We start from the raw sequence: 72089 nt of genomic DNA on the forward strand, positions 1-72089 counted from the left end.
CTATTGTAACTCTCAGTCCCACCCACACTGGGGAAAGTACATGCTTTTGGAGTTGGGTCCAGATGAACATTTTTAGACCCTATCCACATACATTAAAGAGCATATATTTATGACGGGGATCATTTTACTATTCTAACACCGGCCCCATCTCTTTAGGGGAAAGAGCATAGCATATAACTGGGGTTTGGGGTTTACTAGTCTAACTCTACTTCGGCCAACAATGGGGAAAAAGACATTTACTCATGAGGATCAGATTCGCTATTCTAACTCCAGTCCCACAAACATTCTGGAAAATGTATATATTTAGGGTGAGAGTATACATTTACTGTTGTAACACCAATCCCACAAATACTGTGGAAGATGATTTGGGGGAGTCTTACAAATTAACAAATATAGATAATAATACTGAATCCCATTTAAAAATTTGTTAATGTTTTCCTTAACAGTATACATATATATTAACACATAATTTTAATTATAAAATATTAATGTACGTTAACTTATGCATAAATAATAATGCAACTACACAGTTCTCCCAAATTAAACAACACATTTTATATATTTCTTAAACATAAATAACAAATTACTGAACTCCAATATTATTTTTTCAATTCTATAAATTCTTAATCAGTTTATTAAAATTCCAACATATAGCTAGCCATGTAATATTAAGATATAATTTATATAAAATACTACTTACCCAAAGCCTCTCCAAAAAACCCACAAACTGCCTCCAAGAATCATACGGATCAAATCATTTAATGAATACAATTGGTAAACAATTTAAATATAAATATACATAATTTACTAACAATTGTTATCATTATTAATATTGCATTTATGCAAAAGAAAGACATACAGTAAGACCCAATAAACCTCAAAAGATTAAAAAAGAAAAATACATTTTAATTAAACAAGTATAAGTCATTTTGAACTACACAAATATAACTAATAATATCATCAAATAATGCTATTTAATGTAACTTTTCAAAAACTGTACCAACTAATTTCTCTAATAACCCCACGGCATGAGAAAAAAAGAAATTATAGGACAACTAAAAAATAAACATGTAATAGTCAATCAAAATAAACAAATGAACATTACAAAAATTATCAAAATTAAATAATATATTTAAAATAAAATGCTACCCACCCAAGCCTTCAATGAACCTCACAATCAGAAACAAAAAATATATAAAATTATAATATTAGAAAATATTAATCAAATGTATAATTCTAAATAAAATATTTACCAAATAACAAAACACAACACCTCAAATATTGATTATATTGAGTAATTAAAAAATTCAATTACCATCAAAGTGATCTTCCTCTATATTTTTGAACTCACAATATTGTGACCATGATATTATGGTCACAAGGTATTTTAAAGTCAATATTCAGGATCCATACAATTGTAATGTATTATATTGTATCATTATAAAATGCTTCAAACCTCAACACGCTGATTTGCATTGGGTTCCTGTACCCCATTTCGATTGCACTGGTGTGCAGGGTGTAGGTTACGGTTAGACCTACTTGTGATATGCTGGGTTAGATTTGTAATATTTAGAAAAAGTGTTCTAAACCTGGTGCAGTGGTGTTTCTGTGCATAAGTATGAAGTGTTGAAAATATGAGAGTAGATGCATGCAAAGGCATTTTGATAATTTGTGGGCAACAATAAGTGTGGAAAGAGGCAAGTGTTTATTGCTCTTTGTAATTTGAGATTTTTGTGAATTTTTCTTATTCAGCAGGGAGTGAAACAGAATAGGAGATTTCACCAGTGCAAGATATATTGAAGACAGTGGTGGTCGGGAAAGGAGGCATATTAGGCCAAAGAGCTCTAGTTCGGTGGAAGGTCTGAAGTTTGAGCTCAGCTAACAATGGTGCAATAAGCAATGTACATTGCTTTGAAAGTGATACAGCTAGCCACAGGGACCAGGTATAGAGATTGAAGGACTGAAGAAATACATGTCCAGATATTAAGATCTAGTAGATCTGCATTCTAAATTTATTTTCTTTGGTTTTCGAATCAGATGGAACCGATGCCCTGAGGTATACATGATTGGCTAGATTAGATGTAAGAGTACTAGTTTTATGCTACTTGTAACCCTAGATAGAAAGCTGCATAATGGAAAACTCAATGTATGCATCGCATCTTGTAAAATGAGCCCCTTCCAACTTTATTCTCATGAGGGATCAAGGTTAGGTTTGTATCCATAGTTACTCCTAGATTCCTTGCTTAGTTTGTTGTGTTAGGATAAGACCAAGCTATTTTGCTCAGTTTGTGAAGGAGTAGAACATGGTCCATTTATTACAAGTTACTATCTCTGTTTCTCATGTGTTAGCTTGAGGTGATTCATTATTATCCAATGTACTACATTAATTTCCAATGTTCACAGCTACTCGACATTGAATGATGGCACAGGTAAGCTCAGATGGATGTTAGAGTTAGTATAATTGCATATCATCATCCAGCAGCTGAGGTTAAAGGAGAATTTGAAGACTGGTAGTGGGCTGAGGTAGATAATGATGAGCAGAGGCGATGAAGGATCATTGAGAAACTCCAGCTGCTGACGAAAAAGGAGCTGAGCCAAAATGAGGCATTGAAAGAATAAGATCTTTTAGTGAGGAAGGATCCACTCTAGTTAAGGACAGAGGTTTGTATCTTTGTAGAGTCACGTCTAAAAGTGAAATAGTAGACTCTATCGCAGGCCACAAAAGTGCCTATTGATGAAATGCTGCTACTCCATTTCCAGTCCTGATGTTGTTCCATGCGACTATCAGTGCAGAGCCTGTGCTCCAACAAGGGTCTAATCCTGTTTGCATGCCAGTGAGAAGATTGTTTTCTTATATGATGACAGATAATTATACCTCGGCAGCTCTTTCTATCAGATTGCCATGGAGAGGACCATACAAAGTTAGGCATTGGGCTTTTGCACTTTTAACAATTAAAGGCGGGTCCACCATTTGTCACTGGGAGTTCTTCTCCTATATTGCACCCCTGCAGTGCAGGATTACTTTTAAAATAAAAATTCCTTTCTACCTCAAGACTGGTTCAGTTCATGATTTAAGAGTAAATTCAGGTTGATTTGCAGTCACATTCCTGCTTGATGAAGTGCAAGCTTGGATGAAGGAGGCTGATGCAGGAGAGAGATGTAGGTCCTGGCAGTTTTTGCCTTTCCTTTACATCAGATAACAATAATAAGTTCTTGGCTTATGAACATAGGTGCTGGGCTCTGCTGAGGGTATAGATATAGGAGATGGAAGAGTGCTTTGGGTTCTCATCAAGGGTTAAAGCAGTCGCAGCTCTATCCACTCAGCATGCTTCTTTGTTCATGGCCCAGTTGAAAGCTGCTGCTTGAACAGGCTTCTTAGCGCTTCCTTTATCTCTGCCTTCCTGCATCTTAGATTTCTTTTCTCCTGGGCCTGCAGGTGTCCTGCAAGTCTGTCTGATGACCCTCTCATTCAGATTCCTGGGTGCCTGCTATCCTCATGTGAATTACCATTCAGATGATAGTAGGATGGTGGGGAAAGATTTTAGGGCCTGCACGAATTGTTGATTGTGTGCAGCTGTGGGACCGACAGATAACGATACAAGGACAACCACTGGGTTGTCACTGGATGTAGAATGCAGCAACAGTAAGATTTTGTGGATCAAAGATACCGACCTTGGGCGAGGGACTGCATTGGGCAGTGATCTAATAGGAAACAGGAAAGACATGTTCCGTCAGAAGGGGGACAGCATGGGAAGAAGTAAGCCTATAAGGAAACTTGATGGAAACCCCATAGGGGAGCAGTAAGGGGCTGCCTTGAGCTACTCATGCAAGGATGCAGGGTGCTGGATGTTGTAGATTACTTGTTAGCTTTTCTCTACTGCACTGCTCTGTTGGAGTTGGAATGTTGCATGACATCATGGAATGCCTGGGTGTCTCTCTAGAGGAGTTTGGCAGTTGGTGTACTCAGGCTGAGCTGAATGGAGCTTGCTCCTGGTGGGGCTATCCTTGTACTTCCTAACTTCCTCCTGTTATCCTGACCACCTGTGATGGAACCAAGCTACCATTAAAGAAGTATCTTACATGAACTGATGGACTCTGTATCATTCCTTTACAACATTTTGGCGATGATCTTAAGGACAGACGCGTGCACTAAGGAGTAAGGACTTCTAGGAACTAAGGAACCAAAAGAAAAGGAACTAAGGACTTTAAGGACTTTCAAGACGTCAATTGAAACGCAAAAGTAACGCCCTGGTCAGCCCCACCAGTGTCCTGTACCATCTGGACAGCCTGCAGCCTGGGCGTTTGTATCCACATCACTGTGGAACCTGTTGTCACCTGTAGGAGTGGAGGAGTCCCTCTGGTAACAAGCCTACGGTGCCTCCTTGTTTATCACAGCCCCAGCCTGCCTGCAAGTGTCGTGTCTTGTCTGCACATTCAGGGAATTACCATCAAAGTCTCATGGTGAGCAGCGTCGTTTTAAAAAAAAAAGGGAGAGAGACTTCTGATGTCATTTTGGAACAAGCTTTATTTATCTGGTGAGGAAATCGGCTGTTATTCTGTTGGCTGGTGTGACGGAGAGCTACTTGCAGCTCAAGCCATTGGATCAGTTTCAAGACCTGCAGTGTCTGGGTGTCTCCGTGGAGAGATCGGCAAACTGGGATTGTTTGGAGCAGCGGAACTCAAAGCCATCTGATCGGCTTCTGGCTCCTGGTCTGCGTCTTGCTCGCTGTGGGTTCGTGTGGTGTAAAGCGGAGCGTTTTCGTTTGACTGATATTCGTGGGGCTGCGTGTGTTCTCTAATCGGCTTTGTGGTAGTGGTGCCATTTTTGGGGTAAGATCGTTTGCTTTGTAGCCGTTTGCCATGCTGTGCGCAATCTTTGAATGTGTGGATATTCGCCGCTAGCGCCAGCATGCGCACACTTACCTCCGTCACAGACCCCTGGAGTTCTTACGACATTCCCGCATCTCCTCAACTGCTCTTGGACGCTCTCCAGTGCATGCGTGCCGTGAGCCACCCGGCGCGGCGTCAAAATGCGTGCCGCCATTTTGGACTTGGGAACTCTTCCTCCATGCTAATCTTTACTGCGGTCTGCGTTGTCAATAAAGTTCTGCGGACAACAAGTCGTTGCGCAGTTCTTTCTGGTGTATTAAGCAGCGTGGCAGGAAAAGGATGGTGCGGCTTGGTAAGCAGAGGATGTGGCGGTTTTGCAACTTCTGTCGCACATTCAGGTACATTGGTGTGCAAGCGACGTTGTAATAACCTACAGTCAACTTGAGCAATGAGAGCGCTAAGTACTCTGGACATTCCCATTCAGTGAATACTCACTGAAGAAGCTGCGGGACTTCTTTGATGGGGAATCTCGGGTGATAGACCGATCACCGGTGCCTAGTGTTTCTTCTTGCCTTCTCTCATATAGCACTGTTTGTATTGGCTTGTGAGAGGCATAGTGTACTCAATGCTTCAATTCATGTCTTAACACTGTTGTGGGTGGAGGTTAAAGTTTTGGCTGATCGTTATCCTTTGCTCTACCCTGTCATGGGGAGGTCTTTGGTTGTTGCTTAACCTTATTCTATGTATCTTTTGCGGTACCCTACTAAGGGGAAGTTGTGTGTCTTTCTTGTTGTGTACACTTGTGGTGTACAGGGGTGTACCCTTGTTTGGGGAGGTTCTGTCATTTGTGGGTAGTCTTTGCCCTGTATCTGTTCACATGCAGTGTATCTGTCCCTTTGGGGTGGTTTTGGTGGTAGTTATTGTCAGTAATTTCTTGGTCTATATATATAGTGTACCCATTTATTTGGGGAGGTTGTGGGCGTAATTTTTTGCCTCTAATCTGGTTTTCGGTGTTTCAGGGTTAGTACCTTGTGTACCCTTCTAGGTGAAAATTAGTTAGGGGATGTGGTTCAGGTTGCGTTTGTAGGTAGTCAATGCCTCATGTCTGTTCCCAGGGTGACTGCCCTGTGGCGTACCCTACCTAGGGGATATCGGGTGTCCTGAAGTGTTTGTTTTTTAGTGTTTAACTCTAGTGTACCCATTCTTTGGGGAGGCTGTGGGGGTAGGCAATGCCTCTATTTTAGTTTGTAGTTTTCTTCGGTGCGTGTATCCTATGGTGTACTCTATCTAGGGGAGGTCGTTTTTTCATGGGTTAGTACCTTGTTATGTTCTTTGGTGAAGTTTTGGGGAGGGTCTTGTTATTTTGGGTCTTCCTTTCATGTGGACACCGTGCTCTGGTCGAAGTCTACCTGCGTGGAATTCGTGGCCAAGGGTTTCACGCTTGTACAACTTTGAGGGGGTAGTTTTTGGTTTAGTGTCAGCATGCCTTCTACCAAGGGACCTTGTGTTGTTTTCAGAGTGTCTTCTCTCTGGAGTCTATTTGTTGTAGTGGTGGCGCTCTTTTGTTATCTAGAGTGTTATCTAGATATTATTGTATTTCCTTGTTGGGGATGTTGTCTTCTCCCAAGGGATTGTGCTTACACCCACTGTTGTTTGACAGGGTGTCTACCCTGTGGTGTACCCGAGTATGGGGAGGTTGTGTGGGTGACCGCCCTTCTTTGTCGCAGCGTTTTTTTTCTAAGCTGCTGTGTCTTCCCTAAGGGAGGGGGATGGGGCGTGTAATATTGTGGTTTGCCATTCTAATGTTCACATCTTGTGGTTTGCCATTTTAATGTTTAACATCTTACATTTTTGTTCATGCTTTGATATTCATGATACCTCATGCAATACTACTGTAGATATGTGTATCTCATTGTTGCACTTTCCTGCTAAAATGTATTGGGGTATCTTGTGTGTCTTACTTTTACTTCTGTTGTTCCCTAAGGGAAGAGGATGTGTTGTAGATTACTTGTTAGCTTTTCTCTACTGCACTGCTCTGTTGGAGTTGGAATGTTGCATGACATCATGGAATGCCTGGGTGTCTCTCTAGAGGAGTTTGGCAGTTGGTGTACTCAGGCTGAGCTGAATGGAGCTTGCTCCTGGTGGGGCTATCCTTGTACTTCCTAACTTCCTCCTGTTATCCTGACCACCTGTGATGGAACCAAGCTACCATTAAAGAAGTATCTTACATGAACTGATGGACTCTGTATCATTCCTTTACAACACTGGACTCCCAGGAAATGCTATAGCCAATGCGTAGGGAGGAAGAAGGACTACAAGCATCCTTAAGATGGCTCTACAACATCTGGGTTTGTGCAATCCCACGGCATACCTGTATTTCAGACGAGACCCACCCACAGCTCTGCTAAAATACTTCAGTACTGTCCTGCAGCACACCCTCATAATCATGTACTGAGTGAACACTAGTACAAACCTAGAGCACCTCCTTGTGCTCTATCAGATCATTCAAGAGCCTGAATCAAAATCAGACAGATATGTCAGACATATCACTAATCTGGTGTTAACTGGTCTGGCAGGAACTATGCTAATCCTCATTCACCCTTCCAGATGTTCTTGTGCATGATCCTTTAGTACAATCCAGGTAAATCACATCCAAAGTGGTAAAGGAAATGGAATGAGAGACAATGTGCAGCAAAGTAGGCAGCAGACATTCACTGGCAATTCTCCTTGGATTTTGTTAAATTATTTTGTGGGAGAGAAAGAATATACAACATTTTTAATATGGAAGCACTTTGAGTCTAATGCATTTTCTGTTCACCATTAGGTTTTGTTATCAATTGCTATCTAGCCATACTATCAGTTTATTCCACTATTTTCTTCTTTTTACCTCAGAAGCAGTACCAGCTCCATCAACACAGAATAACTCAATATATTCTCTGTATTCTTTTATTAAACAAGTATACCTATGAGCAGTATTGAAGTAGTTTCACTGTACTACAGACCCAGGAATCACTATCTTAACAAACTAGATCTCTGCATCTGTACACTATTGTTTCTTCACAATGGTGTGCTGAATTCATTGAAATATCTTTGGTGAGCTTTATGACTCTTTTGAGTGTGACTTGTTGGGTCTTTATCAGAAGATTAGACCTCCCTTCTGACGACACATAATGCTCGGTATGCCTCACGCTTCTAAAACCTAACCTTGCTTCAATAAGACTGCCCAGATAGGCCAACATCTGTCTTCAGAGGACAGGCTGGAGAGAACAAACGAACATGATGTACCTGGTAAGTATTGCATTACCTAGCAGTGTGGGCTATCAGAAAGGGCTGTACGGTAGTCACGATTTCCAAATCTCATGTGATCTTCTTTTGAAAGGCTTGTTAATACTCCAAGATAGCAAAAGAAGCTTACAGCCAGGCAAAACTATCAAAGAGTAGGCTATGGATAATGCTGAAGAAGATCACTCCCTGAGAAGGCCAGTGGCACTGGAACAATCTGAGGTGTGGGGATACTGGTAAGTGAAATCAGCTCCCTACAACAGAAGTGAGAGAACAAGCTAGTATAGCAAATGAGGTGAAAAACCCGGATGAATGTAGCGGAGAGCAGAGAGCATGGCCGAAAACACAGGTACATGAGGTGCACACGAACACACGAGGAGATGTGGCTGAAGCCTTCGGCCTCATGCGTCTGCAGGACAGCTGACAGCCAGCAACCTCCAACCAGCAACGGCCTAGACTTCGCCTGTGAACCATGTCTTGCATCCCGCAACCTCCCTGGGTTCCCCCTAAGGAGGACACGGCTACTGGAACCACTGGAAATGGGGCAACGAGCAAGTAAGTGCATAAGCACTGTGGGGTCCACCTGAGGTGCCCAGAGGCAGCCAACCCTATGCTTGTTTTTGCTTGTTTGCTTGCTTGACGGTTCACTCCCTGCCAAGCCAGCTATTCGGAGACTTGGGCTATTGGAAGCCTTCAGCCAACAGATGACACCGGGTTTATGCCTCCTACTGCCAACCAGAAATAGCTCCGGTCTGCAGCCCTAAAACCTCAACTCAGCTAACTTCCATTCCTTGCTGTAGCTGCAAAGGCCTTGTTAGGCCCACCAGGCCCATTAGCAGCTACTCTTACACTAGGAGAAGTGTGCCCCTGTTTTCATATTCTGAATAAGCTGCCTGAGATTCTACACAGCCTAGCCTCAATCATAGAGGAGTGCAGGACTTAGCTCTCAAGGAAGGCGAGGGAGGTGCTCACAAGCGAACTAGTGGACCAGTCTCTCCCAAAGAACGGCGCCATTAATTACGGATGCAAACAGAACTATGAAACGACCAAGTTGAGACCGGTTAAAAGGACTAGCCCTAGGGCACACACATTCAAAGACAGGAAGACCAGGAGATTCCTGGTCCCAATAAAACTAAGCCAACAATTCAACAGACTAAACAAAACTGGGAAAAATGTATGAAACAAGGCATGTGGGGAGGCCACCAGGGCCCCTGGACCCCCCGAATCTCCCTTACCTGTACGTCATCCCCCGAACCCATGAACAATCTTCAAGTGCACAGAACTCCACATTGATCTCGTGTTCTGAGGCTATGGAATGGAAAGATGTAAACATACTCGAAACTCCATTAAACAGCTCTCAGATTCTGCAGCCTAATAATCCATTACTTTGGCACTTGCCCCCACCTAGGTGCAAGATACACACACACATCAATAGATTCTTCACGGGCCAGAGACCTAATCAAGCAACTAACCCGAAGTCCACAAGTTTTGACCTCACTAAAAGCAAGCCTGGATTCAATCCTCAGTTTTGTTGCTGCCAGCTGACCAAAGCAACCCCACCAGGGCTCCTGGCTGCAGCCCTAGGAGGAACACTGCCAGAACGCTCCGGGGGAAGAGCCATATCGGCTTCTAACAATGATGGCAACAGGAATTGCCAGAAGTGGGCCCCTGAATAGAGTTGCGGCAAAGGATGACGTGCAATCAACTAACCATCACTGAATGACTGACAGCGAGGGAGTCATTTTGGCGCAGGAAAATGATTCTCTGGCGTCTGTGGCCATACCAAATCTCAATTTCAGCTTAGCGCACCCCAAAGCAGTACATATACGATACCAAAATCTATCAAAGATACAAAAGGTGGCAGTGGAATAAAATCTAGACTGCCTCCTTCACACTGTCCCTACCAGCTTCATGAACTCAGATAACCACTTGAGACCACTGCTTGAAGCCCCCAACAATAACAACACCATTTCAAGTTGTGCATAAGGATTCTATGCCAGCAGATGCTGTGCCCCACGTTGCGAGTCTGAGTCTGGCCCGCCTACCATTTGGGCCCCAAATATATCAACATAGAGAATCCAGCCGCCCTACCCAGATGAATGAATGTCCTAGAGGCTGTGTGGCTTTAGGCGTCACCCCAGTGTACCACTTAAGGGGGAATCCTTTTCCGCTAAACAGGGGCAATATTCTAAAACTGGCCAGCGCTGGCCAGGTTCAGCTCAAATAGCTTCTAATGATCTGCTAAGCATAAGATTTATCCCATGAGGGGACTTTCTGGGGAGGGAGCTGACGCTAATGTTCTGGTAATAATGCCACGGCAGACCATATAATCAAGCACGAGAAAGATTTGGCAACCTTGGGTGTAATAGTTGAGGAGCCGCCTGTTAAAACATACCTTCCCATGTTTGAGGCGAGCCCTGAAAGGGATCCTATCCCCGATTTTAAAGAGAAAGTATATTACCATCCAAATCTCAACAGAGCCTGTGGCCCCTCCTATCCTCTCCCATCGAAAACAGATCTTAAGAAACTGCGGTTCCATGTAGGAACAAACCAAGCCATAACGTGGAATTCACAATTCGAACCAAGTGGACTTCCTGAAGCCACCCCGAATCCCACCTACTTGCAGCATTATCTTGGTTGGGATCCCACTGGCACTGTTGGGTGACCAAGCAGTTATTTATAGGGAAAACAGCGATTCTTCCAGCCAGCTGTCAATCAGATGCAGAAAACAAGCTGAAACATTGCAAGACTAAGCAAGAAGCAGGAAGATAATGATTGGGGAGCACACATGAAGCTGCGGCAAATCTGCTGCCTTCAAAAAACCTGACATTGGAGAATATAGACTGGGAGGAGTTACTTTCTTTCAACACACCTGTCTCAAGTCAGCCAAGAGGAAGAGCAAAGTGTGGCTTTCATATCTGGGTTAAAGCCTCCTGTACTCTTAACGCTAAAGTATCATTTGTCCTCATAAGCAATAACACCCAACACTTGAAGCTTGAAAAAGGCAATGGAGTGACGGATTGAATTAATATCTATTTAACACCTTGTGGGAAGGATGAAACCACAATGCTCCTAAAATCATTGGATACATTGCTTTCGACCATAAGGCTAGAAAGTGCCACTACCCACCCATTTCTTAATAATCAGGCGAGAATTATAATACTTGGTAGGGACTTGAACACAAGTCTTCACCCAGTCCTGATGGACTAAGAAGAAATGGAGGGGGATTATGCCTGGGGGCTACCACATCCCCCTGCCAAAGGTTATAGCATCTCAAAAAAAGGCGGGACAAATAAGTACGACCATCCTAAATATGGATTTGAGACCTCTGAATGGCGGGACCACTGCTGACAATCCACCAAGACCAACTTTTTGTGTGAGGAAACGTGCCAGCACTATTGATTACGTCATGATTCATCTGGAGGGAATAGAGCAGTGGTCGCTGGTCACATTTGAAAGTGGTGCTGCGTAAATGGTTGGTACGACGTTTATGTAGTGAGAGACGCGTGCAAGCTTAATGAACAAACGTGGGGTCCAGACTGGGGCCTCCTTTAGAAAAAAAAAATTAAAAAGTTTGGCAAATAATACATTTTAAAGCTAATTAATTTAGTGATAAAGCAAGGCTTATAAAGCAGTGAGAACGTATAGTCTTGAAATATTAAACACATTAAAAACTGCCATATATCTTCCTGCATTAGCATGTTCAACAGTTAATGTAATGAGCAAATTGCACAACACAACTTCAGCCTTTTAAAGTGTGGGCTTGCCCAGTGTCTTGCACTGTATGCATCATCAACTTTGGAAGAAAATGCTCTAACCAGGCTTTGGGAAGGACTCACAGCTGCTGACTGCAATCACTTATAGAGAAATATAATACAGGTCTTTAAGTGAGATGAGAAATGTGGGGGATTTCTAAAAGGGAACATGTCAAATACATTGCTGTGTTTCTCATGGTGAGCTACCCTAATGGTAATTTGGTTTCTCTCTAAGATATAATTGCATCCAGATGTATATAACACAACAACTGACCTACACCTAAAACCTGTCAGTAAAACTGGCTTTGCCAATGGTTGTTATCTGTGCAAGATAAATGAATAACAACAAGGATTTGTAATAAATATTTAACCTTGAAAATGTTTCAGTTCTGAAATTTCAATAGTATTGAGGCCTGTGGAAGGAGTTTTTGCCTTCAGGCATGTGCGCTTTATGTTAGACATGGATGCCCTTTTTCTCTGTACAGTTCGTCCATCTGCACATTTTCAACGACCTCTCTTCCCTCTTCATCACCCTCTTTTCAATCCTCCATGAATGCCCTTCCTCGCATATCCCTCATTTCACTACTTCTAAACATACACTGCACTCACCTACATTTAAGCAATTTACTTCCTTTTACTTTTGCCCTGTAAATATTTTGCCATCTGTGCACCCCCGTCACACACATTTCCACAGAATTGCAGTGGCAACTGGAACACATGAGCATTGTTCTGCGTGCTCGGCAGGGAGGCGGACCCACTGACAGGCACTTTGCTTTGGCTTCCGCATCAACATCAGAGCTCTCAAAGCCCCTCATAAACACCTGGCACAGCTCAAAGTATGCACAGAAAATAAATACAGACACACAACATGATTAAATAGCTAACTCTTGAGCAAGGAAGGAATAAGTAAAACGCGAAATAAGAGGAACAACGTTTTTAAAACTAATTGTTCGTAAATCAATCCATTTTTTTGGCATTAATGTTGTTAAGGGCATGAAGATATGTCCAGTTTTAATGGCATACAGCAGATAACTGTCTACTATAAGCACATATCTCTTGCTTTGCGTTTGACTTGGATATTTGTACCAACTTCACAAGGAAACAAGAACCCTGGCCTGCTTGTCTTGTGGATCAATTTTGCCAGGGAACAAATTCAGCAGCTTCACTTGTAATGGGGCCAGCGACATGCAGCCACAGCCTGGCGTCACAGTGTGGGAGGTTAGAGTGGGGAGGGGTCTCAGTAAAAATGCATAACAGATGACTAGCATTCTAACACTTACCATTACCGAGAACACGGCACCAAAGCACATGTCCTTGCATCCACTCCAACCTGTGACGAATAGGAAAGGGTGAGATCTATAGAACAGTAAGCCCTGCTTTGTGCGTCACAGTTCAGAAAGTTGATTTACTGCCTGGCTTCTGTCTCCTGCTTCAGAGCGAGGCGGGGCAAGCAGCCTGCGACAGACAGCCCAGACTTAAATACATCGATTTATTTATAGAGATACAATAAATAATAATTCAATCTATTTAATATTTGTACAGGAATGTGTAGGACTTTCGGGAGGTGCAGCATCACAGCCTTAATGGAGAAACCACCCGTGGAATAGAGAGTGATCATCCACTTCATCTTGTGCTCGATCTTGCAGAATCTCAGTTTAAGAATTGGCACCAGACAGAATGTGAATATGCCTGTAGACACACCCTGAATGGGACCAAGAAAAAAACTTCCCAGAGCCCCCATTAAATGGGAAACAGTAGACTTCTCAACAAACCTGCAGTGGAATGCAATGTATACTGTGCTGTGTGTGGAGGACAAGGACTCTGGCCTCATGATGATCGAATCATTCAAGTCACTGATTATAGTCACCACTCAAGTATTAGGAGATCACAAAGAAACAAGGTATATGACAGTGCAAGACTCCTTCCTTGATTGGTATGATAAGGAATGCACTGAAAAGAAGAAAAAGCTTAGTTAAGCTTTCAGAAAAAGAAGGACAGCCCCAGGGGGAGAGGCACAGCTTCTGGAAGACCGAAAGGGCTACAAACATCTTATATGATACAAAAGGAAAAACCAGAGTACCAAGGCATGGAAGATGCAATAGATCTAAAAGATACAAAAATGATGGGACAACACAGGCCCAGGCAAGAATTTGGAGGAAAACATAAGCCCTGTAAGATGGGTACAGCACTTTGCCTCACTATCTCAAGCAGCTAAGGAGGTTGATTTGTGAAGTACAAACATGTATCTGCATGGAACCCTAGAGAACCAAACCTACAACCATAGCTCCCTGTGCAGTCATCACCACGAAGAAGAGGCATTTGGCAAAGCGGAAGTTGCCCAGGCTATACAACATTAAAAAACTGGGAAAATCCCCAGGCGCAGACAAGTTGCCAATAGATGTGTTCATAAAGAATCTGGACTTGTGTCAGGGTCCCTTAACAGCAGCCTTTAATGCCAATTTAGCAGAAGGTGTAGTTCCAGAATTTATCTATCTTCCTGGTCTTTATAGAACTAAAGATAGCTTTTGATAGTATAGACTGGGAAATACTTTGGCACACCCTGGAGGAACAGGCTGTCCCCAAATATCTATTGAACTTGCTAATCAATGTCCATACCAGCAACACAGCAATTGTAAAATACGGTCCCTAAGGCGAATGCATGGCCCTGTTAGGTCTATCTACTGAGTTCAGGCAGGGATGCGTGCTAGCACCAGCTTTATAGTTTGCCCTGGATGCACCTAAACTGGGGAAGGACCAAATCTTAATCCTTATGTTCGCAGATGATGTGGTCATCCTAGCACTGATAGAACTGTCTATGCACCGGCTACAGGAAGGGTTCACACTCTTCTGTAAATTAAGGAAACTAACAATCAACACACAGAAAACAAAGTTCATGATAATGAAGTCAAAGTACAAGCTAAGATTGACGTTTAGGATCTATGGAAATCCAATAGAGCGTGTTAAAACCTTTGATTACTTGAGTATTCAGATTGCGGATAAGATAAGCTTCACTGGGGAGCTCAAGTAACCAAGTCAAGATTGGTTCTGTCCTAACAGGCCGGACCAGTCCGGAGAATTGCAAGCAATTGCAAAGATCGCCTAATAAAGCCTGCACTGACAGTGTACAAAATTAAATTGGAGCCAACAAATCCCTATGGCACCAAAATCTGGGGTCATGTGCATGTACAGGATTTACAAAAAGTGGAAAACTCTTTCCTGAGATGATTGTTGTATTTAGGCTAAGGGACTCCAATGGTAATCCTCAGAGCAGAACTGGGAATGACTTCTGCAGCCAAATTCATCGTGTTTCACTCAGTAAGCCACTGGATACGAGTTTGGACCACACCCGTACTTGCAGACTATTAGAGATGAGTGTGAGGGACATCTTGAAATGTTCAAACTGTAGAAGTCTGCATTTGTTTAGACGAATAGAGCATACACTAAAATCAGTAGATTGTCCAGATTTATGGCACCACCCAGAAAATATGACCAAAGCCACTTTACCAACCGTGAAAAGGAAATATTGGGTTTTTATGGGGCAAAAGCACAAGACCACAAAAAGTGCTCTATTATCCAAATATCTGGACATGAAAACTGACACTTGCTGGGAGACTTTCTTTGGCCTGATTTTGCCACCTGAGAAAAGGGCTTTATACCTCAGATTCAGGTTAGGAACACTATAGGTTCAGTTCTACCCCAAATTCTGGGGTACGGGTTATCGATAGAGCACTGGCTTGCGTGACTGTCCCCTTGGCGGCCAAGAAACTCTGAGGCATTTCATGCTACTCTGGGTGAAGACACTAGCCCTCCGAAGGTGTTACCTTCGACCTCTGTTTTTAAAATATTGCACAAGAAGCTGTTAGGATGCCCTCTCACTCTGTTCGTACCAACAGGAAGTAAATCATTCTGTAGCATCATAAATATTTGCTGCTTGGAAGGGAGGATGACCGGTTAGAACTTAGGGCTATAGAAGTAGCAACCCGAGCAAGAAAGGGAATCATGGGAGCTCATCCATACAATATTTAAGCTTGGGGTATCAGGCTGACAGTGGCCCAACGGTCTTTGTAATCTTCTTCAGATGGAGATCAAGAGTGATTATGCGGTTTTATATAACCCTCACCATTTATGTGAGGCGTCGTTAAGCTTCTACTGTGAACTTGCAAGGTTTTGTAAGGATGTTTAGGACCATGTTGGAGACTGTTTTATCATGTCCTAGGCTGCCTTATATAGGTATTTTATTTAGTTATTGCTGCACAGGTAAGGCAACTGGGACAAAGACATACCACTTGGCACTGCTACCATCACCTTTATCTTAGGTTCTGCCCCTTTATTGACCCTTTTAGCTGCTATTGTACAGGTAAAACCCTCTTTTATGTTGTCTGGAACAAATGGTTGTTATTGGATTCAAAATGCACTAGCACCTTCACCTGATTAGAGGAGTTGGATGATGAATTGAGTCTATGTAGTTGCTATTTCATATGTGAGCGGCAGTACAGCACTTAGAGCGGTTTCACAAGGCGGTTTAAGCCTGTTTAGGTCTACCTCTGGTATTGATACATTTTACTCAAAGGCTGTGCCCTGCATGAATGCACTTAATCTGATTTGCACAGACGAAGCCTTTGAGGTGGGCTAATATTTTTAAAGTAACTAGCCGCCCTAGATGACAACTACACATAGCACTCTTACCTTCTTGCTGCACAGATACATTTTCTTTCATATCTAAGTCTGCGCCACATATGGATGCGCTTTAGCTGTTTTTGCACAGATGAAGCTCTTGAGACAGCTTAATACTCTCAAGTCCTGAACCGATACCAATGGCCCAGAGTGAGAGAGAGACCAATTTATATGAAGATGGGAGTTTTCCACCATGGTTTGAGGAGGCTGCATGATTTAAAAAGATGTGGGGGCATATTAACAAGAGATCTATCGCCGCTTTTTCGGCACATAGCGCCAAAAAAGTGGCAATTTTATTATCGCTTTATTGACAAGGACTCGCTAACAAGCGTTAGCCCGAGTTTCCTTGTGATTACAGCCGGTTTGATTTCACTTTGCTTGTCAGCGAAATATATTGCTAATCACATGCAAAGTGGGCGTTCCTCACCAAACCTACATGCAAACATTCAGAAACCCAATTTCACACTATTTACAATGCGGCTACGGACCCGCGAAACGATAAGAAAAGCCGCGCTAACCGTGGTTATCGCAGGAATCTAACACCTGATTGAAACCTGACTTAGCTATCTACACAATAGGAGGTGGATTGTCAGGTTAAATCCACACTCCCCTATCAGCAAGCTTTTCTGTAGCTCAGGTACATTATCTTCGGATTTCCCTCACTAATGCAGATTATTTCCGTCTATCGCTGTATTTTACATCGCCTCAGTGCAAGGCCTTGATGATATGCTGCTAACACGGCGAACTAAACAGCGATAGACGGCGATAATGTAAAACGCGCTAAGCGCATTTAGCGAGAATTATCGCTTGTGCTTGTTAATATGCCCCAGATAGTGCAGAATGACAAGTTACACCAGAACCTGGTAGGGAGAGACCACTTGATGTTTCCAAACTAAAAGTGGAATTAGAGGACATTTTTAGGGGATCCTTCGAACTTGAACATTTAAGCCAGTATCAAGAAAAATAGTTAATTTACTTGAGTAAAGAAATGACAAGACATGCAGCAATGACACATACTAAAATAGCTGATTTGGCTCGAAAATATGTTTTTGATCTTTCAAAAGGTTTTCACTTACAGAGAAGTACAATGCGTTCTTCAGGAATGCGCTTACACATAACTGAATTAGTGAAATGCATCCGTAAATGGAGTGACTTTGAAAAATTGCTAAATAATTGGTCAAAGAAACATGAAAAGAAAAAGAAACAATTAGAGGTAGATTTAGAAACTTTAAAGCCATCAATAGGTTCTCAGGATGAGGTGGAATATTCATCATACCCATTGAGAGGAGTGCATGTTCATGTACCATGGAGCAGAGATCTTGCAGCATTTACAAGTAGTTTTCCAAAATTGAGAGACAAGCCCGTACAGTGGTACACACAGGTTGACCGATCTGTCCACATTTCAAAAGTGCTGTGGATTGATTTAAATATATTCCTTGACATTGTAGTGCCAAATGATTAGGGGTGGGCGGAATTTGCATAGTCACGCTGCGCAAAGCTCTGCGAAATGGTAAAAATTCTCCACGAGCGCGCAGAAATTCCGAGAACACGTGGATTTGCTGGACCGCCCTTTCGCGATGCTTTATTCTTGTTTGTGAACGCTGTTTGCGTGCTCGGGGAGAAATATCTTGCGAACACGCATTTTGAAAGAGCGAACAAGCAAAAAATTTCGCGAAGCCGTGGATCGCGGAATTTTGGGCAATTCCGCGTTCTCTGCAGAAGGCAAAATCACCCAAATTCCGCAAGCGGAACGGAATTTACCGCCCTGGCCTACAAATGATTTGTGGCCTGAATGCAAAGTTGTTGTACAATGGTCGCATGAAGAGTCAACGAGAGATGCCTGCACTAATGTCATGGACAAATATGAAGCCACGATTACTTTCCTAGGAGGCAAGGTGCCTCCAAAACACATTGATTGAATAAAGATTAAAAGAACTTCACAAAAGCCAAAAGAATCAGTGCATGATTGCTATGGGTAGTTGTTACAGGTGTTTTAACAGCAAAGTTTGATAGAGTATCCCCAACCTAGTGACATTGGTTTCTTCTTGTCCCAGTTTGTTATTGGGTTAAGACCATAAATCAGTACGCATATATAGCAGAGTGTTATTTGTTGGCAAACATAGTCATTGTTTGAAACCTTGACATGTGAAAAATACTGTAGTTAAGAAAAGAAATGAAGCAGAGAAAGCTTAAGGAAAAATTCTTGTTAGCCCAGACGAAGTTTGTTCAGAAAGGTTTTCAGAATCAGTAATTGGTAGGAAATTGAGGTGGTATGCAAGGCATTGGTTTACAAGCTGGAGAACAAGGTACTCAAGGGAAATTTGATAGAGGTACAGGTCTGAATACTGGTATGGATTTAGCGACGCTGAAGAAATTTGTTCCTTGTCATCTTTGTAACAAGGTCGGGCATTGGAAGAGGGAGTGTAGACTTAAATTCCAGAAAGAGTAAACGGAAATGCACAGATGAATCAAAGAGGACAAAGTGGAGACCAGAGTCTGTGACAACAGGACTTGCAAAAACCAAAATAGGGATACTCTTGCACCTGTGGCACAACGGAGACTCATCCTAGGCTAAAGTTTGGTTCCCACAGACAGAGGGACTGCTGTGAGAGCCAGAAGAAACTTCAGACTCCCCTGGACTAGCGGCACTGGTCCCCTGTAAACTGCAGGTAAACCAGTGCTCTGGATTCAAAGAATCGCTGGCCATCGAGCCCTCCGAGGGATCACCCAAATCCAGATGGTCTAGTGCATTGTGGGTACTGAAGTCCTGCCCTCCACAAAGTTTCAGGCAGCTACCATGTCCCCCAGGACCTCTGGATGTGGGCGTACCCATCGGCTGTACTCACCGCTGGTAAGGCTTGTAAGTCGCCAGACCCCGTCACTCGACGCTGCATTTAGAGGGAACTCCATACAAGTTTTGTCTGTTGTCAGCAGCGGCCCTGTTGTTGATATTTTGCACCTTGTTCACCCGCACCACAAGGTAAGTGGAAAAAGGAGTTTTCCCGTGGCTCCCGTTCGGCACCATAGACAGCCAAGACAACTCTGCACCCAGGGTCCACATGTCAGGTAAAACTGAACTGACTGTGTTGGCTTAGTCCAGGGACCCAAATCATCTTTACACTCCTTGGGTTCCATGCAACTCGATCTACAAGTTGCAGATTGTCACTACCACTTTTTCCCATTGACTGCAATGCAAACGTTCTGCAGTATTGATGTCCTGTGGGCTTGAAGCCCAAAGATAATGATGGCAGCAATTTTAATAGGGAAAAGTAAGAATCTATTGACAAGTGGTTTGCAGCCTTTGAGAGGGCCTGCAAACTGAGGATGATAGGTCACCGGTCACCAGCACTGCGCTCTCTACTGTGGGAGTTATTCTCAGTGAAGGGCAGAGATACTCCTGACTATTAATGAGGATGTGGCTGAGTCCTATCAGTATATGAAGGAGAACTTGATAGAAGGATTTGGACTCACCACATAGATGAAAGTTTAGGGACATCCATAAAGTTCAAAAACAGACATGGGTGGACTCTGTGGACCCTTCAGTGAAAGCACTAGAAGACTAGATAAAAGACAAAGAAGGGGAAACTTAGTATGGACTTTACAATTTAATTATGAAGGAGCACATTTGACTAAATGTACCACAGAGAAATGGTATCAGCATTTGGTGGATTCCAAGTTGTCTTCTCCCGGGGAGTTGGCGAGGATAGCCGACAAATGGGTCAGAACCAGGATGTCGAGAAAGACCTATGGTGGGAGTGACTACAAGAAGGGGGCTCAGACTTACCAGTAGGGGAAGGAGGTGAGCAACAACAAAGATAAAAGGAAGCTCTCAAAAGGCCCCCAAAATTCTTCTCAGGAGGGTGAACCCGAGACTTCTCCCAGACCAATGGCAATGGGTATCAGGGTAAGAAATGGGATCCAGCAAAGGTTTCTGGGCTGTGTCATGATACCATAAGGCATGAAACAAGAAAGGAGATGCAGCATGCTCTAGAAAAGTCCCCCAGTGGTGGAAAATCAAAAGGTTTGGCTAACATAGGAGCGGGGCGAGTGTAGTCTCGGAGAGGTCAGAGGGTACACTTTAGTTTCCCTATTAAAGTCCTGGCTGTCTTACCTCCAAGCCTGGAAAAGTATAAGCAAAGGCATAAAATCAATGATACTGAGATAGAGGCTCTGAAGAATGAAGAATGAAGGTGCCAGTGTCACTATGGTGACACTGGCACCCTCCTTTTCTGGGTTGTTTTGGTTCTCCTGACCCTCTTTCTGGCCCTGGTCTAACTAGTTCCGATCACACTGGTTTCCTTTATCTGGGGGTCTTGGTTGTAGTCCTTCTTGGCCCTGGTCTTCCTGGCCTTGCTCCAGTCTCATACTTGCATTAGCCCTTCCAGGTCCTCCTGATCTTGGTACTGATGATCCTCATCCTGATCTTGCCAGTCTGCTTGGTCCTTATCTACCAAGCCTTGCTGTCCTGATTCTCCTAGGGCTCGCACTCCCAGGCTTCCTGATTCTCCTTGCCCTGGTCTTTGCATTCCACCTGGGACTGCTTCAAGTGGTCCTGCTCCTCCTTATTAGGTCCTCTTGGGCTGGGCCTGCTCATTTTGGTCCTGGTCTGGTCTCATTGGTCCTTGTGGCTATGGTGGTCCTGGTTCCTCTGGTCCTCACCAGCCTAGTCCTAATACCTCAGTTCCTAGTTGTACTGCTCCACTTGGAACTTTAGATCCTGGTCCCTTGGTTCTGACCTACTCTATTCCTCCTATCCCTCTTTCTGCTTATTCTGATCTTTCTAGTCCACCTAATCCTCCCCATCTAGTCCCTGGTCTTGTCCTATTTTGCTTGTTATCATAAACTTTGCCTTTCGGCTATCATGGCCCTTCCTAGTTCCCATAGTCGTGGCCCATCTTGCCCTGTTCCTTTGTGGTTCTCTTGATCGTAGTCACCTGGTCCTGGTTCTCCTCATTGTCAACCTCCTAGCCCTGGTACCGCAGATCCTGGTCCATCTTGCTTCTTGTGTCTAGGCACTCTTAGTCTTTGTCCTCCTTGTTTGGGATGTCCTTGTTCTCCTGGATCTGTTCTTTGTCCATTTAGTCCTATTGGTACTGCAGCAATTGACTCAGGTCCTCTTGATCCAGGTTCTCCTTGTTTGGGTACTCCTGAGCCTGATAATTTTGGTCCTGGTCCTCCCGCCTACTACTGTTCACCCTGGTCCTTCTATTTGTAATGATTGCCCTGCACCATTTGGTTATCTGTGCCCTGATCCTCTAGGTCCTGATCTTCATGACACTTTTAGCCCTGTTTGCGGTCCTACTGGTCCTTTTAGTTTACCATGTCTTCTTGCTCTGGTCTTCCTGGTGCCCTTGGTACTGCCCCCATCGGCCTGCCTAGTCCCTGGCCTGCTTAGCCTTGTATCATGGAATATACTGCCCATTGCCCTTCCGGTCTTGATCTTCGTAGACCCCTTCAGTCTGGTGCTGATCATCTTGGCCCTTGTTTTCTGCTCCTTGTCCAAACAGCTCTGCAATAACTTGTCTTGTCTCAGATCATAATAATCTTCCCTAGATCTGATGTTCCTTGCTGGTCTAAGAACTTCCTGGATCTGCACCTCTGGTCTTCATTTCCCTGTACCCCTGCCCCCAGTCGTTTGGGTTGTGGGTCTCCTGTTTCACAGGCTCCTAGTCCTGAGCCTTTTTATCCTCCTTGCTGAAATTCTCATCCAGTCCATCTGGTCCTGCTCTTCTGGTTTATCTAGTCTTCTTTTTTGCGTGTACTTAATCCTTTTGATTCGGGTCACCTTGGTCTATGTAGTCCTGGTCTTAGTCCTGGTACTCCTTTGTCTGGCTCTCATGTATAAGGTCTTCTTGTGCTAGATCCACTGGCCTTGGTTTCCCTAGCCCTTCTAGTCCCCAGTTCTCCTACTCCATCTTATTCCCACCAGTCCCCCTGGTTTGCCTAATCTACCTTGTTCTTATCTAACTGACCATGGGCCCCTCAATCATGGGCCTCCTAGTAATAGTCCTATTGGGTCTGGTCTTCCTCATCCCTATGGCACTGGCCCTCCTGGTTCCTATGTTATGGGTCACCCTGGTTCGTGTAGTTCTTGTCAACCTGGTTTAGGATCTCCCTGAATCTGATACTCCTATACCTTCTGATCCTGGACCCCCTGGTCATTCTCATTTAGGGCCTTCAAGTCGTGTTGTGGTCTTCCTGGTCCTTTTGCTTCTGCCACCTTGGCCCTCCTTGATCTGATATCTATGGTCTTAGCCCTCCTGCCTCTGATCCTTCTCTCCACTGGTTTCCTGGTACTGGTCCTCTTTGGTCTGTCTACTTGGGTCTGCTACTCCTGGCCCTGGGTGTCCCCGTCCCTCTGGTCCTGTTTGGTGTGCAAAGACCCTCATAGCCGTCCTTGTCAATGCGGTCCAGGGTATTCTGTTCCTTCTACCTCTGGTCTTTCTGTTCCTTTGAGCCTTTGTCCCCTGGGTCCAGATCCCCCTGTTCTACATTCTGCTGGCCCTTGTGACCAACAACTGTCAGATTCAACTTCCACTGAGAAATGAAGGCTATTGCCACTTGGATGAAGAACAGCTGCCTCAAATTGAATTTGGACAAGACCGAAGTCCTCATTCCAGGACCCTCAGCCTCTCCATGGAATGACTACTGGTGGCCCTCCACTTTGGGAGTCCCACCTACCCCCACAGACCACGCACAACACCTCAGCATCATATTGCACTCCTCGCTCACATTGAACCATCGGATCAACAACGTCACCTCATCATGCTTCTACACACTCTGCCTGCTTCAAAGGACATTCAGATGGATCCACGCCAAATCCAGAAAAAGTTACCCACACACTCAGCAGCAGACTCGACTATGGCAAAGCACTCTATGCTGGAATTGCCCAGAAACTCCTCAGAAACCTTCAGAACGTTCAAAACTCCACAGCCAGACTAGCCCTCAACACCACAGCCACATCTCTGAACACCTCAGAGAACTCCACTGGATTCCAGTTGACAAAACGATAACCTTCAAGCTCCTCACGCACACTTACAAAGCCCTCCATGACGCAGGACCAGCATACCTGTACCACCGCCTCTCATTCCATGTCCCCACCAGACACCTCTGCTCTGCCCAGATGGCCCTGGCCACTGTCGCCCGGATCCACAAGACTAGAACCAGAGGAAGATCCTACTCCTACCTCGCCACCACAACCTCGAACATCCTGCCAACCCATCTCCGACAATCCCAGTCGCTGACCTAATACAGAAAGGACCTCAAGACCTGGCTCTTCGACTGAACACCTAAGTGCAGACGGGTCAGCAGACCCCACCCTTCAGCGCCTTGAGACACTCATGGGTGAGTAGTCACGCTTTACAAACCCTGATTGATTTATTGTAATCTTTTTAACCCTGGCCCTAGTACCCCAAGTGCTGTTATTCATTGTCCGGTTCCTCATCGTCTATTTGTTCCTGGCCCCCTCAGGTATTGGTGACCCTGGACCTCATAGATTAGGCCTTCCTGGGTCTGGTTCTACTTGCCCTGGTCACCGTGGCTTTTGTCATTCTAGCCCTCCTAGTGGTTCAGCTCTTGGTCCTTTTCATCCGCCTCCCTCTGCTGCTTCCTTCTCCATCCCTCCTCCACCATTACCTTAGTGACATACAGCCTTCAAGCCTGTCACACTGATTTTATTTTGGTTTCTAGCTTTCTTGTGCTGAGACAGCACTGTCAAGTACATAAATGAGGGCCTAGTAGAGACAGGACTGTACACTGCTTAACAAATGAAAAATCAAATCTACCATTCCCAAGATTCACTGTGCAGGTGGCTGAAATGTCAGTGTGGCTGAAGGGGCCACTCATGGCATGAGACTAATAAACATGAATGCTCTAAACCTACTCTGCTGGATGATTAGTATTAAAAAGTGTGTTTATTCACAGGCAGCAGAGTGAACTCCTCCTGTGAATTGCCCAAATGCATTTCTTACCTGTCTCCTGCTTTCACTTTCCCTTTTCAAAGAAGCCCCATTACACTGTCTCACTCAGTTTACCTCCTGCAAGTGCCTCAAAGCGCTGTGCCCATAAACACCAACTACCTGCTGTATATGTCCCTCCATCTGAGGTCCAGATACCACCTATCTGTCTTCATTCCCTGTTTGCTGCTGCTTCTCGATTGCTTTTGTGTTGCCAGATTTGAAATACTAAGCAAGCACAATCCCCCTTAAACAGAAACGCAAAGCTAGCACTGACCTTCCATAAGAGTCCAAACAGAGCCCAACCATAAAAAATCATCTAAATGTGCATCATGAACATTAAAAAAGCAATGGATTCTCATGAGTGAATATGGGTGAATAAAGCATTTATGTAACATGCTTTAAAAACCATACAGTGTATTCTTTGCTGACAGCCAAATTATCCCTAACAGAAGCTCAAAATATCCCTGTGCAGTATCCTGAAGCTTCTGTTTCATTTCTACGACTTATTTAGATATTAAAATAACATAAATGCTTTTATTCAAACGTAATCTAACTTTTTTCATCTGTAAACAGTTTAGCATAATTCATGCACTTATTTTTTACAAACTATTATACATGCGTATATGCACTTACTTTCAAATGCTTCACACCTGTTGATTTCCATTACAAGATGGCCCTGACACTACCATTGCACGGAGACCCTTTTTTCTTTATGGCTGGCTAAATAAAGACCTGCTGCACACTATTTATCCAACCGCAGACCAAACTGTACATCATCTCTACTGTTAAGTCTATGGGAAGCTACACATCCGAGATTGTGTACTATTTTGCCAGCCTCTGGGTAAACAGCAGAAATGTTGTACTATTTGGCAGGTGGCAGGGTAAATAGACACTTCCCAATTAATATGAATAAAAACAACATCTGGTGTAGCAGAAGAGTGGTTCGGAGCCACAGATGACATGATGCTACGAGCCACCCACCTACAGACAGCTCCAGAAGGGGAAGGTTGCAGGAAGTGATATGTGGACGGCAGCCACAGTACAGAGCACGCTGGTCAAGCTGGGGACAAACAGGTACCTGGAAATGGAAACTGTGGAGCTCAGGGGTAAAGCTGAGATTAGGGTTAGAACATGTGAGTGTCGTTCAAATCCATCTGCACAAACATACAGCAATTTGTTATAGAAGTGCTGCTATTGTAGTTCATGTAATGTTGACTGATATTTTTGTTCTTCGTGATTCTTCATAGTGGTTCATGCAATGGTATTTCCTCATAAAAATATTCCTCATTCCAACAAAGGCTAGTTTTTCAACAAAGCTGCACGTTTTGATGACAGGGAGAAATTGCTTCAAAACACATTCCAAGCCAGTCACCTATGGGCACACACTCCCCTGCTTCTAAAAATAAATATATCTTAGCAACAAAATAAGCCACTGAGAAATAATGAGCTGGATATTTAAACTTTGCTATCAAGCAATATGACAAGCTGAGGTGGTCTTGAAAATCTAAGGGATGACTAGTATAAGAAGAAACATAAACCTAGATGAAAAAACTTACAAGGGATATATATAGGAAGGAGAGATAAGCTCTGTAAGTCCCTGTCATAGTTCACGATAAAGGGAACATGAAAAACAGTATAGTTTGCGTATTGCTATGAATTAACATTACATTAATTTCCTGGAGGAGAGGGATAGCAAGGCGGCCATATCAAGAAAGTGTATTATGTTAACCACCAATATAGAGAAACATTTCAGACTCAAATAATAGGTTTGGGTTTAACGTGTTAATGCATGCAGTACAAGCACATTAGAGCAAGAGGGGAAACAACCTTTACAACGCAGTCATTACATCGCAACATCCTTTACATCGCATGTCATTACAATGCAGCCATTACATCGCATGTCCCTACAAGGCATGTCATTACAATGCATGCCACTACAACACAGGCATTACATCGCAAGTCATTACAACGCATACCATTACAACGCATAGTACCCTTACACTATCCAACACTTACCCTACTGTTGCACTCACTGGAGCTAGAATAGTAATTTTGACCTCTACACTATCCAACACTTACCCTAATATTGCACTCACTGGAGTTAGAATAGTAATTATTACCCCTATACTATCCAACACTTACATCAAATGCAATGGTATGCATTGTAATGGTATGCGTTGTAAAGGTATAATGCGATGTAATGGAATGCGTTGTAAGGGTAGTTTCTGAAAATGCGATGTAATGGCATGCGATGTAAAAGAATGCGTTGTAAAGGATGTTGCGATGTAAAAACTGCGTTGTAAAGGGATGCGTTGTAAATGTATGCGTTGTAATGTCATACATTCAAGCAAGAGGCATGGGAGGAAGCCAGAAATAATGGTAGCAAGGGCTATAGATGTAAAGTGGTTCCTCATGTAAATATGTATGTATATGGTATTTCTATAGTAAAATCCTAGCCTAAAGGCAGTGGAGCTCTTTACTTGGTCAAACACATGTATAAAGTCAACAAGTCATAGGAGGGCAAGTTGGGTTGTGGATTGTTAATGCAATGTAGTGTTCCTTAAATAGGTGATTTTTCAATTATTTCCCAAACTGGAGTAGTGTTAGGGTGGTCATGATGAAAACAGGGATGTATTTCAAGATTCTGGGTGTATATGTATATGTATCTTGTTTTCTCTTTTTCCACTTTTTAGTTTCCAGTCTGATGGTGTCCTGGCTGTGGTTGTACCAAGAACTACTGGAGATGGTGAGCTTTGCTGCAAGATAAGGAAGGGGAGTCATGTGTTTCTTGCATAGCCCATTGTAGTTTCCCCTACGTTAGCCTAACTGTACATATGGTAGACCTAACTTTCCTTTGCACACGTTACTATATAAACAAACTTGCTTTTTTGCCACATTGCACTTTCACACAGAACCTGCATATGTTTTCACGTTCTGCCCTTTTCCTAGGTTGTAGCCTGAACACCGCCAATAAGGTCAAACAACAATGTCCCTTGTTATTCTTTCTGACCAGGCACTAGCACCTAGACATAACACAAGAATGCATCTGTTGTTTGTGTACAAAGACAAAACACAAGAATGCATCTGTTGTTTGTGTACAAAGAAAAAACACAAGAATGCATCTGTTGTTTGTTCACAGTGTCCTTTTCTAATGATGAGTGCATGGGCCACGGACACAGATGGAAGGAGAGTTCTGATACAAGAGCACTGCATCCACTGAGATGTAGAGCATCCTTCTGTGCATGCTGAGGTGTGGAGTCTGACATTAATCCCAGAGATCTTTCATATAATCATTTAGCTTTAGTAGCAAAGGAGGGGGTTAGGTCACTCTGTCTTATACAATTACAGTACGTTTCATGGTGTATAGATTATTAACCATGCTAACAGCATTTTTATTTTGCATTTGGTTTCTAATTGTGGGACATATACTGCATTTAAGAGCACAATAGTTTGAATAAATATTCTAAACGTTCGTCGTGCCTCTTGGTCATCCCTTTGTGGAAAAGAATGAGCGAGAGAGCGAAAGGGTGTGTTTTGTTACCGTGATCCCTGAGAGGGTCGAGAGAGTTGTGTTCTGGGGGTACCAATTCACTTGTTTCTGTGGTAAGGTTAGGAGGGCAAGTGAGGCACTATAGCCAGTCAGACACAGACTCATGGACACTGAGGTGGTAAGGAGGCTCAGTCCCTACGTACTGATGTTCTATGGTTCCAAGCATAGTTCTGTTCCAGAGCAGAATCCCTGCAACAGGGGGAGCGGTGCAGGTCGTGACAGCTTTGTAAATGATGCAGCTGATTTTTAAGTTAGTGTGGACCGGCAAGGGTATCGAATGGAGTTCCATCAAGATGAGGAAGATGTTATCATATTTCCTCAGGCCCAATGTAGCATGCCCCTAAGAGGAATGAGGCCTAGGAGGCGATGAAGTAGGGCATTGATGTCATGTTGATTCAAGAGTACAAGTGCTTGAACAGCTGTTCTGAAGTCACTTTCTGGAAGAAAATGTTTGACTTTATTTAGAAGAGTGAGCTAGTATCAGGCCGTCTTTGTGGTTTTTGGCAATTTGTTCCTTGAGGGTGGGGTTGGTGTCCGAGGTAAACCCAAGTGACTTGAAATTCAGTGAAAGTTGTGGTTTGAAGCCTTCAAGGTTCATGTCATTGATCCAGGTTTGTATTGTATTGTCTGTATTTTTGGGGGCAAATTATAAGAACTGTGTTTTGTTTTGGGTTGAGCTCCGGGTTGGCATTGGACATCCAGTCTGGATGATGTGAATGGAGTGTTTGAGGAACTGGATATCTGAAGCAGAGTAGACTTTCAAGTAGAGTTGTGTATCATAGGCAATAGGCATATTGGGAAATCTTAATGTTGTTATCGGTGATTAGAGCACCACGCAGCTTCATTTCAAGGTTGAAGATGACAGGGGACTGTATGGAACCATGGGAGACTCCACAGTAATAGGCCTATTTTGTACTCATGTAAACAAACTGGTTTTGGTTGGAAAGGTAGGAGGAGAACCAGTGTATGACATTGTTGGTGAATCCCATGCAAGACTCTGTGATGCATATGAGAGCAAGATTATCCACTGTATCGAAGACAGCTGAGAGGTCCAGCAATATCAGGAGGCAGGGGTCATCTTCGGTGGGCAGGAAGCCTTTGTCTATTATGTGTAAAGTAGCGGTCTCTCCGAAGCAGCATGATCAGAATACAGACCAGTACACATGCAGGGGATAGTTAGCATCGATGTGTTCTTGGAGTTAAACATAGACTGCTTTTTATTGATTTTGCTGTTGAATAAACTCATTCAGTTCAACACTCACTTGAAAGTAGATGAAACTATACACCCAAACAGCCTATAGCATCAGGTGAGAGATGAATGCGCCTCTGGGCTGAGCCAGGACGTGATTGATAAAGTGTTAAGACAATGGCTGAAAATGGCTGGTTGAAGAAACCAATGGTTGAAAGAAGCGGACCCAAAGTCCACTCTATGTATATTTCAGCACTAAGTCTGCTTGACACAGCAGTGTTCAAAACCCAGACCTAAAAACGAAGTGCATTACACACAAGAAATAAAGATAATCTTTATAAATCCAGCTAAAATAAGAAACAGACTTATGATAAAAGGCAATGTATAGTGTCCTTCAGGATCAGGCAATGTTTACACATTGGGAATAGCTCTTGAAAGGGTGCAGTGACAAACAAATGCAGGAGCAAATTCTCTGAACCTATAAGAAGCTAAAAACCTTTATCTGTGAAGGACAAGATAAAATGAATATTACTCTGGACATGACGTTTTTGAATGATTATTTAGTACTATTATTTGACAAAATCTAACAAACTATGTATACAAAAGGCTATTGAAAAAAGTTGTTTCTTTGCCTAGAGGGTGGAGAGGATTCCGGGTCAGAGTAACTCCTCCCAATATAAACAGTTACACAATTATTTTACTCCAACTGACCATCCGATAGTCGGTACCAGTACACGTAGATGGAATGATGTGAAGGAAAAAGGTGAGGGGACATTTTAACTTCACCAATAGGTGAGCAAGGAAACAATTCCTTTTGGTTTAGGTACCCTCACACACCCTAGTGGTGTCATGCTTCATCATCGGGTCACCCCGACGCCTAAAAGTCGGGGTGGGCTCGACCACAATGTTGGGAGCTCTTTGAAGATATTACAGACCAGGGAGGCTAGAAGATAAAAAACCTCAGGCAGATCCCCAGTTTCCCTTTATTATTGGGTCTGTCTGGGTTAATTAAAAATTACTAAAATTGGGGTCTTTATAGGAGTATTATGGTCCTAGGACCCTAGTGCCAACATGTTTCAGTCCATATATGGCCATAAAAGTCCAGGACTTTCTTCAGGGCAAGAGAGGCCACCCTGGATGGCAGAAGAGGGAAGTTCCTATTCTGTTTTGTGGAGCAAGGGCAGAGTAGCTGCTCCTTGTATGAGCAACTGATTAATTAATCTGTCATGTGTCGTATTCCATCTGTAAAAGAGAACACAGAAATCAAAACATACAACTTATACTTGTTGGTTTTCTTAGTGGTGGTTCCAACGTCATGTATCTCATAATCGTGCTTAGGATGAAGAGCCACATCTACATGTGCCAAGTGATCATGAGGCGTAGTGGTGTGCAGCTATATCCACATATGTGCCACTCATAACTGTATGTGTACACAATTAATTGACGTGACAGATATATTGTGCGGTGGCGAATTTGCTCGCATTCTAACTGAATCCACATGCCAGTTAGTATATACTATCAATGTAAAAAAACTCTCCTAGAGTACGCTCACATACATCATTCTCACCGTATCTGTGACTGAACACAGTAATCCAAACCATGCGTGATGATTAAAAAACATATGTGCAACTGTGAAGTCCACTCACACACATGCATTCTTTCTTACCCGGATTATGGATGATTTCCGTTTCTCAGGGGATCGTAGGGCTAATGGGGGTAGCTCTATAGTCACACCCTATCATGGAAGCCCCAGAACATAAACAAGTAAGGAAGGAAATATTGAAAAAAAAACGTTTTAGGGCATAGGAGAAAAAATATGTATTAGATTCCTTCTCCATAAGAATGAAGAGCCCTTCACTCTAGCCCCCCAAACTTACTTCGTCAAGAGTCCTGCCCCGCCTGTCCACCTACTTGGTCCCGATCCCCGGCGTTTTGCGCCATGTTTCGTAGAACGGTAGGTTTATACTTCCGCAATTGTGTATTGATCACGAGATTGGTCACTACAGTCATGTGATAAATGACGTGGGCATGTAATCCCGAGACTGTTTGGAAATGCAGTTATATCCCGCCCAGTACTGTAATTTCAATGAGCCCAATACATTACTATTAAAGAAACCAAATGTGCAACCGCTGACTTAGGTATTCAGTTACAGCGGGGATCTTTTTCCGTATCGTTATACGGAGCGCAAAGACTTCCGTGTTTGTATTGTTACCCAAGGATTGGTTCCATAGACCCCGTGATAAAACCGTTAATACGTAGTCCAATCAGACACGTGGAAAAATGTAGTCCCAACTTCCCTTGAATCATGGGAAGTGTTGTTTTTTGTTGCTGGGGGCCGTAACGTCAATAAGAACTATTTATTAGTTACATGAATGTCATTATTGTTCGTTTCTGATTTTAAAAAATTCTTAAATATTCTTTTTTAGCATTTATCGGAAAATCTGCGGTAATTAAAGACAATTGAACCTCGTCGATGTCCAGTTGACAGCAAAGAAAATGTGGGTTAATCACAGCGTAGGGAGTTTGAGTGTGAATTATAAATCACTCAAGAATTATAGCTGTGCATATATTGAGGACCCGATAGCAGTTGTATTGACAGGGTCACCGGAAGGGAGATACCCTAATATCCGTGACGTTCAATGTTATGTGATGGGGTCTCCTCATATGTCTTAAGTGTAATGACCCTATAGTATGGTCTAACATCCTATATTGGGGTGATTTTTTAACACATTTTATACCCACGATATGAAAAATGCCTCCTCACTACTATTGGGGGGGCTATTGATGTTGGTTTGAGAAATACCGCCTCTATTAATGGTTAGGGATTTATTGTGATAAATCTATTGGCCTTTGGTAAAAACAGAGGGATATTAATCAGGGTAAGGAAGGAAATCATTAATAATCTACCTATTAAGTTGATTCCAGGGTATACAATCGTTAAGACCCTTCTCATGGGTCTTCAAGCGATATACCCAACGTTGTTCTCGCTCTAGGAGTTTTTGCTGTTGATTGCCCGTGTTTTTAACCTTTTCCAGTACCGTCCATTTAATCTCTGTGTCTTTATGTTTTTTTTCATGATAGTGTGCTGTTAGTCTGGTCGCTGTAACTGCTCTCTGTGAGGTGCTCCTATGTTCACTGATGCGAACTTTGACCTTACGACTAGTCATCCCAATGTACATCTTTTCACATGGACATTTAATCATGTAAATTACGGATTCAGAGTTACAATTGGTGTGTGACCTTTGTTCCCATGGTGACTGTAAGCCAAGTTCCAATGTTTTAGTGTGTTCTGTAAAAGGGCAGGCAACACATGATCCGCAAGGGTAATGTCCCATGAAAGGCGGTGTTCCCCAAAATGTCATCTGATTTGTGGACCTCGGTGTAAATGTGTTGGTATGTACTAGGGCGTCTCTCAATTTCGAATTTTTTCTAAATGAGAACATAGGTTTCTCAAATGATAGTCTGTTGGATGTTAATATTGACCATTTCTTGTTTATTATCTTCTTGAGGTCATTAGATGAAGAATTATACGTGGTCACACATATAAGTTGGTCCGGTTGTTCTTTTATGTGTGTTTCTAAAAGAGCTTCTCGTGGGGTGTTCCGTGCTCTTTTGTTTGCTCTTTCTATGATCTTGATGTGGTACATTTTTTGTTTGAGTTTGTTTGCAAGGATAACTGCCTCTTTCTTGTATGTCTGGAGACTGGAACAGTTTCTGCGTATCCTCAAGAATTGACTCTCTGGGAGATTCTCTCTTAAGGAACGCGGATGGGCACTATCAAATCTTAATAGGCTGTTCCTATCTGTGGGTTTTGTATACAGGGAACTTTCAAGAGTCCCTTCTTTGGCTGTGAATGTAACGTCCAGAAAAGAAATACTCTCCTTGTGCACATTCATAGTGAAATGAAGGTGAGGATTCAAAGAATTGATCCAGGTCTTAAAGTTGTCAAGACTCGTTATATCGCCCTTCCAGATCATCAGGACATCATCAATATATCTGTACCATTTACAGATATTTCCACTGAACGGATTGCGTGTCCATATGTGTTGATCTTCAAAAAAACTGACATACAGGCAGGCTAGACTAGGGGCGAATGTGCTGCCCATTGAAGTACCGTGTACTTGTAGGTATAGTTGGTCTTCAAAAGTGAAAAAGTTTTCCGTACGGGCCAGATGTATAAGAGTAATAACCCACTCAATCGGTGCTGTCCAAAGCCAGTCTTCTTGTTTCAGGATTTCATGGACCACTCTGATAATTTCTGTCTGAGGTATGTTTGTGTAAAGTGCTTCCACGTTCAAACACACCAGAAAGTTGTCTGATGGATTATATTCCACTTGTGTTAGAAGATTAAAAAGGTGCTTGGTGTCTTGGACATACGATTTTATCTTCTTAACCAAGGGGCGTAGGAACCAATCTGTATACTTTGATAATGGTTCAAGAATAGAACCAATACCCGAGACAATGGGTCTGCCTGGAGGAGGAGTTTTCCCTTTGTGTATTTTTGGGATTGTGTAGAACAGTGGAGTTCTAGGATCTTCCTGATTCAAAAAAGCGCATTCCTTTTTAGTGATCCACTCTTTCGTTAGGGCATCTGCTGTTAGTGCCATGATAGTTGTTTTTATCCGTTGTGTTGGATACTAGCGGGTCCATCCCTCTTCTCCGATACTAATATTAACCAGACTCTTACCCAAGCCCAAAACTGGGATGAACTTAAGGAACTTAAACGATGCCAAATGAAAATACTATTACACGGGGCGATTATGACAGAATACCTCCGCGGCAATGTTGCACCCACTGGTTTATTAGTGACAAATGCACCGAGGATATTTCTTGATGATCCACAATTCAAGAAAGAATGGTCCTTAATCGCTTGGAGGTGCTCACGCGATTAGCCTAGCCAAGCGCCTGTCAGATGCTCTACTGATAAAAAATAAAAATCAGTGAGGACTCATTACTGACAGAGATCAAATTAACCCTATACAAAAAGAAACTGGAAGAGGTTAATAAAGAAGTGAACGAGCATAAAGATTACCTTATGCAAAATAAAATCAACAAATTACAAAAGGATCTGAAGAAATTCAGTCATGAAAATGTTTACCCTTATATCAGAGATGATTACAAAAGCCAGGTACCTTCTGACTCAGAATCCACACGGAGTGAACAGACAGCATCATCTGACTCTGAATATGATGACTGGTCAAGCGATGGATCAAATAAGAGCTGGCGAGGAAGGGCAAGAAGACCACGAAGAGGAAATTACAACCAAAGATATGGACATCAACAAATGTATCCTTGGCCTGCCCCGTTCGGTCCAGTTCAGTATCATGGTCCCCCTCAATTCCCAGCAGGACCATATTACCAGCCTGACTTTAACCAACATTTTTTAGGTCAGGGCGGAAGAAGAGGGAGACGAGGAAGAAGGGGCAAAAGAATTCAGTGGGAAGAAGATCGGAGCTCAATGAACATGAGGAGCAGCACCAGGGGTCAACAGCCGAGCACAAGCAACACGAGGGACTAGTGGTAAACCTTACAGACATTACTCTTACCACAGATGAACAAACGGTTCTGGATAAGGGTTTGGGTTTCGTCCCAACGACCTATTTGGATAAATTCCATCTCCGTTGTGAATTGGGCGAGTTCTTCAGAAAGATACGATTGAAGACTTTCTTTCTAGATAAAGAAAGACCCATGGAAGATGACACCTACACCGATCTCAGACTAAAATCTACTTTCTTTCCCCCGACTAATATGATGCCCCCTGAAGTACTTTTATTTGAAGAGGCAGTCAGCAGGGAAGTTGAATTACTCCAACCCAAGAGAAACGGATTTAATAACTTGCGTAAAAAAGAACTCTTGGCCATGACAACCCTTCAATCCAGGACGGACATAGTCATCAAACCAGCAGACAAGGGTGGAGCTACCGTGATTCAAAGTACCAATGCATACAGAACGGCCTGTCTGAATCTATTGGCAGATACCAGATATTATAAGAAGATCAATAGGGATCCAACACAATGGATAAAAACAACTATCATGGCACTAACAGCAGATGCCCTAACGAAAGAGTGGATCACTAAAAAGGAATGCGTTTTTTTGAATCAGGAAGATCCTAGAACTCCACTGTTCTACACAATCCCAAAAATACACAAAGGGAAAACTCCTCCTCCAGGCAGACCCATTGTCTCTGGTATTGGTTCTATTCTTGAACCATTATCAAAGTATACAGATTGGTTCCTACGCCCCTTGGTTAAGAAGATAAAATCGTATGTCCAAGACACCAAGCACCTTTTTAATCTTCTAACACAAATGGAATATAATCCAGCAGACAACTTTCTGGTGTGTTTGGACGTGGAAGCACTTTACACAAACATACCTCAGACAGAAAGTATCAGAGTGGTCCATGAAATCCTGAAACAAGAAGACTGGCTTTGGGCAGCACCGATTGAGTGGGTTATTACTCTTATACATCTGGCCCTTACGGAAAACTTTTTCACTTTTGAAGACCAACTATACCTACAAGTACACGGTACTTCAATGGGCAGCACATTCACCCCTAGTCTAGCCTGCCTGTATGTTAGTTTTTATGAAGATCAACACATATGGACACGCAATCCGTTCAGTGGAAATATCTGTAAATGGTACAGATATATTGATGACGTCCTGATGATCTGGAAGGGCGATTTAACGAGTCTTGACAACTTTAAGACCTGGATCAATTCTTTGAATCCTCACCTTCATTTCACTATGAATGTGCACAAGGAGAGTATTTCTTTTCTGGACGTTACATTCACAGCCAAAGAAGGGACTCTTGAAAGTTCCCTGTATACAAAACCCACAGATAGGAACAGCCTATTAAGATTTGATAGTGCCCATCCGCGTTCCCTAAGAGAGAATCTCCCAGAGAGTCAATTCTTGAGGATACGCAGAAACTGTTCCAGTCTCCAGACATACAAGAAAGAGGCAGTTATCCTTGCAAACAAACTCAAACAAAAAATGTACCACATCAAGATCATAGAAAGAGCAAAAAAAAGAGCACGGAACACCCCACGAGAAGCTCTTTTAGAAACACACATAAAAGAACAACCGGACCAACTTATATGTGTGACCACGTATAATTCTTCATCTAATGACCTCAAGAAGATAATAAACAAGAAATGGTCAATATTAACATCCAACAGACTATCATTTGAGAAACCTATGTTCTCATTTAGAAAAAATTCGAATTTGGGAGACGCCCTAGTACATACCAACACATTTACACCGAGGTCCACAAATCAGATGACATTTTGGGGAACACCGCCTGTCATGGGACATTACCCTTGCGGATCATGTGTGGCCTGCCCTTTTACAGAACACACTAAAACATTGGAACTTGGCTTACAGTCACCATGGGAACAAAGGTCACACACCAATTGTAACTCTGAATCCGTAATTTACATGATTAAATGTCCATGTGAAATGATGTACATTGGGATGACTAGTCGTAAGGTCAAAGTTCGCATCAGCGAACATAGGAGCACCATACGGAGAGCAGTTACAGCGACCAGGCTAACAGCACACTATCATGAAAAAAAACATAAAGACACAGAGATTAAATGGACGGTACTGGAAAAGGTTAAGAACACGGGCAACCAACAGCAAAAACTCCTAGAGCGAGACCAACGTTGGGTATATCGCTTGAAGACCCATGAGAAGGGTCTTAACGATTGTATACCCTGGAATCAACTTAATAGGTAGATTATTAATGATTTCCTTCCTTACCCTGATTAAAATCCCTCTGTTTTTACCAAAGGCCAATAGATTTATCACAATAAATCCCTAACCATTAATAGAGGCGGTATTTCTCAAACCAACATCAATATCCCCCCCAATAGTAGTGAGGAGGCATTTTTCATATCGTGGGTATAAAATGTGTTAAAAAATCGCCCCAATATAGGATATTAGACCATACTATAGGGTCACTACACTTAAGACATATGAGGAGACCCCATCACATAATATTGAACGTCACGGATATTAGGGTATCTCCCTTCCGGTGACCCTGTCAATACAACTGCTATCGGGTCCTCAATATATGCACAGCTATAATTCTTGAGTGATTTATAATTCACACTCAAACTCCCTACGCTGTGATTAACCCACATTTTCTTTGCTGTCAACTGGACATCGACGAGGTTCCACTGTCTTTAATTACCGCAGGTATTCCGATAAATGCTAAAAACGAATATTTAAGAATTTTTTCAAATCAGAAACAAACAATAATGACATTCATGTAACTAATAAATAGTTCTTATTGACGTTACGGCCCCCAGCAACAAAAAACAACACTTCCCATGATTCTAGGGAAGTTGGGACTACATTTTTCCACGTGTCTGATTGGACTACGTATTAACGGTTTTATCACGGGGTCTATGGAACCAATCCTTGGGTAACAATACAAACACGGAAGTCTTTGCGCTCCGTATAACGATACAGAAAAAAATCCCCGCTGTAACTGAATACCTAAGTCAGCGGTTGCACATTTGGTTTCTTTAATAGTAATGTATTGGGCTCATTGAAATTACAGTACCGGGCGGGATATAACTGCATTTCCAAACAGTCTCGGGATTACATGCCCACGTCATTTATCACATGACTGTGGTGACCAATCTCGAGATCACTACACAATTGTGGAAGTATAAACCTACCGTTCTACGAAACATGGCGCAAAACGCCGGGGATCGGGACCAAGTAGGTGGACAGGCGGGGCAGGACTCTTGACGAAGTAAGTTCGGGGGGCTAGAGTGAAGGGCTCTTCATTCTTATGGAGAAGGAATCTAATACATATTTTTTCTCCTATGCCCTAAAACGTTTTTTTTTCAATATTTCCTTCCTTACTTATTTATGTTCTGGGGCTTCCATGATAGGGTGTGACTATAGAGCTACCCCCATTAGCCCTACGATCCCCTGAGAAACGAAAATCATCCATAATCCGGGTAAGAAAGAATGCATGTGTGTGAGTGGACTTCACAGTTGCACATATGTTTTTTAATCATCACGCATGGTTTGGATTACTGTGTTCAGTCACAGATACGGTGAGAATGATGTATGTGAGCGTACTCTAGGAGAGTTTTTTTACATTGATAGTATATACTAACTGGCATGTGGATTCAGTTAGAATGCGAGCAAATTCGCCACCGCACAATATATCTGTCACGTCGATTAATTGTGTACACATACAGTTATGAGTGGCACATATGTGGATATAGCTGCACACTACTACGCCTCATGATCACTTGGCACATGTAGATGTGGCTCTTCATCCTAAGCACGATTATGAGATACATGACGTTGGAACCACCACTAAGAAAACCAACAAGTATAAGTTGTATGTTTTGATTTCTGTGTTCTCTTTTACAGATGGAATACGACGCATGACAGATTAATTAATCAGTCGCTCATACAAGGAGCAGCTACTCTGCCCTTGCTCCACAAAACAGAATAGGAACTTCCCTCTTCTGCCATCCAGGGTGGCCTCTCTTGCCCAGAAGAAAGTCCTGGACCTTTATGGCCATATATGGACTGAAACATGTTGGCACTAGGGTCCTAGGACCATAATACTCCTATAAAGACCCCAATTTTAATAATTTTTAATTAACCCAGACAGACCCAATAATAAAGGGAAACTGGGGATCTGCCTGAGGTTTTTTATCTTCTAGCCTCCCTGGTCTGTAATATCTTCAAAGAGCTCCCAACATTGTGGTCGAGCCCACCCCGACTTTTAGGCGTCGGGGTGACCCGATGATGAAGCATGACACCACTAGGGTGTGTGAGGGTACCTAAACCAAAAGGAATTGTTTCCTTGCTCACCTATTGGTGAAGTTAAAATGTCCCCTCACCTTTTTCCTTCACATCATTCCATCTACGTGTACTGGTACCGACTATCGGATGGTCAGTTGGAGTAAAATAGATTGTGTAACAATCTAACAAACTTCACATGATGCATGTCGATGTATCAATGATGAGAATATTAGGGACTCTAACAAATAAATGTATGATAATTAAGTTACATGGGAAAGGTTCCGTGGGACCACTGCCTGCTCTTAAAAATGGTTTTAGAAACATTCATAAAGGGGAAGGGGTCCCTTTGGGACCCCTTTCCATTTGCAAATGACTTTCCACGTACTTGAAGTAGGTGGTAAAATGCAAATGTTTTGCATTTGCGGTCACAAAACATTCATACATACCGATACGCTTCGGTATTAGGAATAATCAATCAATCAATCAATCAGTGACACTTATAAAGCGCGCTACATACCCGTAGGGTCTCAAGGCGCTGGGGGGATGGGGGGGGGTGCCGCTACTGCTCGAACAGCCAGGTCTTCAGCTTCTTCCTGAAGGAGAGGTGGTCTTGGGTCAGGCGCAGGTCGGTCGGGAGGGAGTTCCAGGTCTTGGCGGCCAGGTGGGAGAAGGACCTTCCTCCTGTAGTCGCTCTTCGGATGCGGGGGACGGCGGCGAGGGCGTCGTTGGCTGATCGGAGGTGGCGTTTGGGAGCGTAGAAGTTGACTCGGCTGTTGAGGTAGCTCGGGCCTTGGTCGTGTAGGGCCTTGTGTGCGTGGGTGAGGAGGCGGAAGGTGATTCTTTTGTTGACGGGGAGCCAGTGAAGGTCTCTCAGATGTCCGGAGATGTGGCTGGTTCGTGGGATGTCGAGGATGAGTCTGGCTGAGGCGTTCTGGATCCGCTGGAGTCTCTTCTGGAGCTTGGCGGTGGTACCGGCGTAGAGGGCGTTGCCGTAGTCCAGTCGGCTGGTGACGAGGGCCTGGGTGACGGTCTTCCTGGTCTCGGTGGGGATCCACCAGAAGATCTTCCGTAGCATGCGTAGGATGTTGAAGCACGCCGAGGAGACGTTGTTGACTTGCCTGGTCATGGAGAGGGAGGAGTCCAGGATGAAGCCCAGGTTTCGTGCATGGTCTGTCGGTTTGGGTGCGGTGCCCAGGGCAGGAGGCCACCAGGAGTCGTCCCAGGCGGAGGGTGAGGAGCCCAGGATGAGGACCTCCGTCTTGTCCGAGTTCAGTTTCAGGCGGCTGGTCGTCATCCACTCGGCTACCTCTTTCATCCCTTCGTGCAGGTTGGCTCTGGCGGCGGCGGGGTCGTTGGTCAGGGAGAGGATCAGCTGGGTGTCGTCGGCGTAGGAGATTATGCTGAGGTTGTGTTTGCGTACGATGGCCGCGAGGGGGCTCATGTAGACGTTGAGATGCCCTAAACACGCCCCTTTCTAATACCAAATCACAAACCCTTTTTGCGATTCGGAAACAGGTTACCGAATTGCAACATTAGGTTTGCTGCATTGGAAAAGCAAATTTTGTGTTCGCAAATGGGTAGAGTCTCCAAATCTGCCCATTTGCAAACGCAAAAATGCTTGATACATCTGCCCCTAAGTGCTTCCTCTGCATTCCTTCAAAGTATAGTCCTGCGGTGGATTAAGACTTAAAGGAATAATGTTAGGAGGTAAAATCTTTTATCAGGATCAACCTGGTTGGTGTATCTAATCCACGATCCATTGCGGTCAGCATCAAATTAAGCCTAAGTCCCCTTCTACCGAAACCATTGACTATCATGGGCACTTTGTCCTTCTTGGAGCTATTCCTCCTTAACATTGTGATTACGCTGGATTCTACTATAGATCTCACTAAGAATCCTCGGTTGACTGGATCTTTGTTACCTGTTGAAAAGTGTAAAGGGGAGAAAACCAATTTCATTCACAACTAGAGAGCATGGATCAATCAATTTAGACTCGGAATGGACCACTGACTACTAATTCCAATTTAGGGGTTTTATTACAAAGCCAAAAATAACTGAACATACAAGCACCTCATGATGAGGTTGAAGAAATACATAGGCGCTAATAGAAAGTTCATCCTATGAATTAATCTTATCCGATGCAGCATAAAAAGAATGAGCATCTCCAAAAACACTAAACAAGCAATAACTGCTCCAACACCTAAATTAGTCTTCATTAGTGGCTGCAAAAGAAATCCATTAGTCTGTCCATACACTATCACTAACGTGACATCCCTACTTAGCATTTCCCAGGCAAGATCAAGAAAAGGTGTCAGCTCGTGAAGACTTCCTAAGAAGTACACTCACGTTGTAATGGTCAGTAGCCAAAGCTACAGAGTTTGTTCTAAGTCTTCCTTCTAAGAATCGATCCCTTCCTCCTGAGCCTCTAACGCCTTTCTGCTAACTCAAACCTCGGGCACTATCCCTAATACAAAATGCACAATCAATAGAACACGCCCCTGAAACACCTCCTCTGACCAGGCACCTCTCGTAGGTAATTTTACACCAAAACTTGTACTCCGTCCAGCAACGGTTGGTATGTCCTTGGGTCTCAGGCTTCTTCAGCGAGAAAGCGTATCAGCTCCCAATTATCGACATTCCAGTATACTTTGTTGCGGGCCTCCTCCATACCTAACTCCTAAAACAAAGGGCGTCAGTCTAACTAAAGAGAAGGGTCTCCTTGCACCTGCAGCAGAAGCATGAGAACAGAACAACCTTGCACGCACATGAATTTCGCTGACTGCCTCCAAATGAGAGCTTTACCAGGGAAAACGCACTTCAGGCCTACATAATTCAGCTAACATAAAACAACGACTAGGACTTTCATAGCAAAATATGAGCATTCATTTAGGCCTTTACACATCGGGAATTACTCACATTAATAAATGTTGCATCTGCAAGCACTACATTTCATCACATTTAAAGCACAAATTCCTTTCTACATGTGCAGACTTTAATATGGTGCACGTTTAAATCTAAAGCATTACATTACACATGAGCTACTTCATTAAGCATTTGCAGTGAACATCGAGAATTATACGATTCCATTTAAATGCCATTTTACTTTCTTGAATGACACAAAATAATTTGATATCATTTCACTTACACATTTTGTTATTACCCCACGTTTCTAATGATCACCCTTTAATACAACACAAGAATATATGCGGTTGCCGACTATCCATGATTATGATGCACCCCAACAATTTTCAGAATATCATGACGCTCTTTCAATTGTAAAAATTCATATCTCCACTTCCCCAAATTGGATTTTTGACATATTTGTTAATTTTGTTTATTCAATTCTAATGTATTTTTCTAGTTGGGCTTGGGATTTTTATTGTCCTGCATTTTTACTTTTTTACTGTTTTGGTACTTTATAAATCATTGCCTCTGGGTTAAGCCTGTCTGCTCTGTGCCATGCCTATCAGGGGGGTTGAGCTCAGGTTTATTTAGTGACTCTAGTGATTCACCCTGTCAAGGATTGTGTTTATTACTTGAGGTGGGTACTTACTCCCCCCAACTAATACTCACATTTCTTACAATCTCAATGTTAATTAGGAGGCAAAAAAGTAGAACACCACAGTAACTGATCACATAGCACATTATTAATCGATGGAAATTGATACTCTTGATGCTGGCTGTCTTTCTTCTCCATGTCATCTTTTATTTGTATTATTCTCCACATGAGTTCCCACAGCCAGAACTGGTTACAAGAATGCAATGGTTTTAATAATGTGTTAAAAGCATATGATTTCATCAAAATGGTGATTGAAAACTTGTTGATGTTGCTTCAGGTTCGTTTGGTGATCTAGAGGCAAGTAACTCTTCAAGAAGTTATTTCAACCTTATTCTTTAGACAATCCACCAGACAGTTAATTTTCTGACCAATCCCTTGGCTCTTTGGGACTAATCTTAGTCTAAAAGAGTATCAAGAAATTAAGAGAAATTATCAAAGCGATCCCAAGGTCCAGTACCTTGGCTCAGCAGTTAATAGACAAGCAGAGGCAAATATCGGTCTCATCAAAATCTGAAGACTCAAAAGCTATAAGAGGATGTGTCCCTGCTAAGATCACTCATCCTATAAACAATGGAAACTTAGATTAGCCACATCTTCATTTAATAGGTGTTGGGCCTAATTTAATGATTGGCACAAAGTATAAATTGAGTTTTCACTCTTCCTAAATCTGCTGCAGTCTCTTCTACCATAATCCTTTAAAAATACCAACCTACAAAAATATTGCATTAACAATATCCCGTGACCTACTGTGTTGCAAGGTAAGTATAAGTAAGAGGGTGGATAGTTAAGAATAATATATGTTTGCCTTGCGATATAGATGTAAGGTTGATATTGCAGATGCAACTCTTAGTAGGTCAATATTTCGACTCAGATACGATGACATACAACCTTGGGACACAGCCCTGGTTTCTCTCTCTCCTGAACTCCTCTCCCATCCAAATTCTTAAACCACTTTCTGTCATTTCATGGTTTCAGACAGTACTCATACTCTCCTGGATGGTTCAGGCCACTCGAATTCTTGCAGATTCCCCTCTCTTACTGATGCCCAGGCAGCGTCACTCCAGACAGTGACCCCATGCTGCAGCATTTGCTAGGTAATCTGACAGCCCAGAGAGGATACATAAATGGACTCCACCGGAAGGAAGAACAATCATGGAATAAACCACACACATATGTCAACTCATCGAGTCAAGTGAAAGGAAGTGGGTCCTCACATATGCTGAATGCTCCAAACGTTTCCATTCAAAACCCCAGCCCTCGCGGCCAGAAAGCCACTCCCACACCTGGAGTGAAAAAGGGGAAGCAATCACTGCTCTAGAAGGACTAAACTCAGGACTCCTCTTAAATGACAAGGCTTCTTTAAGAGAATGAACGCATAAAGAGGATGCAACACACTCAACTAGGTTCAGAACGTCTATTTGTCCACCACTCCAGACAAGGACTTCAGAAGCACTGAACACCAAATTTGCATCATCAGTCACATACTGTTGTCCTGCAACACCTTTGGTAAATTAAACAATATAAGGTCTGCAAAATCTATCACTTACTTGAGTAATTTCTGGCCCTTGTCTTGGCTCACTTAACTTACCATATATCCCATTTGTCTTGTATTCCTTATATTCTGGTATTCTTGTCTGTCAATGATCTTTATGAGAAATAGTTTGTGTCTTTTATTCCCTGCAACAAATAGTTATTTGGAGCAATGGGATTTGATGGCCTTCTTAAATGAGGATAAGCTAGAAATTAAGTGGCTAGAAAGTGGAAAGAAGGTGGGCTCATTTGATAATAGGAAAGGTCAGGAGGAGTGTTGTAACCACAAGCTGCCATACGCTGCAGTCACAGTGCCTGATTTAGAGTTTGGCGGGGAGTGTACTCCGTCATAACTACAACCTTCAGTCCATGTGCCTGACTTACAGGTGGACAATGTTAAGTATGTCAGCGCAGAAGCATACTTCGCTCCGACACTGGCATACTCCTTCGCCGGCCTGGGAGAGTACAGGGAGTGGAAGGTTAACATACAACACTGACCACCCGATTTAGTGTGAATGGTGGTGTATTTTCTTTTTGCTGTTCGCTACCGCTAAATAAAACCTGGAGCGGAGGGACAGTAAAAAAAATGACCCACCATACCATCAAGGTTTTACTATCTCTTAGTTTTTGATTTTTAAAATCAAAATCCCACTTTGAGACTTTGTATTTAAAAAAGCAAAAACGTGTTAAAAACGTTGACAGGCAACCATCATGTTTGATGGAGCTGTCCATCAAACCTTTAACATGGTGACAGGAATTTCCGTGGCAGCGGTTCCTGCCAATGACTAGAGATGCTTGTAGGGCCATCAGACATCTCTAAATGTGGAGTATGGGTACTCTGTCAGGGCGACAGAATGTTTTACTCCATCATCCCGACTGAGTAACTATCGTACTGTGTACTATATATCTGGCCCATAGTGTCCTTTGACTGCCATGAGGTTTGTAAATTCTATCTGTGGTGGTCAGGAAAAATGATCACTGTCCAGTTGACTGCAGTGTGGGCTCTCAGGGTTGGAGCTTGCTACATATTTGGAATAAATCTTTAAAGCGGCCCTGTCTTTTCATCCCTTCAAAGAAATCATAAGGGGGCGTGGCGAAGATGGCGAATGGGTAAGACACACTTTCTTGTCTCTCTAGCCCCTCTGATCAGTAGCAACTGAAAGCGCTGTCCTGCCTGCTGGATGCCGCCCGGAAGACGCCGCAGAGGTCAGGGTAAGGACTCCCCCCACTGCAAGTGATCTCATTTGTCTGGGGGTGCCCTGTGGCAGAACCCAGAGTTGAGGCCTATTGGCTGTGTGGCGGAGCGGATTCTGAGTTGGAGAGTGCCAGTGGGCTGCAGTGGCAGACGCTATGGTGCCGCAGGTTGAAGTGCATGAGCAGGAGCACTACTTGTTGTCTCACCTGCTGCCAGAGCTAACGATCGGCGCAGGGCCTGTGTTGGGAGGCTGGGCCGACCCAGAAGGAGGATGAGGTGAGTCGGCGGTGGGAGCCCTGGCCGGGGAGCGGCTGGCTTAAAGGTCAGCCATGGCAGTACCAGACCCTGCCTGCCATGGGGGGGGGGGTGAGGAAGACTGTGGAGGTGTAGCCCACCCCCCCCTTTCTCTTCCCACACGGCGGTTTCAGCGAGGGACACGGCCCTGGTGGCCCCTGCTTGATGAGGCCTGGTTGAGTAGAGTCTGTTTGAGAGACGTGCTGAGCGGTCTTTGTGCTTTGGCAGCACCGCTACTGTGAGGTGCCTGACGAGGTGGGCCGTGTGGGGAATCCGGCATTTGTGGGGCCTACTGAGGGGCCTAGTTTTGGTGTTGGCCCAAGGGGGCCCCCTCTAACGTCTGGGTGCCCCAGTAAGGGAGCAACTGGCCGGGTGTGAGGCAGGAGCAGAGCCTGACTTTGCCCGCCATAAAGGGGGCAAGGAGGACTGAGTTTGGTGCAGACACCACCTTGTTTCCGCTTTCCTGCTGGCCCAGTCTTACGAGAAGAGTGACCCTGGGGCCCCCTGCAGCCTGACTATTCACTGAAAGGTACCAGCCTAGGGACATGTGAACTGCGCCCAGGACTCAGCAATGTTGCTGCAGAGAAGTCCTCAATGAGGTGACCCCTTGCTTGAAGCCCAGTCCTTACTATGCTGGCTGGGGAACTTGGACCTATACTTGGATCCAGGTGAGCCCCTGTGCTTGGAGGGACTGGCGGATTCCACAGAAATGAGTAGGGCCTTTTTGGGAGGCACACCAGACATCTTTGCAGGGGGTACATGGAGGTACGATCCCCTCTTCCTCTCAAACGTTTAGAGGAGCCTAGGGTGGAGCAGTGCGTCCTTGCTTCCCCGATGAAAAGACCAGCGTGTCATATGTTGGCTCCGGCCGTCTGGCCCCTGATGAGGCCCTTGTGAGCCAGCCGAGTACTGTATGGCGGGGTGATGGCTCAGGCACTCCCAACCTAGACCTTGTGTGGGCACCTTAGACGTCTTCTCTTCTAATCTCTGAGCCCAGCATTCTACCAGAGGATTCTCCTATAGCCTGACCCTGGGCGGAGTGCCCTAGGAACCTGACCGCTTCTGATATCTTGGGGGAGCTTAGTGCCTTGTATTTGCAGACCTCACCCATGCTCCTGAATCTAGCATACTTGCAAGAGGACCCCCAACATGTCTGCTGTGCGATCTAAGAAGGACCGTACTCTCAAGGAGATGCTCACGAAACCTTTTGGCATGGCAGGCTCCTTAAAATCCCCTATACCAGACACAGAACTACAACCGCAGGTCGAGGAACCAGATCGACCTGCTACGAAATCCATCACAGCTTCACTCTTCATGTCTCTCGGGGAAGATTTACAGACCATGATGCCCAACTCTCTGTAGATCTAAAGGACGTACACTGGGATCTGAAGGAAGTGGGAGACAGGGGGCCCGATTCAAAGAACTAACTTAAAACATAATCCTAAACTTACTACCATTTTGGTATTCACAGAAGGCACTTACTAATTTTGGTATTCACAGAAGCCACTTACTCATCGCGGTATTCACAGAAATTAGGAGTCCTAACTTCAGGACTCCTAAATGCCTTCTGTGAATACCGGAAGTCTTAAAGTTAGGATTTTTTTTTCAGTTTAGGAGTAGTAAAGTTAGGACTCCTAACTTTACTACTCCTAAACTGAGAAAAATCCTAACTTTAAGACTATCGGTATTCACAGAAGGCATTTAGGAGTCCTAAAGTTAGGAGTCCTAACTTTACTACTCCCAAACTTAGAAAAATCCTAACTTTAAGACTTTCGGTATTCACAGAAGGTATTTAGGAGTCCTAAAGTTAGGACTCCTAACTTCTGTGAATACCAAAATGAGTAAGTACCTTCTGTGAATACCAAAATGAGTAAGTGCCTTTTGTGAATAACAAAATGGTAGTAAGTTTAGGGTGTTGTCTTAAGTTAGTTCTGTGAATCAGGCCCAGGGTGTCTGCAATGGAAGATTGTGAATCTGGGAGGGATGAGAAACTGGAAATGATGCAGCAGGAGATACTCTGGCTTAGGGAGCAACATGTTGAGCTCCAGGCCCATGAGGTGGACCTGGAGAATCGGTCCCGCTGAAACAATATTCGTGTCAGAGGGGTCCCGGTTCAAGCAGAGGGAAATTACAATTAGGGGCCTTGTTTCGAAACATCTTGTGGTCCCCTGAGAGTACTGCGATCCAGATATATTGTGTCCACTGGGTTGGTCTGCCCATATCTGGTAACGCCCCTCCAGCAGATTTCTTGCTTGTGTGCACGACTTTCAACTTAAGGAGTCTGTTCTCCGCCGGACCCGGGAAGCCCACCCGATCTAGTTCAGAGGCCACTCTCCTGTCTTATATCAGGACCTGTCTGATATAACACTTCAGAAGCACAGAGAATTCCGTCCTGTCAAGGCGCATCTATGGGAGGTGGGGATATCATATTCTTGGGGTATCCTTTCCGCCTTATTTTTCACTACGTGGGCAAGTTGCAGCAGATATGATCCCTTAAGAGGCACTCGGTATTGTAGGACTCACAGATTCGGCAGCTGCTGAGGGGAGGACCAGCCATCCAGCTGAGAAAGGTCGTAGACAGCAAAAGTACAATAAGAAGAAAGAAGTTTCCGGGAGACGCAAGCCAGACATGGTCACAGTCGCTAAGGAGAGATAATCGTTACTCACCACCCTGGCAGGCTCTTCAGTGCAATCAGAGGCTCCATGAAATCGCTAAGGTTTGCCAGGCAGGGGGGATTCTGGACGATGGGATCAGAGAGGGCTGCCAGCCAGGAAGATACCTTTTTCTATGCTCTATTGTTCTGGGCGTTGTGATCCCCCGAAGTGGCTATTATACCAATTGGCCTCGCCACGATTAGTTGATGCACCACAAAAGGTGTTCAACTATGACAGACTATTGTCCCTTCATGTTTCACTTAATGTTCTTAGATTGTGTTTACTGTTTTTTCTTTTTATTTTTACTCCTCCGCACTAACGGAATCCAGTGCGCCCCCTCAGAGTCGTTACAGTAACTCCTTATTGCTTGTGCTCTTTGTATTGTCTATAGGGCCTTGGAGCCAGGTGTAGCACACAGTACTCTCTGTCCCTGACCCATGACCTGAGAGTTACGAATAATCAGCCTTAATGTCTGGGGCTTAAATAATCCAGTGAAGCACGCAGCAGTGTTGTCTCTCCTGGAGCAATCCAACTATGGCATATGCTTGCTTCAGGAGACCCTCCTGCTACATAAAGCCACTTCTTGCATGCACTCCCACTGGTTTCCCCACCAAATTTGGTCCTCTGGCCCGTCAAAGAACGGCTAGCTATCCTCTTCACCCAGAAATGTAATGGCAAGCTAATATCAACGATAGCGGAAACTAAGGGGCACCTGCTCGTGGTTAGAATACAATGGGGCACCTTTCATTTCACCTTTGCCAACAGCTATGCCCTGAATGGGCAACATGAAGCCTTTATTCTCAACGCGCTAGCAACAGCCCTCTCTACCCCAAATGCTGCCATTCTTATTGGGAGGACATAAATCTGGTAATGGATCCAACTCTAGATCGCTCTAGCCAACGCTCCTCTCAAACGGGAGCCTTCATGTCTGACAACCTCCGATGGCTGGCAGACGGAGCGCTATGTGATATCTGGCATCCCCTCAAACCCCTCTTCTATGGACTATACCTTCTATTCGGCGTCACGTGAATCATACACCCGCATTGATTATTTTCTCATGTACCCGGCCCTAGTAGCTTACGTCATAGAGGCAAGCGGAGAGCCCGATCCCTTTCGGACCACGCCCAAGCTCTTTGAGATTGCGTCCGGATGTCTCCTAGCACCGAGCTTCACACTGGCGACTCTGCAATGCTGCAATCTCCTTCCACAGTCCACCCTGTGCACATGGTACTAGTGGATTATCTCCACAACAATTATATCAATTTAAAGTTCAATTTATCTTCAATTTAAAGTTCGTCATGAGGGGTAAATTTATTGCTATCTTAGCGGCTGAGAACTGTGTCCAACAAGAGAAGCGCCAGCAACTAGAACAGGCGGTCTCCCAGCTAAAGTTGATCTATAAATGTCCAGGCGCCCCCAAGGTTTGGTGAGAACTGGATAAAACAAGCATTGGCATAGCCAATAGGTCTCGCCTTTGGGACCTTTTTAAGTGTTTAGCCATGCAACAGTTAATGTTGTTGCACCAAGGATATTGTGCTGCATAACTAAATACTTATAAGGTCCCAAAAGCGAGATCTAATTGGCTATGCCAATGCTTGTTTAATACTTTTGATGGATCCCGGTGGAGGAGAGAAACCGAAGCTCACGTCAAAGAGGCGGTTGGGGTGAGCCAGAGCAGTTCACAGAAGTCTCATGTGGTTTCACCGAGCTTTCTCGGAACCCTAGGGCTGTCTGAGGAATATGAGAAAAATGATTGCCACAATATCACCCTGTAAATTCATAATGGCGACGAGGGGCTGCGGTAGGCCCTTTGTCACTCAGCTTCCGGAAGGTCACAGAAGGTCACGGCTAGCATTTCTCATACGTGGGACTTCCTTTAATTATTGGTGGATACAGTTATGACCGACCCTGCGTTCACCTGCACATCACCTTGGTTATTGTGGGGGTGCTTGTCAGTGTTGATGGGATTCAATTCCAACAGAGGGATCCCGCTGCAGAGCCAGACAGCACCGTCTGTCATCAGAATGAAGTTATTGTCTTTGCTAGGGGTATGAATAGGTTTCCTCAGCACATAACTTGATTTTTGGATGTGGGCTGTCGGATTAATCTTATCTTCATATGCATTAACTTCCATTTATGTCCCTGGCTTACCTTCCTTACTCAGCAGTAAGATGTTCAAAGGTACACGCTGTTCAGCATGTGCAAGAGAAACTTTTATATGTAGAACGTATGCACATATATGTTTATACTTATACACACAATATGTCCACCCATAATGCTTTTCTGCCAGTAATCATATGCTGTTCATTTTATTGTAATTGCATTTATATAGCGTTTCACACCCCATGATGCAGCACTCAGACGCAGTGGTGGTAGGACAGCACGCTACACCGCATCAGAGTGCTTGGTTGCAGTGTGCGCTGTGCGGGAAATGTTTACATAGGTTAAAGTTGTGTGCCTCACTACACGGGATCATGTACACTGAGTAGGAAGTGGACGGAGAAAGGGTTGAGTTGTACCAGATCAAAAAGTAAAACCAGAAGAGCGTAAGAAGTGACTTTCAAAGCGTAAAAGAATGAAAAATGAAAGTAAACACTAGTTTTTCCTAATGTACAATTATTTATTGAGTTATCCATATGTAAATACGGTAATTAAGTAACAGGCCTGTGACAGCAAAATTCATATTGGTGGGTTTTGGGTAAAATCAGTCACATGTCAGTTCAGCTCATATCCTGCCTGCCTTTAATAAGCACTGACCTGTAATGAAAGATCCCTTTAGGGAAGTCTGCTTCTGAAAATGTGCTGTCTGCACTGTTTGTGATACATTTAATTTTTTTTTAATTTGCTAATTTAGGGAATCTAAGTAGGCTGCGGGAGAAAGAAGTCACGATACAGATGTGGCTTTTATCGGTCTGAAGTGTCTATGGAAATAGACTGTACCCGGCAGCCAAGCGGTTGTCGCGTTAAAGGAGTCTATTTACACAATTTCACAGGTTAGTGCCTTAAACTTCCTATTAATGCACACATGACATTTTACATCCAGTTTCACTTTGATATACGAAACGCTCCTCATAAATACAATAAATGCTTCTGCCCGTCAAAACATGCAAATACAGTATACATTAGGCAATTTAGAAAAGAGAGAGCAGAAAGAGCAGTGAAAAGATGATAGTTCAAACATAAAAGCAAAAGGAGAAATTAAGCTGACAGTGGTAGCCAGGCATTCGTTTGTACGGCTCAATCCATACACGAATAACCTCCTGTGAAAGCAGAAGTGATGACAGGGACGCGCTCTGTGGTGGGGGAGGGGCAGAGCAAGGCGCTTGGGAGAGCAAGGCTTAATGATCAAGCCACATAGCGGCTGCGCGCGTGCACGCGCTCGGGAACGCAAGCTTGAGGCCAGGAAAAGATTGTGGTAACACTTTGAAAAGCCACTAACTAAATGTCTTGCAGAGCAGCGCATGCGCTGGCTCAGTGAAACCTAAAAAGAATCATCAAACACTACTGGTGGAATTATTTCCTGCCACCTGAAACCTGCCCCTCACCCGGTTATATCTAGTATTAAAAACATTTATGAAATAGCCTTCAAAAAGCTTGTTCGCAGATTGAGTAAGAACAGGACTTAAGAGTACTGATCTATCGGCAGGCAACATCCAGCCCCTACCACCCTTGCTATTGCGAAAGTAGAGGGCAATGCTGCTCATTACTGGTCATACTAATCCAGGTAAAGGTACATAATCATTAGACCTGTGCACTGGAATAGGGTGAAAAACATGTACTATGTCCACCTGCACATTTGTTCAGCATGGACAACAAAGAGTTGACTTTTTGCCTTTTTTTAATACAGTATTAGAAATCAAACCAGATCTTAAAATGGTGATTTGGTATTTAGCAGCAATCACAAAATGTTTCATTAAACTCAAACACTGTGCAGTTATTGGTAGCCTGGCACGTTCTTCAAACGTTCACAGAGCACATCTCCCACCTGGGAAAAGCCATGCAGTAGTAACACGTGTAAGGTAGATTCGAGAGATTACATTCTGGAAATACTTTTAATTATTTTTTTTCTTAATTATGTGCAAGCAAACCGCACACCAACAGACGTTCTGGAATCATCTGAAACGGATGTGGCACTGCCCCAAATTCTGATTAGGGTGAGTGGTACTAAGAAAATCCCAAATGTGTAGACATTGGAGAAAACCTTAAGGAAATCTGAAACTCACTTGTCTTCCCCATAAAACTGATCTAGCCATTTCAGGTGCATCCTCTGTGAATCCTGATTAACCAAAATCTATGTAAAATTGGAACTGCTGACAAACATGTCCAATCATGCCTTAGAAACCCTTAAGTTCTAATCTATATGATACAGCTCCTTAAAACGTCATATTTTTGTTATTTATTTTTTAATCAGGGGTTACAGTATTTAAGTAATGCATGTACTGATGCAAAGTAGAGAAAACATTAAGTCTATTTCACCTTCTATATTATAATATTTTGTCACTGATCTGTTGAAGCTGGGCTACCTCGTTTATTGGCTTAGTAGACAGTCTTACAGATGAGCCCTTTACCAGCCTGGAATGCAATACCAGGATTTCTGTCATATTTTGCTTACAGCCAGAGAATGACCTGCACTTAGACATAGTCTTCCTTTGTGGCTTGTATTTCCATGGCGAGGAGTGCAGGATAGATGACAATATCATGACAAAGATTGTTAATTTAATACTCTCATTTTTTGTTTGATCTGTTTATTAAGATTCTTACATAATTCAGTTACAATTCAAACAATGTGTAATTAAGACACAAGGGTGTTATTAACGGACTTAAAATACAAAATTCTACACGTTTAGGGAAACATTACAATTGGTCCGAGAGGGCACGCATCCCATGGAACTTGAACTGACTAGCATATACAGCACGGCACAGGCAAGAAAGGCCTCTCCCAAGTCAAACAGTCAGTGTGCATCTGTAATGACCATAACACTTCATGGCAGTGACATCAAACATGCATAAGCTAATTTACTATGAGCAACCGGGTAGCTCAAAGGGAACAAGAGTAAACATTATGGGATGGGGTAGGACAATGTGGGGTGAGCGTAAGGGGGAATGCTTGTTTTGAAAGTGTGTTGCAGACACGGCTCAGAAGTGGACGTGTGGTGGGTTCAATGCACAAATCATCCAATTGATCGAGGACCCGATATCTCTCTCGTTGCCAAAAGTGTTAAACTTGTAATGTGTCTAATTGAATTGAATTGTGTCTAAATATACATATATGCACTTACGTACGTGTAGATACACAGATGCCTGCATAGTTCGTTGATGTTGCTGTCAGTTACTTTGAAGTAATATTTCAGAAATGCACAACATTTATTGAATCTTTCCCTTACATTGAGGGACCTGCGGGTTTAAATGTGAAGCTCGCCGGATGCAGTGCGCTCGCCCCAGCATCTCGGTAGACAACACAACGGACGCGCTGCACAACGGACGCGCTGCATTTGCTGTGAAGGCCTGCATGGAACATGGAGCTTCGGGGATTTTTCGACTCCGCTTCCCTGTTCTGAACTTGTGCTGCTGGGGTGGATACTAGGCACGTCCTACATGCTGCGATGCAAAGCAGCTGGACCATAGCAGCTTGCTCCACATAAAAGACTAATTATTGCATCCTTAATTTTGGTAGATTGTACCTAGCGCCTTCTAATAACTCTTATTTATGCAGTGCGTTATTGTACACAGTTTCATACACGGTGGCCCAAATGCAATCCATCTGTTGGCCTAAGGGCTGGTACAAACTCTTCCTACCAGCGTGGCCTCGCCCGGGCTGCAGCCTGTTCTTCTAGACTTTGGTATTTCCATCCAAGGGACAGTCTCAGGTTCACACCCGGAAACACACTGCGCTTCTCAGCGGCCAGCCAATGAATCCAAAGCCTCGCTGTGCAGGTGCATTGGAAGCCTAAGCACAGAGTACTGTAGGCGATCGTGCTCCCAGCAGGAGGGGACCTAGAAGAAATGTGCTATATAAACTCTCAACTATGGGATTGTGCCAGATTTTTCGGGGTTTCTACTAGGGATGCTGTCCGATTTCTTACCGATTTTGCTGCACATCTGGGACTAAGCATTTCTCTGATTTTGTCACTATTCTCTATACGTCTGAATTGATACCCTTTAGACAACTGAATTCTATGTAACTCAGCAGTTTCTGAATTCCATTACCCTGTATTGAACCTTGTGAATTTTTGTATTAACCTTTATGGTTTCTCCAAATTAAACTCTAGAACTCACTTGTTGCCTCAGTCCTTTATCGTTAACAGTATTCAGCAATGCTCATTTGAACCTTGCCTCTGGGACATATCGCCTCGTGATTCGAGGTTAACAAAGTTCTCGATCCATCCAATTGTTGGACATGCTTTGAGGTGTAAGAAATGATGGGTACCGCCACGACTGGACATGAAATAAGGAATTAAAAGTAGACCTGCAGCCAAGAGTCTAATATTCTGAGGTTGGACTGGGCCGCAAACAGTGACAACATGAGAGGGGTTGCAGAACGTCAGTGTCTGTAGGGGCTTTAATGTCTCTGGCGAGAGGAAGCATCAGGGGCAAGCTACTATTGGTGCAGCAGGCGCAGTGGCACCGGTGGACCAGAGCCCTGAGGGGTCCATTGAACCCGGATAATTACTGTATTTACCACCAAAAGAGGATTCAAAGGGGTCAGGTCCCCTGTTTACACCATGGCCCATGGAATCCTTTGTACACCACTGAGAGGCATAAAGGGACATGGAACAGCTCCTGTGAAAGATGATCATCTAACTAAGCACTGTCATGTTTCGAAATATGTGTTTAGTCAGAAAAGAGTGTGATAAGAGCACAACTCGTAAAATGGAGTGCCCGGGCCAAGCCCTCGCCTTGCTAAAGATGCACCCTGCCTGGCAGGGGTGTGCGGTTTGCTGCTCCCAGCCTTGTCCACGCAATACAGGACATCCTCAGGAAAGGGCAGACCAACGGCTGTCCATGACCCCATGACCTCCACGGGCGTGGCACCGACGCACTGCAATCTGTTTACACAGATATGCACTTTACATCCAAGGTTTTCCTAGCTGCATCAGTTTTCTTTTTCGACTTCCCTTTGCACACCAAAGTACATTGTTCTAAGACTAGTAGGGGAGCCTGAAATGTCTCTGTCCTAAATATATCACAAGTATTGCACAGTCAAGAAACCAAAAGACTGTTAAAAGCAACTTCAGGTTGAAAAAACTCAGTAGTCGTGCATGTTCTATGATAAAATCATGAAAATGAGTGGGTTATTTCAGAATCACTTAAGGCCTATTCAGCAAACATTCTTCACTGAGTCAGGCTGTGAACGCCTCAAATGAGGCCAATTCTCCATAGAAAGAAAAGAAAAGCCCTCTAGGGAGCCTGGGATAATTTGTTTACACAAGTCTCAAATGTGGCACCAACAACAGGAAAGTCTCAGAGCTCAATAATCTCTGGTCTCCAGGGAGAAATAATGTGAAGGCGAGAATGTGAATCCCGCCTTCTGTAATAGCTGAGAAAATGAAAATATTGTCTGATAACACCCTTTTAAGAACCCGTGAAGCGCTAATTCCAGGGGGAGGTAACCTCACTCAAGGCTCAGCAATGAAGCGAGTCATGAAGTAGGCTGTCGGGAATACAGAAAGCATGAGGTAGCTGTACCTGGCCCCAAAGTAGGCATTATGAGCACGAAATGCGAAATGTCATTTTCAAATATGGTCTATGTCGAAAATAGAATGCCCTGCGGTGGTTCGATGAGTTTCTAGGAGGGAGGGGCTTTCTAAACTAACGGACCAATCACAGTTGGACAGTAAATCTCACACCAGGCAAACAAAAATCAAAACCAGCCCCACATCTCAGCACCTGAGTCACAGTGCTCTAGTGGAAAGCTGTTCTCTCCTCCCTGCCAAGAATATTAAAACAAATGGAGCCAAACAATACATTCCACAGCGACATTCAAAATGATGTTCCCTAACCCCCATATGCTTACAGCTGAATGGGAACTAATGGCATAATATTCCACTACTGCTAGTCGGCCGGAGTATGTGACAGCAATATTCCTTCAAAGCAGAAAATCATATATGTGCTTATTAATGAATGATGGGCAAGGTACAAAAAACCCTGGACGCACAGCAGGCACATATTTGTAGCACAGGAAATGCATTGCCTCCGTGGGCATCTGCCACTGGGCTGCCACTAAATAAATGTGATGCATTCTTGGTCCTAGCATGCTTGGTTCCAGTCCAGGGAGGACCTGGCTTGGCAGTTCAGGCTGGACTGTTCCCGTGAGGCACAGGGTCAAGACTGATTTGCATATGGCTGGGTTCAAACTGGAATGGCATGGGGAGCAAAAAAACGATGGATTTAGGCCCAGATCTCTGTACTAGAGTGAATGTATGACATTGTTCTGCATTCTGTCCATCAACTGTTGTTTTTGCATTTGTCACCCCGAGTGGAACGGGTATGCTCAGACTTGAGTCCCCTGCTCTCCATGCCACTGGAATCAAGCTCTCCTGGCTTAAGAGGGGTGAAACCCTGAAACCGGTCCTAGGATGCTTGTTTCTAGTCCAGGGAGGACCTGGCTTGGCAGTTAGAGCTGGACTTTTCCCATGAGGCACAGGGTCAAGATCAGGGCCGGACTGGGAACCATAACCAGCCCTGGCAAGGTGCTCGGCCGGCCCCCTCCCAGGGGGGGCGGGGGTGCCGCTGCAAAAACGGCCCTGTAACAAAAACGGCCCCCAGGGGCCCAAAACCGGCCCCCACCCCTGCGGCGCACCGGCCAGGTGCCCGCTACGGCCAGTCAGGCCCTGGTCAAGACTGATTTTCATATGGCTGGGTTCAAACTGGAATGGCATGGTGAGCAAAAAAACGATGGATTTAGGCCCAGATCTCTGTACTGGGGTGAATGTATGACATTGTTCTGCATTCTGTCCATCAACTGTTGTTTTTGCTTTCTTGGTCAGGACATAATGCCATTCACTCTCTTTGTGCCATGTACGAGTTCATCCAAACTTTCTGGCCAGCAAATATCATGGTAAATATGCCACTGTACCATAGGTGCTGCATAAGTATGGAATAGTAGTCAAAATGGCAGCCTGTTAGTGGGTCAGGTCTGACTCATTACACGTATCTGTTAGGCTTGGGCAATGCTATGAAGCCAGGGTCTACACTGTCCTGGTAATGTGAAGAAACGCTGTCATCCCAGGAAGGGAAGTGTGAGTGTATGTAAAGCACCAATGTCATGTCATAAAATAAAGCTCCTGTTGCAATGGGCTGCACATGCGCACTCACCTCTGGTCACAGGTGCCTGGACTGCAACAAGTCCCAGGGATCTCGAGCTGAAGCTGCGCTCGCTTGGAGCTGCATCCCCTCCCCCCATGCCTGGCCGAGTGACAGATGCTCGGTCCTCTGGTGCAGAGGCAGGTGTATGCCACCCATTCTTTCTTAAAGCCTTGAGACTTCCATTGTCGCTGCTGTCAGTCAGTAGTGCAGGGACTGAGCTCCAGTTTCTATTTCCAGTTACCCATGAATGGCACATTCTTCCATGTATGCTTGCAAGTGTCCTTTAGCAGCGTTTTACTGGTTATTTCTTTTTGAAGCCATGAAAAAACACAAACTACCTGTAAAAACAGCTGTTTTAAATCATATACGGAGTTGTTCACTGAACCCAGGTGCAGGCACGGGCAGGATCCTGCAGCATGAAAGAGATGATGGGGTTTGTAGGGCTGGGTCGTAGGAGCTATCCTAACCCTGGAAGCAGACCCCTAGAGACAGCAGCCCTCCGGAGAGAGCTCGGGTGTCCAGTCCGATCCTGCAAGAGCTGTGTAAATGAGTTCAGTGTACACAGGAACAGAATGTGTGGATAAAGACACATAGAGCAGCATAAGTGTGGCTCACTACATCTGAGGATAGTAAATACATTATCAGCTCGATGTTGATGTGTGGGGCCTCAGGCCCACATAACGTGAATGATGGACACGGACACCAGGAGATTGGGTACAGTCACTGGCCACGAGCACGTGCACTCGGGCCCTTTTATTAGCCTACTCGTGACGTCGGTGATGGATGGGTGTGGGGTGTGTGTGTGTGCCCATAGGGGAGTGGCTACTAAGTCAGTGCCTGTCGAGACACTAGAACGTGTCTCGCAGGACACAACAGATCTCAGTGTTACATGGTCACGTGTCCACTGGAGGAGCATGCGCAGAGGAAGTTGTCAGGCAGGCCAGGATGCAACAACTACCAGACTACAGAGTACATTGTCGATTTCCAAAGGAAACTGACAAAAAGGGGTAGGATGTGGACTAAGCCAAGATTAACCTCTCTGTTTTGGGATAATAACCCCATATCCCCTCTCGTAATAATCATAGGGAAAAGGACCTTTAGAAGGTACTTAGGGGGCAGCTAGGAGGACTTTGTCTTCAGGCCAAAAGTATCAAGAACCCCTTTGGTGATACAGGCCAAAAGGGGGGACGAGGTCACACTGCGGATATGGGGCTCTGGCGAGAGAATGGTGTTCTCCGAACAGAGCATGTGTACGGGGTACTTAAACCATATTGAAAGCAGTGTAACGAGAGTGTGGAAGGACAGGAGAACCGTGCCTGCTAGGTAGAGCCTCGGTTATGCTAAGGCGTTGGTATTTTGGATTGGTGGACTGAGCGGCTAACCACAGGCAGAGGAATGAAGTGAGCTATGGCTTTGAAGAGTGTTCGATTCTCGTTTTTGGCATGGGAGATTGTTTGCACATATACGTCCAGATGATGATCTAATGGGAATATTCTCTTTCTCTGATGTTTGTTGTATTTTAGTAAATCCCTCCAGTTTGAATTAGGTCCTCTGAGTATCACAACGCTAATGGTTTAGGTTTCATGGTTTTGGGGTGTGTGCCTATGCGGGGGGACGTGTGAATGTTGCAACAATGCATAGCTTGACTGAATGTTTGGACAACTGGGCTGACACGTTGAGAGCAGGCATGTGGGAGTGAAGAGATGGGAATGTGCATCTCCACAGTCAGTTGTAGGCGAGGGCAGTGATCTATCTCGTAGGTTTTGGGTTAGAGGTTTTGAAGGTTGGAGCTGTGGGAAATGGAAGGAGATGGTCTCCTCACCAGTTAGGCAGACTGCATTATGCAAGGTGATGGAGGTAAGTATGAGGTGTAGGTGTTGCTATTACATCCAGAGAAATGGTCAGGATAATAACTATCACTATAGTAGCTGGGTTACTGTGAGGCTGGGTCCCCTTAAGTGCAGTGGCATGGCTGGGGGAGTGGTGGGAGTCTTGCCTGTCGGCCACCCCCTCACCCAAAACAAGTCACCCGTCATCCGCCACCCCCACTCTTACCTGCCCCCAGGCGGCAAACTTAGGGGCCGTCCTGGGTGGCAGTACGGCTAGCTACGCCACTGCTTAAGTGAGTGGTATTTTATTGGCATTTATGAAATAAGAAGTGAATTTAGAGAATTCCTTAGTGAAGCACGAGCTTAATGAAGAGATGAAGAGAAAGGCTGTACTCAAGTTTACAGAGTGAGCACAATGCATGGGGGCTTTCAAAGGAGTGAATTTGAGAGTTATGGATTACTTGTTTGATATTAGAGCACATACTGATGAGAGTCAGGACAACAGGTTTTTTATTGCAAAGTATTTAGAGAAGGATGCATAGCAGCCTATGGAATGGGTATATTGGGATTACAAGTATGTGAGTTGTAAAATATCTTGGGTCTGTGTGTGAGAATAGAAATGGCTTGTGAAGGTGCGGTAGAGAATCACATGTTGAGTTCCTGGTGAAACGAAAGCGGGGACTCAAGCCTCTGTCACAGCTGAATGAAATGGAGAACCTTAAAAGATCTGTTGTTCGGGCCACGCTCAAGCGATTTTGGTTAAATAAGTTGCCTTTGTTAACTATAATGAGATCTAGGGGGAAATATTCTTAGACAACCGAATTCCGGTGTTGTTTTTGATCATCAACAGTGAAGAAAAAGATGATCAGGAAAGTATTGTATCTTAGCCCACACTCCAAAGTAAAGGTAGCTCATCCAGCAGGAAACGTTTTTTGAAGTCAGCTCCCTATCCATAACATCTTGTGATGTGATTGATTTAGCAATAAAGAGCTTTTGCTTGCCCGTTGGGCGATGCTTATTCTTACAGATTTGGTGGCAAAGTCTTGGCATCAGTCATTCAAGCATTTAGATTCATTGAGTGCATATTTCTTTATAGGAAAGGGTGCTTCTGGAAGAATGTATTTATTTGTGATGTGTTCTGTACCACATACTTTATGTATGCAATTTATGCTCTTGTTACTCTCAGTAGATACTTCAGTGTCACGATTATTAGTCATGAAAATGATGAAGAAACTAATTATTTCCCGTAGCAGACAATTAATTTCCCTGCTGCATGGTTTCCATATATTGAATAGATAGAATGGTAGGCTTTATGGTGTCTCTGCAAAAAGTGCTTATATCAAAGATCTTAATAATCCTACCATTGACTATCTTGCAGTTGAATTTAGATCCGATCTTGCACCAGTCTTAGTGCTCTTCTATGGGGTGGGAGGGAGGTAATGACTCCCTCATCTCCTCTTACCTGGGAGTAAGAGGGTTAGAGAGAGAGGGAGGGCGAGAGAGATTATTGACTTGCCCAAAGTTTAAAAAGTTACATAAAATTTACTTGAGGAAAAAATGTAAGAAGGAGTGTTAATAAGTCTTATGTCTTATTATATAAGTTCAACCTAGATTTGCGATTGTGGTGGGATGTCTATTTAGGAATGTACTTCATTTTGCAACGTGTTTTAACTTCCTCATATTTATCATTTACTGTTCATATATGAAGATGTACTTACTAAAAAATAGAGATGAAATATAGTTATGATAACAAATTGAAACCAATAAATCTTTGAATTTCAACAGTTGTGGTTAGCTCAATAACAAGCACACCAAATGCAATGCTCACTACCACATACAGGATGTTCCAGATGACATCACTAGTGACCTCACATGGCAATTCACCCTTCCATTAACACTATTAATCATACAACAATGGATGCAATGTGAGTTCTTTTTTGGGGTATGTGTTTTCAATTAATGATATTGTGCTGTCAAATGGTCTTGTGTATTCGTATAAATATTGCGAGGTTATAAGGATTAAATACCCTAAAAAATAGAATGATAAAATAATGTATTTATTAAATGTTAAAAGGCATCCAAATGTGCCTGGAGTTCACACTGAGTCTGCAGATTTCCCACACATTGCGCCCCATGAAAGATTTTTCAAAATTTGTCAGGGAACCAAACATCAGTCCACAAGTTTTTAGTTCATGAACCCAGCTCATAGTTCACAAATATTGGTAGTAGCCCAACATCAGTTCATGAGTTTTTTTAGTTCATGAACTTGACTCACAGATTACACATTTTGAGCCAAGTTTACAAACTTCGAGACCGGTCACCTGACTCAAGTTCACAAATACCCAGATCAAGGTTTGCAACACATTGTGTAGAGCCATTTTTCTTTTTTCCTATTTTAAAACTCAGAGGGTTGCATTTGCCTTCTCCCCCAATAGGTGCAACTGAATATTTTTTTCCATTTATAGCCTGACAGTTGCGACCCTAAGGGTCCCAACGCCTGTGCTTTTTCAATTTGGACCTGTGAACAGTTCGCAAACCGATGTTTGCAAGTTGTTTGCGAAATAACGGCTAAGATTTCTCTATAAGTGCAACACCACATTTTTGTAACGCTAATTTCTCAAAAAATGGATTTACATAAAACCACTTAAAGACAACTCAACACAATAATTAGTGTTATCTGATAGACATGATTACTATTTTAATACCTCTCATGCTTGCACTGCTTATTTAATACTGTCAACAGATATCAATTTACTCCACTGATAACATGAGAACTTACAACAATGTGGAATCTTTGTGGCGATTTAAACAAAAAAAACACTGTAAACCGCAATAAGATTTAATCAGTAAGTTGACAATGATTACCTTGAAGAAATATAGGGACTCATTTACAAGCGTGCGTCACCTTTAATATGGGAAGAAGTGATGTACCGGTGGCGCAAGAGGCTTGTAAATAAGCCCCATATTCTTTAAAAACTATCCTCTAACTTAAAAGCAAAGCAACCGTTTGCCGACCAGGAGACAATCTTCAGCCAGTCCTGACCACCGGGTATGCTATTTTGAATAATCTTACAAAACACTGCCAAACACTTGTGACTCCTGAAAAAAACACAAGCTATGCGAATGGGGGAATAAGGTGGGAAACCTTCTTGTATGGCTGCCAAAGATGGACACAGATCATATCAATGGTCCTGGACACCCAGGGGCTAGCATCTGAGATTGCACACACCTTTTCAAAAATAGATGAAGAGGTATATGCAACTGAAATTCCCCCCAGATAGAACAGGAACGCCCAATCGCCCTAGATGTGTCCCCCCCAACGCTCTCAGTATTAGATGCTGAGGAACTTGACCAGCCTCTAATCACAGAAAAAATACAATGGGCAATGAAGGAGATACCCCTCTGGGAAAACCCCTGGCCAAATGGAATTCCTATTGAATTCTTTAAATAATATTCCTCACTCTTACTGCCACATCTCCTAGGAGTATACCAGGAGGAAGGCAAGCTCTCTTGTGACCTACGTGGTGCTACAATAGCGGTCATACATAAACCTGGGGCACCTTCCCACCAATGCGAATCATAAAGACTAGTTTCACTCATAAACACCAAACCAATCTCCATACTAAAATCTTAGCAAACAGACCAGCAGAGAAAATTCACACCCTGATCAAAACTGATCAAAATGGTTTCATGCAATGAAGGAGCACTAGATGCTGCCTCCGTAGGCTGCAAGTGGCCTTGACACAGACGCATAGGTTGGAGGTGGAGGTCATCCTACTTTCTGCTAATTTAAAAAAAAATTGACACAGTGCACTGGTCCTTTAGGCTTGTAAAATACATTTCCTTTGGTAATTACAGCTCAGGCACGCCCTTAAAACTCACAGAGTTGTGCTCAATGAAGGGCCAGAGTTTCTCTCCCTGAGGCAAAGATCACAATGGGACAGGGTGAGAAGAAGGGTATATCGCATATTTAAAGATCACTGATTGCCAACTGCCCTGATCTCTTTATGCGTCTCAGAGCAAAGTGGGAGAAAGACCTGAGAGCCCTGATGATGACTGGATGAAGCCCGAATGGTCCAGAGTGACCTGGCCATTATGGCCAGACTCAGACCCATACAGTTCAGGTACTTGCATCATGTTCATTATCATCCCTCCAGGATGTGGCAGCTGGGCAGAACCCCTTTGGCCTCTTGGTGGCGTTGCAGTAGTCCAGTGGGCACATCCCTATACATCATATTGAGCTGCCCCAGCTCGAAGGCGTAGAAGTCTACAAATTTCCATTAGAACCTAGGGTAGCCTTGCTGGGGATTATGGATGGATGGGAGGGGGGCCGCAAAGCCCGCCCATTGACTGGTCTAGACTTCCTGATTGCTAAATGTGACATTGCAAAACGTTGGCATAGCACTGCCCTCCCTATCGCTGGTGAGTGGAAGAGAGGCATGGACAGATGTGCCCTGACGGATGACACAGTCTATAAGCTAAAGGCTGCCCAGCTAAAAAAACAGCAGCTTTGGTCTAAATGGTCACAGCACAACGAAGTCTGATGAGTTGCGTCTGGCTACTCCTCATGTAGAATCGACCAAAACCACAATCGGGTACAGGCAGAAGACTTGCTATTTCCTTCCTTAATGGGACTCAAGGATTGATCGCCTTGTACAAAGAAGTATTATACCTGTTTCTTAATGCAGCATTTATATACAATTGCCTCTAGTGGAAATGAGAATACAAATATACATTTTTTAAATGTATTTTGATTGATTTTTAATAAAGAAAACACACAACTGTAAAGTATGGTGATCTTTCTGTCATTGTAAAGGTTGAATTTGGAATATGAGGTTACATAAAGAAGCTATATTTTGACGCTTTTGGCCTCGAGTAGGAGGTAACTTTATCGTAATGAGAGGTTTTATGAAATCGTAAAGGTGCAAATTTCTTATATAGCTCGGCTGGTAAGCCATCTTTGTCGCAGGCCTTCCCATTGGCTAATGTTTTCACTACCTCCTCGATTTCTTAGGGAGAGAATTTAGCAATCAAAGCATGAGCTTGTCTTGATCATAGCTTTGGAATGGGAAGCTTGCGTAAGAAATGCCTAAGTTGGGAAACGTCCACCTTCTCTTGTGCACTATATACAGATTTGTAATGTTTGAGGATTTTTAAAAAAATGTTAATAGGATCTACAACGTGGGTTTCTGTTTCTTCATGAAAGAGTGATGTTACCCTATTCTGTGCTTGACGCTCCGGGTCTGCCAAGCTTGAGGTTTCTTGCATATTTACTTTCTTCATTAATCTTTTAAGAGAAGCAGCATTGGCAATGTACCCTTGCTCATAAGAATAATCTTGCATGTGCAGCCCACCCTGTCTGAGTGCCAGCTTGTTAGCGGCGGTTCTAGTTCTCCTGTATTCCATGTTCGCCTGACGGAGCTCCACCTCTAACCCTGCCCTACGTTCTGATAGGCGTTTCCTCTCTAAAACTCCTCTTGGCGCTTGGCAGCCAAGGATAGTTGCCTTAAATGCATGATCCCAGATATTTACCACCCTGGCCATGACCATTCTTCATCTTCCAGTTTTACTTTACTAAAAGAACACCTCCCACCGGGCCTTTCTATCTTAATCCATGACACTTGCATCTCTACCAAAGAGTAATCTGAAAAGCTGTTAAAGACATGTGTCTAGCTACTTAGCTTCAAATCAATCTAATCTTACAGCGGATTTATGACTTTAGAAAAAAACAGGTGTATTCTCGTCTGTCCAGTTATTTCTTGCAGTATCAGGTGCCAGTTTTCCCCTCAGCTTTCTTATAGGGGTTCCAACCCCATTTATGGCAAGATTTCAGTGCTATGCTCAGGCCCAGTAGGCCAACGCCCACTTCCTGCAGCAGCAATCCCTCAAAAACCAGGAATCACATTGCGCCACATTTTGCCAGGGTTAACTTGAAAAAAGCTCACTGTTCATCTAGTGAGCTCCAATGCCATGTCTTTTCGCCACAGCCCTCCAACTAGGCTGCCGACACCCTGCCTTGCTTTGTCGCAGCTATTACCATCAGCTCCAACATCGCACGCGATCTCTCAGCGTCCGCAACCCCGCTGCAAGTGGTTCCGGGGAGGAGCCAGGTGAGTGCGTTAGCGGCAGAGCATGCGGGTTGCATCTGCCACCATCCCTACAGCTACTCAGTACATTGTGTTTACCTACTACTTATATTTACCAGGGAGATGGAAATATGGGATATGGGGCGTGTGCTAGAAAGATGATGTGTTAATCATATCCAATCACCTACATGTAGAAAGCAATTCAATGCAGAGTTGGGAGATTGCTTCTGAAGTAAAAACAAATGCACCAATGGCATTGGAGTTAAATTTGATATATGGGCGGCAGTGTCTATTTAGACAGGAAACCCAAATTAGAACGTGGCCTTTACCACACATGCCTTTATAACGAATTATGTTGTAAAGTCATGCATGTTAAAGGCATATGCGCGGTACAGGTGGAAAGGGCATATGGGAGGGAGATTTTTTAAATTATAGGTAATTTTACTGATCCTAAAGTTACATCTCCCACGCTGGAACCTAGTCAGTCCCTATGGTCTCGACTGAGTGACTTTTTTGAGGAGAAAATCCTCAGAATCAAGTCTAACTTGTCGGGGTGAATAATACTCAGGTAGGATTGGAGCTAGGAGAACCAGCAGATCGAATACACCATCCGACACTGGCCACTTTTCTGGTGCCATCCTTGGATGACGCGAACGCCTCTTTTTCTGAACTGCAGGTCAGGGTCCCCAATGGATCCTATACCCCCCACATATTAAAGTCGATCTTTGACATTATTACTCCAATGTATCAGCAGTTATTTGGTATCTCCCTCCACACAGGCGTAATACCTGATGACTGGAAAAGAGCTAGGGTGATTCCTTTATTAAAAAAGGCTAATGCTGATCCTGAATGCTGAGCTACTTTCAGGACAGTCTCGTTGCTGCCATCTGCCTCAAAGGTGCTGGAGAAGTTGGTAAACCGGCAACTCACCACCTTTTTGATGGAAAACATCTTACTTAACCCCTCTCGATCAGGGTTCAGAGCCCGCCACAGCACCAAGACCACATTATTAGAGGTCTTAGAGTCCATTAAGTTCAATTTGGACTCAGGCCTCAATATGGCTCTGGTGCTAATGGGCATGTCAGCAGCATTTGATACTGTGGATCATAACATCTTGCTGCACAGGTTAGAACACTTGGGAGCAATGGGCTCTGCACTGAGCTGGCGGGGCTCTTTCCTTGAAGGACGCAAGCAGGTGGTATGGATGAAGCCATATCCTTCAGGAGGTAAAGAGTTGCAGTGGGGGGGTGCCGCATGGTTCCTCTCTTATTCCCATGCTCTTCAACATTTACATGCCTCCTTTGGCATACTTGGTTGCAATCTATAACATCAAGATCATTTCTTATGCTCATGATACCCAACACCTCCATGCATATGATGTGGAGCCTGAGAGTACGAGGGCATCCTTCGCCAACTGTCTGGTTGGCTGTAGGCCAATAGATTGCAGTGCAACCCTGATAAGATGGGAGTCTTATTGTTTGGGCAGGATCCCCTTCTTGGCTGGGTTGGGGTATGGCCCGACAGTGTTCCCCCTCAGCCCCCTCCAACAGCGCTGGCCAGAAATCTGGGTGTGTTGTTTGATACCCAGTTTTCATTTGTAGCACAGGTGTCGGCAATGGTGAAATCCTGTTTCTGGATTTTTCGTATGCTGAGGATGTTTCTTCACTTGCTTCCTCATGAGGCCCAAATTACAGAGGTCAGATCATTGATTTTATCCAGGTTGGACTACGCTGATGTCCTGTACCTTTGTCTCCTGGAATATCTGATCCAGCATTTACAGGTCATGCAGAATATGGCAGTCAGCTTATTATTTAAAATTCTGAAATATACTTCGGTGTCATCATTTCGGTACAAACTTCACTTCATCAGCATATCAGGCAAGTATAAAGCATTGACCTTAACGCACCAAGCTCTCCACAATAGGGGACCTAGGCACCTAAGTGACCATGTCGAGGCATACTTCCCTGAGAGACCGATGCATTCTAGCTCTGCTAGTCTCATTGTGACTCCTCGCTTTCAGAAACAGCGAAGGGGAGGCTCCTCCTTCACTGCTAATGCAGCTAACTTTTGGAATAAACCAGATTATTTTAGACCTATCCCTGAAGAAGCTAAATTCAAAAAGGAATTGAAAACATTCTTATTTAGACTTTAGTGGGGACCATGGGCTAACGATCTCTTGTATATTCACCTTGTGTATGCCTAAAAGCGCCGGCACACTCATTTAAGTAGCTGTGCGCTATAGTAATCCTTCATTCATTTATTTATTCATTCATATGCGTGGTAAAGGCAATCAGCGTCGTTACCTTGAGACCCGAATCCGAGAAGTCTTCTGCTTCCACTTTAAAAAACATACTGCGCGTTAGCCTTAAACTCAAAAAATGGTCCTCCTGGTTACCTGTGGAATTTGTCCCTGCCAAACAAATTAGGTTTACAACAACCCTTGGGAATACCTGGTGTGGTAATCCAACATCACTCGTGATCCCTCATCCGGCTGCTAACGGGAATACATGGGTCTAAGTGGTGTTTTTGGTCAGGAGGATATTTTATTGTTTAGCTCAATTTCATAACACTAATATCATGTTCATAACATTATACATTATTGATACCTTCTGTGCTCTTAATCACTCTGTAATCTCCACACCCTTGCTCGTTTGACCGATGAAATCCAATTGGTGATGTCATAGTCCCAAATTTATCAAATTATATCTCATTCACACCTTCTGTGTTTCCATCTAGGTTTAGTTTATATTTTCGTATAGAATACATTCTTGTCTTTTTATTGAATACTGTATTTTGATGCTGTATTACAACAGTGATTACTGTCCTGACTGCATGATACAAATTGCCTATGAACTCCGTGTAAACATTCCCATCTAGCCCATCTACATGACAGATGAGTAAACAAGATGCAGAAGGAATAGTGACTCTCAAGCTGTCCAATGACTGAACGTAGTCTACTTCTCCTGAGTTGTCCGGGTGATGAAATTCACTTGCTCCAAGGAAGAGCTCCAAACTGGCACACTTCCAGTTACCAACACCCAATCTGCTACACATTTCTCCAGGCGCTCAGCCAATAAAGCTGACTGAAGCACGTTAAAAAAAAAAGATTCAGATCCATTTATTTCCTTTTCTTTGTACGATCAAAATATTTTCAGACTGAAAATTACTCTGTAATTAATTGTCTGAATTAGAGACTGTGTTTACAGCAAAACACAGTGAATCCAGAGCATTCGCGATCCTATTTGCCTCACTGATTTGTTTGAGATGAATAAAATATTATTAATCCGCTATTCATTTTTAGCCACAAGTTGCATGATACAGAAACCTTGCAGTTTCCATCAATAGCGTCATGCTCGTCTCAGAAACCTCGAAATATCCTAGTTCATGTCTTTTTCACCAATAAGAAATGCAGTTCCATAAATCATTTGTCATCCGTGAAACCGCCCTATCACAATGCTACTTAAGCTTCTTTCTGAGGCTGTTTGTTGGTGCTCAGGGGAGCGTGGAACCAAGCCTGAGAATGTGGAATACAGAGTTCTACCAGTGAGCAGTGGTTGATGAGTCAGGACTCTCCCAGGATGCTTGTGTTTTTTTGTGTAGAGCTCGAGACCACAATATCCAGAACATTCGTTTTGTGATGGTTGACAGAGACTCCATTATTAATTGAGGAAAGCAGAAGTTGTTTGAGATTTCTATCAATGTCAGAGGATATAATGTTGGTGATTGATTCACTAATGTTGCTCTAGTGATGATTGAACAATTTGTATTGGGTTTTATCAACTAAAGGCAACAGCTGTAGCAGCATGAGAACAAGAAGGGTGGCATTATTATATAAACCTTAACAATTGTAGCAGATGACAAACAGGTAGCAGTCTTTAGACACATTTTAATTACAGTACATGAAAGAAACCAAGGTTGGGGGCGTGGCTAGCATGCCAACATGGCGGACGCAACCTACTAGTGCTCCGCAGTACATCCCTCTATTATCCTGTCTAGGCTCCTGCAAAAGAACCATCCAGGCCAACAAATGCGCGGAACAGCACAGAACTGACCTGCTGCCCCCGCTAATACCTCTCGCTCCCGCCGCAGAAACACAAAAACCGCGGAACCACCAAGTGACGACCTGCGGCCTACTCGCCTGGGACCCAAGCGTGGAGCTGAGGCCTGGCTGCTGCGAGCCTACCATCGTAACTGACGCGATCTCTGTGGCGGTGCCGGAGACCCCCAAACAGAGCCTACTACCTCCCCTGCCCTGCTGGTGATCTTAAAGACACTCAAAGGCCTCACTGTGAGTCTCCCCCCCACCGCCCAACTGCAGAGCTCTGTGGCCTACCCCACCATCAGCGTTTCGGTCGGAGCGCAGTCCACGCTCGGAAGGACCTAACGTCCTCCCTGCAGTCAGCCGTTATAGACGCCAGAGGGCATCGGCGAGTTTCTTCCACTTCCTGAGGTGGCCCGGGATAGTGGGCAGGAAGACGCTGCATCTCAGGGCCCGACTCTGAAAGGGCCTACCTGCTGTGAGGACCAATACCGAGATGGCATTCCCTTGAAGTCCGTGCAAAACACAGCGTGAAGCGGAGGTATGTGGCCCGCCTCATCCTCCCTGCACCGGTGGGAAGTGAAGTGCCTGCTCCGACCGCCGAAGCAGCAGAGATAGCGGGCCGGAAGATGCCGTATCTCGCGTAAAGGCCTGCCTGCTGTGATGACCCAGTGGGCCACAGAGACGCGTGGCCCACCTCATTGGAGCGCCCCTAGCTGTCAGATGCCATGACACAACAATACGCCCTGAAGTGTCTGCGCCGCGTGGATGCTGCCGGGATTGGTGTCTACTCATAGACTGCCTATACACACGGCGTGGCGCGGACCTGATCCTCGACGTCGCTCCTGGAGGCCTCCTACCACAAACAGCCTGAGGCACGCTGTTGCAGCTGATGACCCTGCCTCAGCAACAGGTACGCCTATCGCCGCCGCCTTCTTCCTGCTGCATGACCATGGGCCTTTAGCCTACTTTCATCACCCTCCACACTGAAGCCCTTCGTATGGGCCTCCTTTAGCAGTTGCCCACTGAACCTCCTGCTGTACTCACGTTCACCTCTCAGCCCGACAGAGAAGCCGGACAGGCGACAGTACAGTTACACACCTCACGCTCTCCTCACTGACGCTGCTCACCTGGAAGCCCGAGACAGACCAGGCAGCACCCTGAGAGACCACCCTGTCCGCTTCCCTAGATCACGGAGTTTGTATCATGGTCCCGACTACGCTGCGGCGCTGAGCACTTAAGACGGTGAGCCTGGCTGCCAGTTGTGATTGAAGGCCCCCCCCTGCGTTCCCACGCCTAAGGCCTCAATCCTTCTGTTACTGACACGGCCCTGGGGATATGTACATAATTGGCCGCGGGCTGCGGAAACTGACACCGCGCTGAGGTGCCACTGCTCTCGATGCTCCTACTACTCACGCAGCTGCGAAGTGGCGGTGACTCCACGAGATACAAGACACTCCATTGAGCGTGCCTTTAACCACAGACCCAATTGGGCTCTCGTCACTGGCCCTTTGGCGAGCGCCCATCATGGTAGAGCTGCCACCACAGTCCCCTCAGCAAGCAGCCACTCTGGTGGACTCAACATTAATCCTCCAGGTGTCGAGGGGCTTATCACCCCAACATCCCCTGCAGAGACTCCACCTTGTCGACACTTGGCCCGGAGACGCTGCAAGCCAATCAAGATCTGTGCCGCTCGTGCTGCGAGGCACCGACTGCAACGTGAGCCATCGGTGCGCTTGGACGCTCAACATTTAGTAGCCAGTAGATAATAATCACAGCCCACACAGACACATACCTTCCATCGCTAGACATCAATGCTGTCCGCCCAGACGCTTGCCATGGGACGCTTCCGTACAAATACGCAGCAACTGGCCGTGAAGACCAGCCTATCACACTTGTCGCTTTCAGGAGATGAGGCAAACGCTAACATCTCAGGTGTTGCACTAGCAGCTAAACTGGCTAGCGGCCGTCGAGAAAATTGGGGCTGCATTGGACCACACCAGGACATCTCTTGAAATACGCATCGACAAAGTCACCACAGACTTCACTTTACTGTGAGCCGATCACCATAAGCTGGCGGAGAGAGTCCAATCACACGAACACTCTCTTTCGGAGCTCAAACCTGTTGCCCAAAGTCACGCTGCAGCACTACAGGATATCCTGGACTGAGTGCATGCGCTGGAAGACCGAATTGAAGACTCTGAAGGGCGCTCCCGCCGCAACAATGTCTGCGTGGTAGGCCTTCCGGAGGGCGAGGAGGGCCGGACCCTGCAACTTTACGTGGAGCGGTCGTTGAGGGATCTTTTACCTGCAGGGACACTATCTTCGCACTTCGTAGTGGAACGCTCGCATCGCGTGCCGGCACACAGACCACCTCCTGGAGCCTGACTGAGGCCGTTCCTCTTTAAACTTCTGAACTACAGGGACCGCGACACAGTCCTGCGTGAAACTCGCAAAATATCCAATCTGAAGGTGGGCGGCAATCAAGTCATGTTGTTCCCGGACTATACAGCGTAGGTATAGAGGCAAAGAATCACCTACACTGATGTGAAACATCAGCTGCGCGCTTTAGACCTC

This window comes from Triturus cristatus, chromosome 5_1 (assembly GCF_964204655.1).
Source record: "Triturus cristatus chromosome 5_1, aTriCri1.1, whole genome shotgun sequence".
Lineage (NCBI taxonomy): Eukaryota > Metazoa > Chordata > Amphibia > Caudata > Salamandridae > Triturus > Triturus cristatus.